Source organism: Stegodyphus dumicola, chromosome 3 (genome assembly GCF_044657685.1).
Source record: "Stegodyphus dumicola isolate Sdum_Otavi_A_Nest chromosome 3, ASM4465768v1".
Taxonomy (NCBI): Eukaryota; Metazoa; Arthropoda; class Arachnida; order Araneae; family Eresidae; genus Stegodyphus; species Stegodyphus dumicola.
Window position 1 is genome coordinate 75,904,313 of NC_140770.1, and position 72,089 is coordinate 75,976,401.

The 72,089-nt window shown below is 32.9% G+C and overlaps 1 long non-coding RNA gene across 1 annotated transcript; it reads left to right on the plus strand.

The window, feature by feature from the left end:
- Positions 1 to 29,717: 29,717 nt before the first annotated feature.
- On the plus strand, positions 29,718 to 42,518 carry LOC146998029 (uncharacterized). Its single transcript, XR_015039989.1, has 2 exons — positions 29,718 to 30,218; positions 41,811 to 42,518. It is a non-coding gene; the product is annotated as an uncharacterized LOC146998029 (long non-coding RNA).
- The last annotated feature ends 29,571 nt before the right edge of the window (positions 42,519 to 72,089 follow it).

Here is a 72,089-nt window from a genome sequence, read left to right on the forward strand (position 1 = left end):
TATGCAATAAATCTCACTATCTAATTACGTTCGATGAATTTTTTTATATCTACTATACGGACAAGAAAAAATGCAAGCAGGGTTGAAAATTATATGAAATAAAAGTAATGAGGTGATAAGGATGATTATTATAAAAGATGTAAATTGATTTATCATCGGCAAAAATAGACACGCTTTGGGCTTTATCTTCATTCAAAGTGTTTTCGAAGATTTTGCTAGGCTTATGCAATTTCCTCTTCTATATTTCCAAAACTTAAAAAATCAAAACGTACTAAATTTTTTTTTGTATCTGCCAGTCTCGTATAAATTTAAATTAAAAACAAAAATTTTATTTTTATTTTTGAAGATTTTATCTGAGCTTGAGAGCAGAAATAACGAGTGTTTTTCAGGAAGCAAAGGTTTTTAAAGTTTTGAAATTTTAACGCAGAAAAGGCGTAATTAAAAAAGTGAATTTTTTTATAAATTTGTTTTTTATAAATATGTTTTTATAATTTTTTTATAATATATATTTTTAAATATTTTTATAAAATTTTTATAAAAAATAAATTTTTTTATAAATGTTCATTTTATTTCGTTTAAAAGTAGCTCTTGTTAAGACTTGACAAATATATTTTTAGACAGTAAATAAGCTCATCTCTTTTAGTTCTAAAAATTTCACCTTTAGCGGAGGGGCTAAGAGCAATGAGTGCCTGACAATTCAACCCGTTGTTTTACCCATGATTATTGCAAATAAGAGGCGTTTGCTATAATCAAATACTATACTATAAACTTTAAATTCTGAAAAAAGATTACCAAATATGCATGAGACCTATATAAATAATTTATGAACATCATTCTTAGAAATAATAATGAAACATCATTGTTATTTCTAAGAATGTGCTTTCAAGAAATAATTTACAATGTTCTGAACAGTTAGAAGTCAGTTATGAAATTTTTATGTGTTAAAAATAATACTGATTTCAAAACATCTGAATTTGCGTTTTTGCAGTATATCTTGCATTTTGTATTCGACATTTTTCTAAAATTTATATTAACTGATGTACACTGCAGAAAAAAAAAGAGGGACAGTTCTATATCTCCCGTTCTACTGTGCCGATTGACGAAATTCAAATTGCGTTTTCCAAGTATGGAGAGCGCGACTTGGGATATATATTAGATTGATATATAGCATTGTTCTAACATAAGTATTCTGACACAAAATCGGATTTTTTCTGAAATCCCATACCAATTTTTTTCATACTTTGATTTTACGACTCAAAATATGCATAGATATTAAATTTTGTAATTTTGGGTGAGAAATTTATGGAGAAATTTAAACGCTTACCTTGGCAATTTTTTTTTCAGTTTGTGCCAAGAATAATTTACTTGCAAACTTCTTATTTTATAGCAACCTATTTTCCTTTACCGTTTTTCTTTGCGCACGAACGCGAAAAAAGCCATCGTTAATACTTTCAAATAATTTAAAAAAAGTGTGTACACCATATTTTCGTTATTATGGCTTATAATAAATACGCCAAATTTCAAAACGCGCCAAAATGTAAATTCACGTATATCTTAGAAAATTTTGAATAAAAAAACTGTAATTTTTTTGCAGGTATGCTTAGAAGTACATCTACTTTAAGATGATAGTAAAATTTTATGGGTTAAAATTAAAATCGTTTTCAAAAAATTCTAAAAGTTATTTAAAAATACAAATTTTAAAAAATAATCATAAAAAATGGCGAATTTTATTTGGAATGAACCTAAATTTCGAACTATGAAAGAAAGAATCAAGTAAGTTTAATGAAAAACAGATATTAATAAATCTATATCAAATTGAATTAACACCGAGGAGCTAAAATTTTGAGAGCTAATGTTTTAAAAACTACCCCTGCGATTTTTAGAAAACTTGGCAGTTTGGCATACTTTGAATCGTAGAATCGAAATATGGACGTCGAAATATGAAAATGGCGCGTCATTTCAGAAAAAGTCCGATTTTGTGTCAAAATACCTATATTAGAACAATGCTATATATAAATATAATACATACCTTAAATTGCTCTTTCGAGACATGAAAACTGCTAGTTGAAATTTGTCAATCGGTCTAGTGGAACGGGAGAAATTTTTTTTGGGCAGTGTAATTGCTTAAAAATGCTAAAAACGTTCACTTTTATCAATTCGAGTTTAACTGGAAGAAATTATCATCTTTTAGACTTCCAGCCTCAGCCGATTCAAATAGTTCGTCGCCTTAAAACATTTCTCCTTAATTCACGGGATAAACTAAAGGATGTACGCAGTTGGTATCATTGAGCTATTAGATTCCATATTTTCCACTCTGATAGTTAATACAATCAAACTAGGATTTAAGGAATCATTGAGGAGGAACAAGAAATTAGTAAATCGAGGATCTAGCTGTTACCAGTTGTTTCCCGTTTAACAGATAGATAAATAGTCTCAGGCCTGAAACTGGGAAAAGAAAACGATGTTAAATGTTTACTGTACGCTGATGATTTGGTCTTCTGGACTGAGATTGCCAGACGTCACGCAAAGGAAAAAACAAAGCTGATTCTAAGTCAGGCACTAAGGAGTTTAGAAGAATGCGCAATACTCATAATATTTAAGTTAATTTAGACATTGTATCAAACATTTTCACTTAATCACTTTTACTTTTGCAATTAGGCTTTTTATATCAGGGTTCAGAACAGGGAACTAGTAGCTTTCAATACTTGGTGTCGTTTTCGACCGTAAATTGACCTGGAAAGAGCATATTCAAATGATTCGCTACTACCTTAATGAAGAGAATTGCTGGGTCTGAATGGGATTGTTTTTTGGTTTAACATGTAGCTTCTTCATCTACTTTTTTTATCAACTGTTATGAGCCCCTCGTGGCAGCATGAAACCAAGTTATCGATACACTCGAAAGATTTCGCAACTAATGTCTGGAAATTATCAATGGTGTTATTAAAACCACTCCAGTTGATGCATTTTTACTCTTTTTACACTTTAGGTACACTGCACAAAAAAGGGGGGAACCTTCCGTTCTACTGGACCGATTGACGAAATTTAACTTGGGTTTTTCATGTCTCGAAAGCGCGACTTAGGATATGTATTAGATTTATATATAGCATTGTTCTAATATAGGTATTTTGAAACAAAATAGGACTTTTTCTGAAATGACATGCCAATCTTTTTCCAAATTTCGATTCTATGACTTAAATTATGCCAAACTGTCAAGTTTCGTAAAAATCGCTAGAGTACTTTTTTTAAGAAATTAGTTCTCAAAATTTTAGCTCCTCAATGTTAATTGAATTTGATATAGTATATTTATTAATATATTTTTTATTAAATTTATTTGATTATTATTATTTCGAAATTTAGGTTCATTCCAAATAAAATTCGCGCATTTTTTATGGTTTTATTCCTAAAATTTGTATTTTTAAATAATTTTTATAAATTTTTCAAAAACATTTTCTATAAAATGTTTACCATTATTTTAAAGTAGAAATATATCTAATCATACCTGCAAAAAATTAGAGGTTTTTATTGAAAAATTTCCTAAGATATACGTGAATTTACATACTGGCGTGTTTTGAAATTTATCATCTTTGTTATAAGCTATAATAAAGTCCAATGTGCTTTACGCACTTTGCTAAAGTTATTTGAAAGTAATACACGTGACCTTTTTTCCTCTCGTGTACAATGAAATAAAATGAAAGGATAATGGGTTGCTGTAAATTAAAAAGTTCGCCAAGTGAATTATTCTTGGCGCAAACTGCAAAAAAATACGTCAAGATAAACTTTTCAATTTCTCCATAAATTTCGCGCCAAATTTTACAAAATTTAATATTTACGCATAATTTGATTCGTAGAATTGAAATATGAAAAACATTTGCATGTCATTTCAGGAAAGCCCTGATTTTGTGTCAGAATACCTATATTTGATCAATGCTATATATAAATCTAATATATATCCTAAGTCGCACTTCCGAGATACGAATAATGCAAGCTGAATTTTGTCAATCGGCCAAGTAGAACGGGAGATAGAGAAGAGCATTTTTTTCCTGCAGTGTGCACTAAATTCAACGTAGAAGAGAAAGCGCTAATCCTGTGTGAAAAACATTTAAGAGTACCAGACTGCTCTTGCCTTTTATCGACGGAGAGAAACCTAAAAACTCAGAATGGTTTTCTTCAGGTTGTCTTTTCCGTCAGAGATCAGCTAGGTTTTAAATGAGAAGCAGAGAATTTTGGGAAACCATAATGTCCAACTGAATAAGAGAATATCTAGTCAGAATTAATCTGCCACTCTAAATCCTGAGCAAAATAATTATCAAATTTTAAACTCAGTGTCTTTGGAAACGAACGAATGGTTACCCATGTTTATGGATGGCTCTATGTTGGCTGACAGTACAATGCAGATGCTGACGTCTTTTTTGAAAAATTTTTTATCATTTTACAGTCCTGTTGGAAGGACGAGGACTGCTTTTGATGCTGAGATTCTGGCGGCAGGCATTGCTTTATTTCAACTCCACTGTCATTTTGAACATTTTTCAAAGGTTGTCCTACTCCTAATTCTAAGACCGCTTTTCAAGACATTTCTTCTTTTGAGTCTTCAATATGTGTTGATGTTTTAAAATGTCAGCAGTTACTAAACAGTTTATCTCAGTCTAGCAAAAGATTGCCATGGAATGGAGACCAATAACACTGTTGCCTTCATAAAAATGAAACACCATATTTATTGGCAAAGAAAAAGGACCAATAGGCCTTAGATAACTGATAACCACATCCCTTTTTACACAGCTAAAAGAGTAATTAAAATTAATACAGAGAAAGGTTTTGGAAAGACGTTAATGGAAGGGAAAGTCATGGTGTATAGATTAACAGAATTTTCGACATTCATTTATGGCTCAAAGACAAGCTTGTGGCTATTGTTCGTTACTGATCATGATTGTCTTCCAAACACTGCATTGAATGCACCTTGTCTCAAGCCCAATTTATAAATTGCGAAACCTTCGTGAAGAAATGGGTGCATCACATCTGAGTCGTTGCCCTGCACTTAATGCTGAATCATTCTGGGAGAGATATTGAGACACAAAATAGATTTATAGATTATACTATGACCAGTGTTTAGTTTTATTTTTCTCTTTAATTTGTTTTCTATACAGTAGTCTTTGTATATAGAACAAAAATATATGTAAGACATTAATATATGCAATAAAAATGTTGAGCAGTTAAAGTGACTCTAATTTTAGAGCAGAAAAGGTGAAAACTTGAATGTGCTGTTTCCTGAATTCCAATTGCGAATCATCCGAATTTAACCGAAACTGTTAAGTACTCACACCACAACACCTCTCACGCGGAATTACATAAGTTCTTACTCAGCTTTAAGGGCAACAGGGGAGAAGCACGAGACCATTCGATCAAATTCAGGTAGTGACAAGTTATCATCCGCCACATTTTTAGTTCGGGCACCTCCGTTGAGATTATTAGGTTTTCCGAAACACGAAACGTGAAAAATGAATTTTACCATCTGCAGAATTCAAATCATGAAGCGTCTAATGCTAAATGGACACATATTATAAACAATAATGTGGTAATAAGGTAATTCTTTCCCCAGTTTGAAGATCACTATAAAGACCCCTTGAGTTATAAAGAAAAAAATAATAAATAATAGCTACAACGAATGCGGATTTAACATAAAGTTATCTCTTGGGATTTTTGTGGCCCACCAGCGGCCGAGCGGTAGAGTCGCTGAACACTGGTAGTTCGGTCCGAGGTTCGAATCCCGCGAACGGGCTGGCTGCATGGGCGTTTTCGTGGTTTTCCCCATGTGTAACGTGTATACGAGCCAGTTTCCCTTAGAAGGTCCTCCACGAAAGGCATCCCTCCCCTTAGGCAGATAGCCCTAGTGTGCTTTGCCATAATTAAATACACCAACACACCTTGGGATTTTGTTTTCGCTGGTCATTGTAAAAGTGTCTTCAGTAAATAGTCTTTATAAACAGCATCAAAATATAGTTGAAGTTCTAATCGTTAATTCTTAATCCAAAATGTTAGTATGCACACTGGTTTTTAAAAGCTGAGCTCAATGCAAATTAGCAATTTTCGAAAGCATAGATGAATTTGAATGACTGAAAATCTTTGTGAATACAGATGGCAGTGCATTAATATCGTATGTTACAAGCAATGGCGGTGGACTCTTCGTATATATACTAATTAGGCAGTCATTGAAAACGTCAGCATTCTGAAAGGTTTAAGGAGGCACAGTGAAATGTTGATAAGAAGTGTTTATAACTTCCGTAGGATAATTTGTAACGATACTCGTGTTTCTATAGCTGGAAGAACATGAATGACAGATAATGAGAGTTGGCGGGCTTTTCAGCTCATTGAAGCCGGACTATCAATCAGATAATATCAGTCTTTTATTTGAATTTGATCATTAGTTAGTTTCTAGAATGTGTTAGCAATAGCAAACGAGTCAGATTATTGATTGATTATTGATTGATGTTAAGTCAGTTGTCCACTGAATCGTGGGCCATCGACCATTTTCTGAAGACCGATATATTGCTATAGTAGCCAAGAAGAATCGACAAGTGACCCCCCCCCCCCAGTTATGACATCTGTAGTTGCAGCGTCATTTGGAAAGATAATATCTGCCTGTACCATGCACCAAAGTCTTCGAATGAAGGGATTGTATGTCCGAGTACCAAATATTTGTTTCACTATTTGTCAATCCAGAGCAAGCTCAAAATGATGTCATCAACATCTCAATTGAACTGTTTTAGACTGGCACAAGTCCAGTTGACAGACGAGTCCAGATTTTCCCTGGAATGAGGTGATAAGAACGATGTCTGGAGAAAATGTGAAACATGAGATGTAGCCCGCACTATCATCAATCAACACATATTCAGAAGTGGCAGCATCATGGTATTTCTCGTATGGAGTAGCCGTCGTATTTCCTGAACCTTAATCTCATTGAAAATCTTTAAGATGCTCTCGGCCGCGTTATCTTTGCATGTTTACCTCTTACAGTCAGTCACAATTAGTTGAAAACTTCTCTGGAGGATTGGCCATTACTAGCAACTGATGGTTGATCACTTCGTCGGAAGTATGGGCAATCGCTGTAAAGGTTTTGTGAAGGTCAGTGGTAGTGACATAACTTTTTAATGTAAGTTTCTTCCTTTTTTTTAACTTTAAACATCAATCTGTTAAAGATGCAGATGTGACGTCATCATGTAACTTTCTAAAATTAAATATTATTGTCATTTTTATACATAAATTTCTTTTCTTCTTTGTAATTTGTTTTCTTTCATGCATAAACTCGTTTGATACCTTCATATACAATTTGACGTTAATCACTTAACTTTTCCACTTTTATTTATTTCACTGTCATGCCCTTAACTTTTGGAACATTACAATTAAATGTGAACGCCATACGATAGGGATTAAATTTAGAATTTATGAATATAAAATTATGATTTCACGAAAGATATTTTCTTCCTCATCAGATTGCTAACTTCTAGTTTAGAAATACGAATAATACATACTGTAGCTATCACGCAACATACAATATATATTTATCGCTACGTTCCCTTCTGAATGTCAACCGCAGAATCCTTCATTATTTTAGATTTACCTACAAGTTGAGGCTTTCATTTTGAAGTATAAAGCTAGAGAGAGATTACATTTATAGATCAGTACATTTATCTTTCGCATATATGCTAATACAAATATCCTACAACTGAAACCTTTGAATCCAAAGAATTAGATACTACTTCTTATTTCCATCTTTATAAAAATTTGCATTCCAAATTTTAATGCCGCACGAACATAAGAATGAAAAGGGAATGTTATAGATATATCTTAGGATTTTTTTTCTATTTCGTATAAAAATATCTTTTTAGAACGGATCAAAAGAAAATTACTTCTGCATTCTTACATGCATGAAAATACGATCAGTCATTTCTCGAGACATGTTATGAATGAAGATGATTTTTTAATACTTTCGTAGGATCATCTGTCGCATGAAACAAAATTTATGTTTTCTCCAGAAATATGCATTTTTCAACACACGCCTCGATTTTGTTTTCACCATGAACAGTGTATTTCCTGAGGATAAATATTCATAAAATGGGAAAGAGATAATAACAGAAAAACGAAAGAAGTATTTCAGTTATTTTCATATTATTTTTTTCCTTCTTGCAGATTTTCTTGCCGTAGACAAAATATTTTCTGCGTAATACAGAATGCTGTTATTTTATGATAATTTATCAGTTATTAGTATAGGCAATTTTAGCAGTAATTAATAGACTAAACTTGAGTCTGATGAAAATATATCTTTCTATGAAATTAGTTAGTTAAAATGAGTAGTTTAAAAATGAGTTAGTTTTGAAAGTAATTTACATTGCTATTAAAGGGAGAATGTTATAAGGAATTATCGCATTTCCCCGTTCGTGCTTTCATAGTATAAGTTGTTAGCACGCACAGCGGATGAATTCACGGCAAGAAGAAACTTAAAAGTATTCCTCTTTTCTGCACCGAAAATCCTAAAAGTCTCTATAGCATGGCATTAAATAACTTAATATAGAGATAGATAATGCACCGTACATCATATATATCGTGTTCGGTCACACGCACTCATATCACTGAACTCCCAGATATTATTTTACCAAACTGGCGTGATTAATATATTTAATCGCAAAGCATTATTGATGTTAAAAGAAAATATTACTTTGAGTTTTTCATGTTCTTAAAATTTACAGAAAGTAAAGACAAAATTGACTTTGAAAAATTTAACTTTAGATTACTGATTTTATTAGAGGCGTTTTTGCATTTTGGCATTTTAAGTGTTGCATTTTAAGTTCTAATCTTCAAGTAAGTTTGAAGTTTGGATAATTTTTAAGTTGTCGCATTTCTTTTATTAGGAAAACAACTTAATAAAATGTTCAACTAAATGACATCCTGCGACTGAATAGTAATTACAATACTTAATTCACCATTATTTCGCGTTTTCATTAACAATGTTGCTATGTTTTGAATTCTGAAAACTAGCAAGATTATTATTGTGTTGTATACTAGTTCTTATTTAATTTCAGAAAAACGTTCTTTTCAAGTACGAGAAATCAAAAATTCATCTCAGAATATTATCATAAATTAGAGATTTAGATAATTTTCGTGAGTTACTGTATTCTGTTACATATCCATGAGTACTAGTACCAGATATATACTTAGTTATATATAGGCATCATCATAAGAATAATAGTTTAAAGCATTTTAACAATCATTGTTTAAATGCTTGAATGTCAATATGTATCGATATTCTCAAAATAAAATCTTCAATTATATCTAAAACTATTTTATTAATACAGGTAAAAATAGATTTATTTTCTGTGGTAAGGAAATGATATTAAATATAAACAATTAAACAAACTTCCTTTTAGGATCCAGCAATGCAGGGCATACACAAAAACATGGCGCCATTTCAAAAGTTTATAAATTTATTTCCGATCGTACACAGACACAACATACGCTGTCAACAGCATTGACCATCCCAGCTACTCATTCATTAATTACAATCCTTGAATATATTAACCGTAGGTCACACGATGCACGTCCATGCGGTAGTCGAATTCATCTTAAAACTCTGTTTACCATGTCCACTGTAATAATGTGCAGTTCATGTGTTATCTGATCAAAAAAATTCCTGGATAGGTTTGAGAAGTCATGGTAAGTATACACTGTTTAGTAGATTCTCTAATAAGGTAATCATATGGCTAAAATCCATGGAAACGAATGGCCAAGTTTGTTATCTTTCCCTGTAACAATTTCGATCCAACGTTGTAAAAGAAAACAGTTGAAAAGCATATGTACATTTTGTAAATTGCGCAAAGGAGTGGGATCACCGTCCAATTGTAGATGATGAGCATATTTGATAAGCATTTGAAGTACCAACCAGTTTTCGATACATAAAACAATGATTTGACGATCATAGTTGCTTCAGGAAGGGAAAAAGGATCAAAAACGTTTTTTTCTGTTGCACATTTCATGGGATGCATAGAAGTGATGCTGATGCTTCAGATCTAGAGTGCAAAAATCTCACTCTTCGCAGCACTCACAGATCTCAGCACCTAAAAACAAAGCAGACAGAAGGAGAACTTCTGTAATGTTACCTTGAGAGCGGGATCCGCAGCTCCCCCTTCAAATGATCACGAGAAACGAATTACTCCTGGTGTCAGGGGTCATGCCGCAACAGGAGTCATGGCGCTGGTGTAGTTTGTGCCTGCGCAAAATGGAAAATAAATTTGTTATTAACTTTTGAAATTGCAACCGCTCATTTGTTTGCATATAAATGAAATCCTTGAAGTACGATTACTAGAATTTAAATTTTATAGCTGTGGAAAATGTATCAAGTGCTTTAGTAAAGTAAAAAATTATTTTTCGTGATCCCAGTGAGTAAAAATTATTTCTCCTGCTAAACACTGCGGTAAGTTTAATAACAGGGTAATATGCTAGTCAAGATAATGATTTTATTTTATGAATATCACTGTAAAGAATATCCGTCGCCGAAGTTTTGATCGCCAATTACCATACCGTTTGTGTGCTTAAGCACTGAAATACATATGTAATCGAAGAATGAAGTTAATGTTTGTATTTGCTGCAGCTATTCTGCCTCTTATATAATTAAAGTTTTCAACATTTAATTGCAAATCAATGCTTTTTCATGAAATCAAAATCGAAAATTCTTTAGGGATAAGGTCTAGGCTCCACGAAGGCTGAACAATGGATCTATGGTTTTAGAAAATAAATGTTAAAATTCTCTCCAATAATATTCATAAAATATTTTATAACATTGTAAATTCCTTGCAAAATATCTTAATGCTTCATGATGGTGAAATGTGTTGGAAATATGTTACCCATATCCTCGATTAACGGCGAACAAGAAAGCTATCTTACGTCTTAAGAAATGCTACCTTTCAATGCAGCAAAAACATGCAACATAATTTTTGAGATAGTCTACACGAAGGCTATCAAGTCATTCGAGGTCTACCTTTCTCGGAGGTATATGTTTGTATCGTATGTTATCAACAAAAGCTTACAACTAGCTACATTAACTACCGTTATTTGCTGCCACATTCCCCTCTTTTAAGTATTTTTAATTAGCCTTTTTAGGTGTGATATAGAAATTTTAAATTTATTTCCATAATTTTCAACTTCAGGTTTGAAATTTTCTCTGAACTCAGGAGAAAAAAAAAACAAAAAAAAAAAACGGACTCATCCTTTTATAAACTTACATCCTTTTGAAATTTATTTTTTTTCACGTTTTGGATGTAACAAAATTCTTCAGTTTTAAATTTCTTAGAATTCTTAACCGAAAATTCATCAACAAAGTCATCGATTTCAAAGCGATCAGTAAATACGGAATAAAATATTTTTATCTCCATCGCGAGACTCTCTGTCAGAAACTCTAAAGATATGCTGTTTTTAAATATTTTGTGATTTTTATTTTTATTATATAATTTCCATTTATATTTTGTGATATATTTTGCTGTTGAATTGAATTTTATTTGGCATAAGTGTGAAGAACATGAAAATTTAATAAAGTTAAAATTCGAACGTTAATTACAAAAAAGACAAAAAAAATTTTGCAAGTCGAAATTTGCTGAGAAAACTGAACAGTGATATGATAAACTAAGAAAAAGGCTGAAAAAAATAGAAAATAGATGCCAATACTTGACACGACAGTGGTAATTCTAAACATATACCGCTATGCTGGTATTAAAAACTTTGCCATTTTGATGTTGAATTGTACACAGTGCTGGTGTGAAGTAAACAGCACTTAATAATAAAGACAAACAAAAGTGGGTTAGCAGGGTGAGTGCAACAACAGACTGGTAGACTGCGAGCTCAGCGAGAGCTTAAGAAACCTTAAAAATTCCTTTTGGGAAAAGTTAAAATCTAAAACCTTTCTGACTTTCTAATTAACTGATTTTTAGTTGAGCTAATGTTCTGGCTAATTCTGGATTTAATTTTTTTACATGAAATTATTACCAAGGAACAAATTGTTTATATTGTGAGAAATCATGACCTAGGTTCCTATTATACAGTGAACAACTTATTGAAGGAATTATACTTTTTTGCTGCTAATATAAAAGCATTTGACGCGCAAATTTTGTAGCACTGTTCTAAGACTTATACACTTATGAAATGATAAAATAGAAAACATTCTAAAAAACAAACACTGATTTGGATGTAAAAAGAGCTGCTTTTTCAATCAGTTTAATTTTGCGTTATATAAACTGCAGTTTCATCGTAATGATTATTTATTAATGAATTATAAATTAAATTTGGATATATTACTATATCACAAAATAAATTTGTTAAGTCATCTTACAGAAAGCCAGTTCAAATTTGTATATTTCACTTAATCTGTTAAAATGTAATTGCAGCTCGGTCCCCTATCAATATATTTTTAGTCGTAAATTGCTTTTCACACGTATATATTTTATGCGTCATTTTCAAAGTAATTTCGGCTAATGCGTTCAGAGTCGAATGTTCCGGCAAGAACACCTATTTATGACAAATCTCATTAAAGTACGTTTCAAAGAAAGAGACATTTAAAAAAAGCAGCTTTTCGTTTAGCGTCATAAATGACTGCAGTCGTAATAATAATAAAAAATGAGAAAGAATTTATGAAACGCAAAATACGTAGATTAGGTCATTGAGAACAATTCATGCTTTCTTTAGAAAAATAAATCACAGGGATAAATGATGCCCTGGATTAAGAATCTGTTCCCCGAACGTGGGTATTAAATGTTACTTTGGTTTTTTGCACTGATCATGCATAGCTGAAACGATAAGAGTATGATGAATTATTAGTAAAAGTCTTAAAATATTAGACCCAGGAACACTGGAATTGAAAAGAGACACTATTAGAATACCATCCAATTCACCGTTTAAAAACAATTAGAAGCGTAAATTTTAGTTGTGAGATTCTTCTTAAATAAATAATAATTAAAACAGACACACACTCACAAATTTATTTTTTCAACTTCTTTAGATAATTCCCTACCCACTAATTGTTAATGTTGGTTAATGGTACTGGATGCTATAGTAGGTGAAGCTCCAAATCGTGAGAAGGAACATATGTTTGTGAGCAGGATAGCATGATTCAAAATTATTTTGCAAAATTATGAAGGCTGGTAGAGGATACTGAAATAAGTACTGTAATGAAATGTGAGCACAGAAATGGCGCATTATCGATGATATAGAGCATTATGAAGTGGCAAGTAAAAGCATTCTTCTAGCACAAACACCCACCGCGTGATGTTCGAGACGTATGCATCGCTAAAGGAATGTGAAACTAACCGATATGCCATTTATTTACAGAGCTGCAACTATAATGGATCAAGTACAAAAAGGAGCTGTAGAGAATGATACACGAGTATCTCCTTTTGAGCAACTGCTCCATCACCTTCCGCAGCCCCACAGACAAAATGCATGTTAAGATACATACTGTTAACCAGAGAACAGGGGCTCCATTACCTAGCTGACATGATGTCTGCCTTACACGGATTAAAGCCTCTGCCTCCAGAAGCTATTTATTATGACTAAGCAGAATAAGTTTACAGTGGCATACAAGCCCTTCAAGAACACAAGAACATAAGTAACATAGTCATAATTGACCCTAAAGAAAGCATGTTACAAGTAGTACCTATAGCATTCAAACAATAAACCGAGTATACTTTCATAATTTGTACTGAAAATACGAAATACTTTGGAAACTGAGTCCAACTAATTTAAATAAAAACTATGGTACAAACAAAATATAATACATCCATTACTGCATTATACACAATTAATATCAATTAGATTCACAATTTCAAGAAGAACCATTCAATTTAGAAAAAAATGCATAAAGATAAACTAAGACAATAATAAACTGCCAAATAAAATTTTTTCATATGAATTCAGAATTAAGAACCAATAACTTTGATAACTGAACAATATTATCATAAAATACACTGAACCTGAGATATTATTACAATACAAAACATGAATTTGGTTTAAAAACAAAACCACTCCAAGTAATATAAAAACTCTACATCAGGTTTGCTGGCAACGCGATAGAAATACATTACAAGAATAATGCCAACATAAATATATGAAAAATTTCCAATTCCAAAAACCACATACATTCAAAAATAAGTCAAAGAAAATTATTATAAAATACTGCCTTAAGTGCACATTTTACAATAGAGAACTCAAGTAAAACCAATCAAATTCACAAAAACAGGTCAACTATTCAATTCAGAAAAGTGCAAAAAGGTATACAAAATAATTATTCTAGATTAGGTTTGCTGGCATCGCTAAGACAAATGCAATACTAGAAAAATGCCGACATAAAATTTTACAGAATTTCAAAATCAAATACAAAATGCATTCAAGATTAAAGTAAAGAAAATTAATATAAAATAACGATCATGAATGCAAATTTTTATAATAGAATGCACAATTAATGCTTATCAAATTCACCAAAGTGAATCAATTCAATTACAAAAGAACGCATTAAAATATGCAAAATAATAAAATTGTCACAAAAATTTTCTGTTAAATTTAATTAACAATTACGAAACTGAACAAAATAATCATGATATATATATGATTAAGAACGATTTCAGTACCATACAACAAATACTATGTGCATCACAAATAAAACCGACTATTTGTACAATATAAGAAAGTAATAGGCTATAAGTAACCGTTACAATTTATAAGAGCATAGATGCATTCAATGTCAGATACGTCTGTTCTACGTAAAACCATTTCTAATTTTAAATCAGTAACATAAGTAGTGGAAACAACAAAACTGAACAATAATAAGCATCAAACACACAAAGTTAAACAATTACCATTATACAGTAAAAATCTAACCGTCGCTGAAAGTCAATTACTCACTCCCTATAGAGATGATCTGAGAGAATTATTTACAGAAAAATTTAATTCCTGACAGAAAAGCATAATTTCCTTAAATTTCTTACTCTCACTAGAGTTTTTTAATATCATTTCAGCCCATTTTGGCCTGTGTTGATCTAAAGGTTTATTCAAGTGAAGGTTTTTAGTAAATGGACAGTGAAAGATAAAGTGTTCAGGGTCTCCCAACTCCCGCAAGAACAAAGCTCAGTCGTACGTAGTCCAAATCAAAAGAGATATGTATTAAAAGGTCCATGACCAGTGAAAAATTGAGTATAAAAATTCGATGTGCTTCTTTGACTGAGTGAAACTTTTGGAAAGAAAGAGAAGACTCGTCTTCCTGTGGAGTCATTAGTCCATCTTTCCTGCCATTTCACAAGCAGTGTATTTAAAGTCTCGCTCTTCAAGAGTGAAAAAGGCAATTCCGTTGGATTTTCAATTCCGTTGATATCATTAGCAGCCCATTTAGCTAAAGTATCTGCTTCTTCGTTGCCCAGTATGCCAACATGATCCGTCCCTGGGCTATTCCCCATCAAATATGTGATAAAGATAGTCAAAGGTAGTACTTGTAAGGTGCCAGAGGTCTTAGGCGATTTCATTTACTTGACTATCCTAGACATTTCTTTCTCTTGGCATCATGGACTTGATTTGATCAGATGTCTTACGATCAGGAGGGTAAGAAACGGCAACAAATAATTTTTTTTCGTTTTTGGTTTTAAATTCTTCCTTCAATATTCCTTTGAATTTTTGGAAAGCATAGAAAGATATTTTAGGTGCAGTTGCTTCTCACCTTCTGAACTTTGTGGTGAAAATTTTGATCTTTTACTAATGCTCGCAAGACAAGAAGTTATGCAACATAAACAAAAATAATCAAATTTTATTATAATGATGTCTCTTTATTTATTTACGTATTGATAAATCAGTACCTTTACATATTGTATAAAGGCGATTATTAAAAGCTACTTTATTGTAAAATATGAAAATTAAACTACTTAGAAATGTAGGCACTTTCTGTAAGATAACAATTTTTTAAACTGCTGACAGAAAGGTTATTTTAATCTACCTAGGTTATGATGCTTTCTTTATTTATAAAGAAATGTCAAGTCAGCCATTACATTTGCTACATCAATGAAAAATTACTTGGTTAAATGTGGTTCAGCAAGGTTTAGCAAGTCTTCTTTGAAAACAACATTAGTTATGAGATAATCTGGTATAAGAGTTAGTGTATGTTTTCCTTAAATTAATGCTTTCATCTATTAGTGGGGTGGTTAATAATATAATTTTCTATGTGATAAAAAACGGATGTTATTCACTGTAAAAAAATGGATCACTTTGTATAGTTTATATTCACTTTTGAAAAAAGATAATAAAAGATTTAACTAAGTCTGCCTCCGTTTTCCATTGATCTAACTTTTCTTACTCTTTCAATATTCGATATTTTTAATAAGCACAAACTATTTTTAATAAGTATATGAAATTTTAAAATATCACTGTCACAAAATTTCAAGACTGATTATTGTATGCCGTAAGTGTTTTAATTATTTTGCAGAGGTAGATGTTTATGATTTCAAGCATAAGAACCTTAAATTTATTTCGCAGGATCATTAAATCCGTTTTAATTATAATTTTCATTTCCCCTGTAGCTATGTATTATTTACAGTGCAATTTTATAATATTTTGTTTGTGAAAGTTGTAAATATATTTTGCTTTTATAAACAAGATGGTCAATGAATTTATGCGTATGAATTCAGTTCGCAATAAAGATGTTCTGCGAAAGGAATTATGGTACTCTTCCCGAGAATGCTTTCATGTTTAAGGGGTTAGCAAATGGAGATACGCGGATTGTATCCCAGCCAAATCACTGATGAGTTTCACGTTTCCTGGATCAAATCAAAATGTGTAATAATTTCTTTAACGAAAGCTTAATGGAGGAATAGTCAAACGCTGAACATTGGTAGTTGGAACCACATTCAAATCTCGGCTAACGGCCTAGCTGCATAGGAGGTTTTGCGACAAGCCTATGCGTAACGTGGAATAGAAGCAATTTCACTTAAAAAGTACTACAAAGGCATCCCTCTCCTCAGGTAGGTAGCCTTCGAATGCTTTGCCATAATATAACTAATCCTCTTTAACTAAACACAAAAATAGTAAATTTCAAGTTTTGTGAGTTAGAATATATAGTAAATGGAATTTAAATACGTAAATATTACTTTGGTTTCACCATTATTCTTCTCCTCTAGTTTAATAAGTGCAGCCGAAATCTCCAGCAGATTATGGAACATAATGCGCTATTGAGTTTCACGGTAAGAAGTAAATGTACTTCGGAAAACAAATGGTATAGTTCTACATCTCGCGTTCTACTGGGCCGACTGACGAAATTCAAATTGCTTCTTTTGTCTCGAAAGCGCGACTTAAAACATGTATTAGATTTATATATAGCATTGTTCTAATATAGGTAGTTTGACACAAAATTTGGACTTTTTCTGAAATGACATGCCAATTATTTTCTATATTTCGATTCTACGACTCGAATTATGCAGACTGCCAAGTTTGGTATAAATCACACTAGCAGTTTTTAAAAAATTAGCTCTCAAATGTTTAGCTCCTCAGTGTTAATTGAATTTAATATATACATATTAATATGTATAAAATTCAATTAATGTTAATATAAATTAAATACAATTAACAGAATTGGAAATTTAGGCTTAATCCAAATATAATCCGCACATGTTTTGTGATTTATATTTAAAATTTGTGTTTTTAAATATTTTTTATAAATTTTTCGAAAATATTTTTGTGTTAGAGCCTATAAAATTTTTACCATCATCCTAAAGTAGATCTATTTCAAGGCATACCTGCAAAACATTAGAGTCTTTTATTCAAAATTTCCTAAGATATACGTGAATTTACATTTCGGCTCGTTCTGAAGTTTGGCATATTCGTTTCAAGCGATAATAATGCCAAATGTAATTTACACACATTGTTAAAATTACTAGCAAGTATGAACGATGACTATGTTTCTGCTCGGGTACAAAGAAAAAAAAGGAAAGTAAAGTAGGTTGCCATAAATTAAGAAATTCACGAAGTAAATTATTCTTGGCGCAAACTTAAGAAATGCGCCAAGATAAAGTTTTAAATTTCTCCGTAAATTTCTAACTAAAAATAAAAATTACAAAATTTAATATTTAAGCATAGTTTGAGTCGTAGAATCAAAATATGGAAAAAAATTGGCATGTCATTTCAGGAAGGCCTAATTTTGTGTCAGAATACCTATATTTGATCAATGCTATATATAAATCTAATATATATTCTAAGTCGCGCTTCCGAGATATGAAAACGTACTTTGAATTTCGTCAATCGGCCGAGTTGAATGGAAGATAGAGAACAGTTATTTTTGCAGTGTGCACTAAATTCAACGTAGACCTATATTAGAGCAATATTATATATAAATCTAATATATATCCCAAGTCGCGCTTTCAAGACGTGTAAAAAGCGATTTGAATTTTGTCAATCGGCCCAGTCGAACGGGAGATGTAGAACTGTCCTCTCTTTTTTTTTTCCACAGTGTACATTGTGAATATAAAAATACGGATTTTGAGAAGACGATTCATAAGTCAAGCCAATATCTGAAATTATTTTTGGCGATACAAAGTTATTTCCTAAACATTGACTCGCGCGTCCTGAGATTGCAGACTACTAAAATACTGAATGATAGTATTTATTTCAGTGGCTGCAGTAAACAGTTTATAGAGAATTAGTGCTGTAGTTGTATGTGTTGAGAATGCATTCACTTTAATTCAGCAAGTATCATAAAACTGAACTGAAATAATTTCATTGTATAAATCCTAATCCTAATCATTATTAATTGTTCATCACGTGATGACTCAATAAACATCTTTATCTATTTTGATTACGATTTCTCAATATTACTAACCATAGGTCTTAGCTGAAATCATATTAGCGGCGATAATTCACTGACTCCAGTCACAAAGACCAGCCCAAGCTTAGATTAAATTTGGAATTCTACAAGCAGATGAAGCTTAATGAGCATTGTCAACATATTTCAGTTTTAGTAGGTAGAAATAAGCTTTAAACTTTACGTATCGGGATTAGTTTGAACCAAAACGTAATCACATAGGACAAATGAAACCTTAATTTCGATCTTCGGAAATCAAATCCTAATACATAGGTTATTAATTTCCAGCTTACTCATTTGATACCTTGCACTGCCGCCAGTTTAAAATCTGTGACGTTTGATGTATTAAAGGACACAAATAATAACCCCCTTTTGATTGATGCAGTACAGATAACACGCATACAACTAATAATTAGGAATTTATGCAAAAAAAAATTAAGGTATTACTAAAACAATGAAAAGAAAAAAAATTTATTCGGGAAACAATTAAGCTTATTTGACAATGGGCATTTTAAACATCTTTTATGATCCTTGATTGTAGGAATTTTAATTAATGAATTGAGACGCACTTCATCTTTGGCAATATTTGGTTTTGCAGGTCATCAGTTTCCAGTTTAATGCTATCGTATTTGCAAATAAAATACTGTTTTCAATTATTTTAATACTTTATAAAGCTATATCGCTTTTTAGGTCTTATACATTCTCAGTTTAATAAGGTTAACAAAACGATGACAAGAAAACGCTTGTGTTCAAATGTCAATTCCATTATCTAATGGTAGACTCGTGCAGGGATCGCATGTTTTGATCATGCAGATATGAAATTAGTATTTACTCAGTCTCGGTAAAGTTGCAAAATGATCTGCATTTTTTTATACATACTCGGTCTAAAAGGTCTTTGATATATATTAAACTGTATGCCTAGAAAATGTTACTACTAACTTTAAAATGACATCAGAGGAAAATGATACGCTTTAAAGAAAACAGTAACATAATTCAGCTTTGCAATAATATATTCCCGGAATTCTTTTGTAACGATATAGCTGATGTTTTATAATGCTTTCTTGTCGTAGTCTTCTAAAAATGTTGCTTTTTTGTAAAGCAAAATCTCATTATTTCTTGCTGTATGGACTTACATGCGTCTTAAACATCTCCGATTCTTTCAAAGCAGAAGCTCGTATATTGTTATACCCTTTTCAGTTCAAGTATTCGGATTTTTAACATTTTATTTTTCGATGAAAGGCCAAAACATTCCATTTCATTTCTTTAATTTTTATTGCTTTTTAAATGTCTTTATAGGCTTTACGATTTGAATTAAATAATTGAGTACTGATTTTAACTTTTAGCGTTTTTGGTTATAGTAAACATTTAGTGTTTACATGCTAAGCTAAAATAATCAGCTTAAACATTATTCAGTTTAGTCATAAAGAGGTTTGGCTTGTAAAATTTTGCATTTAAAAAACAATACAGTTTGTGGTATTAAATTCATTGTCTTTTATTGCATTCTTATAAACAATACTGTTACTGCTTTTTGCACTTAAAAATTATTTTACGTTTATAAAGAACAAAATGCACGAAGGGAAATGTAACAAATTAAGCTTTAGCTTTTGGAATGAACTTAAGTATCCTATAGTTGTTTAGCGTCATTTTGAAGAAGACATAACTACATTATACTTAAAATCGAAAATATTTAGTGAAATTCTTTAATTGTTATAATTGTTGTATTACATCTATATAACAATTATCACAATTAAAACAAAAATTAATATTAATTCAAAAATATTTATTGAAATGTTTTAATTTTTATAATTGTTATATTATTATTTTAATTGTTATATTATGTCTTCTATCACAAGTGTACAATTTTGAGTATTATGATAAATCAATTGTAATGTTTATCTTTCATGCATTATTAATATTTTAACTTTCTTATTTATAATCCTGAGTGAGAAGCGCTTCCATGAAAATATTCGTTAACTCTTCATTCTTTTCTTTTGTGATCACGCTTTCATTTTCCTTTCTGTCCATTATAATCATACATATCGTTAAAAATTATTTAAAGCAGATTTTGCAAGATATATCAACATTACAAATTATCTATTTCTTATCTAGAATTTTTTTTTTTTTTTTTGGACAACAAAATTCACTAGTTCTAATGCCAAAAATTAATTAAAATTTAGAAATTTTGATTTTAAACTATTACAATTAAACTGAAGTCACCGTTATTGTACAATTTCAAATTTTACAATTTCAATTTTCATAAACTATTACACAAAACTTTCACGTTAAGGAATATGAGGCATATGCTAGAAAAAAGGAAACAGAGAAGTCTTTTGTTGCCCAGCATTGTTGTTCCGAAAACCACACTTTCAATTTTTCTGCAGCCAAAATTATTTAAAAAACATCTTCCATTAATGAACTGGATTTTCTAAAGGCATTTCACATTCAAAAAAATCTTTCTGTTCTACTTAACGACCCTAATTCCAATCCATCTTTGCCTTCAGCCTTTAAAAAATTATGTTTTAGTTCTGGTCTCATCAACAGATGGCGCCAGCAGCCTTACACCTGTCCAGTCTTCCTTATCTTATCTCGTTCATTTGCGCTTTTGAAGCTGAGGGTTACCTATCGGTAAAACCATGGAAATTAGTTCTGTGAAAATTTGAAAATATAACGCTGATTTTGTTGTTTGACTTATAAATTATTACTCAAGTTTTAACGTTTCAATAATTTATTAACTTTTATTTTACTTCATTACAAAATGTACTAAATTTTCAATCGTAACATATATAAAATTCTGCAGCCCATAGTTTTGATTTCTGAACCATTTATGAATGCTTTAAATTTTTATAACTGATTTTGTGAATCAAATATGAAGGTGTTTTCTTCATGGTAAACAAATTCTTAAAAAAAAAAAAAAAAAAAAAAAAGAGAATTAATTTAAAGATTACATTACAGTTTCGGTATCATTCTGATTCAGTGTACACACATTTCAAGTGTTAAAACAGTTACTTTCATAAGCAAGGATTATACCTTTTTTTTTCTCAAAAATGAGAATAGGAAATGCATCATATTATTATTATTACGAATAAGCCCCCCAGTCAGTATAGTGGTCAGGGAAGCTGACTGCGATGCCGAAGGGCCTGGGTTCGAATCTCGAAGAGGGCATGGTTGTAACTGTCCGTCCCTTCATAGGAATGGCGATGGTGGCCCACCTATTAGGCGCCTCCATAATAAAGAGACCACCACATCCGGCCTTGTATAGATTAATGGAGTGGGTTACATTTGTAATTGTTCACAATCTGCCATTGAAAAAAAATATTACGATTAATTACGAAATGCAAAGGTAGTGTTCTGTTATTGGGACCGGATCCATAAATGTATGAAACGTATGAACGTATGTATGTGCATATGTGTGTATATGTATGCACACATATACATTCGTATTTATATATATATATATGTAAAGATAAAAGTATGAAAGCAAACTTCTAAATTTAATTGTCTATAACCTCTTTTATATTTATTTAATTTGGGGACTTCCTCTCTCTATCTTAAAAATAGCGCTATAAGTGTAAACTGCGTAATACAAATTAATCATGCGATCTAACGTAACGCTTACTGCAGATATCTCTTGCCGAATCAAATAATTGTAAACCAAAACTATTTAACTCGGAACTGAAAATTTTGACCCCTCCCTTCTTCTTCTGAATCGCTATGTCCTTTTCGCTTACGCTTTCCTCCTGGCAGGACGCTTTGCTGCTATGCTTACTTATCTAACATGATGTCGTACTTTAAAACCCATATACATGGAAATTATTGTATTCAAATTTGATTTTAAAATGCCTTTTCTGCAAAAGGATGATTCGATATGCTTAAAAATAAAGACTATGATACTTCAAGCTCAGTTGTGTTAAATGCGTTGTCCTGCCTTTCCACTCAGCTTGTCTACATCCATAAGCTTATAAGCTTATATTTCTCCCGCCTTCTTAGAAAGCCTTCGTGGTGTAGTGATCAGCACACTCAGCGTGTAATTGAGAGGTCCTCGGTTCGATTTCCGGCGAAGGCGTTGCTCATTTTTCATCTTGCCTGCTTCCAAAAAATACTAATGTCTCTATAAGATGATAAAAGTACCGGATTTCTTCTACGCATTAAAACATGACATATGTATCTATATCTATAAGAAACGCAAAATTTAGAAGTACTGATGCAGGACCACCGAGACGTAGAAATGCAGAAAAGTACTGATGATGAAGCACGTAGATGGCGTATTAAAGGGGAAGAATTCTGATTGATTGCTTAGTAGGCTAATATGTTGAGTTCGTAATATCTAAGAGACTTGGCAGTCGAGGCAGTTTTAGTTCCGTTTTTATTTGCAATTGACATTTGGTGGCCACAATCACTTGACACGTGCGTATTCATAGAAAATTTACATTTTTGATACTTTTGCGATAGAAAGTGATCACAGCGAAACAGCCACCAAGCAGCATAGAAGTTCAAGGTACAGTGTGTAATTACGCAATATGGAATCACACGAAGAGAAATGTTTTGGTTTGAGTTAAAAGTTTCAATTACCAATTGTTGCGTCATCGGCACTATGCAGGCCATGTGAAATGGAATGAACTAAAAATGACGCAATCCAGATAAGTTATTATGATTTTCAAAACAGAGAGGAAGAATTAAAGAGTAACCCGTTAGTTTAAATTATAATACTGATTTACATATTTTTTATCTTACATATATGCTCATATGAACACATATTTCTGACATTTCTGAACTCGGCCCTGCTAAGAGGACAGTACCAATGCAAATGTTTCTGCATTTAATATTCTAATAAAAACTTGATAGAACCTAATATTTAAAAGAAAATTTTTATTTTAATTAACATAGAGACTAGAATTACGAAATATTACACTAAATGTATTTTACTGCATTTTAAAGAAAGTTATGTGAGTACAACTTTTACCGTTGTATTAACAATAGTCAATAGAGCAAATCATAGTGAGAACTATCACTGTGGTTATGCTGAATGCAGTAGCAATACAGAATTTAATCGAATTAAATGATAAAATATTTGCTATTAGGATATATTTTCTGCATGTAAAAGGGTATCAGTGCCATATATTTGGAATAAATGTATATTTCTCTCCTTGGACAGGCAAAATATTTAGCTTCCAGTAAGCAACTAGAACGTTCCATTAAACAACTAGAACTTCTACTAAACAAATTCTTAGGCAATTCTAAGCACAGTTTTTCTTTATAAAACTCCACATTTTTTCAGTAGCTATTTGCACAGTATGCCATTCTTCTTCGGAAGGTTTCGAAAACGAGCTGTCGATTTTTGTGTCGATAACTAGAACTGTGTTTCTTTTCGTTCGGGCAATTCCGAAATACCTTTTCTTGCTTCTCCATCCCGTTTCGCTGGCAAAATAAATTTATCTGTTGACGCGGCGAGGACTTGGCTCTCAATCACAGCTTAGCGACCATTTATCTGTCTGGATTCCTGTGATATGTCGCCAAGGAGCCAGTTTATCGTGTCGGTGATACATTTGGAATTTTATGCTTTAGAGTGCGGGTTCTGATGTATGACTGTAATCTACTTGGCGATACAAAGAACAGGAATGGGTTAAAAGAGAATTCGGGTGTTTTGTGTGACGCAGAAACCGAGGTTCATTCGTTTTTCAAGGGGTTGAATTTAGTTTAAAGTGAAGTAAAAACAAGCTTTGTCTACTTGCTGCAAGTAATAGACTGTTCAGTGACGATGCATATAGTAGTCCGACTGAAGTCTGTGGTTATTGCTTAAGTAATTTCAAATGTATATTGAAGACTTTATAAATAAATTAAAACAAATTAAATATTTGAAATTTTGATGCATACTTTTGACCCCTAATTGATAACAACTGCCTGACTTAAATATCTTAAAATCTTATCTTAAAATAGTTAACTTCGAAGTAAAGATTGCCTAAAAAAGATTTAAAACTCAGTTGGGAAAGAAAAAGAAGTCTCAGAGAAGAGGTGAAATTCGCTTGAATAAGTGCTCCAGTTTATTGGTTTGTTCAAGGGGGAGGGTTACTACTTCTGGAAGTTTCAAGAAAAATCACCCCTAGAGCTTCGGTAAATGAAAAGTAGTGTCTACTTAATTTAGAAGATCTAGATTTGCATAAAATTATCTTTAATCTCTGGCATAACAAGTTCTGCACCTCGAAATACCGTACTTACTGGTGTACAACTCGGCACTGGGAGTTTTTGAAAATAATCAATAAATTTAGGTACATCGAGAATATTAGTTAAATTTTACTATTCAACATCTGAAAAGTTGGATTAAAAAAACATTATCACGATCGCAATTAAGAAAGAGACTATCTTAGAAAGTATGCCAGAATCGAAATATACTTTAAAAATAAGTAAACTTCCGCAACAGGCCATAACAGTACGTAGATGCTACGAAAAAAGTGGATGTTAAGGAAATCCACAGAACATTACCAAGATTACTCTTTTATGAACTGAATCCAGTCCCAATATTTAAGATTTTAAGAGTACTGTGAGATGGTTAAGTCGATTTTGGGAAAGAAAACCTACAACTGTATAGTTGCTACGACAGAACGTAAAAAATTAAATAAATGAGCACTTTAATTTCAATGATTTACTTTAAATCGACATTTCTGATTTTAACATAAATCGATAGAAAAATGATACCTGCAGAATTTTGTTTTGCGATTTCACAATACAGTAGGGCGCTATGAGTTTTTTTACCTTTATAAAAGTTTTATAGAATAACATTTTATTTCGATTTTTACAGAAAAAATGTTTTTCTTTTACTTAATCTTATGAAATAATAAAATATTATTAAGGATATTTCTTCCATATGAACATTAACTTGGTTTGTAATTGTAAATTGAAGTCATTATGATATTAATTTCTACCCAACGAATAAGGCGATTAAACATAAACAGGATATTTAGATTTAGTTTAAAACTCGACATATATGAAGCAAAATTCGGTAAATATAAAAAATACGTATGTTATGCAACTCACAATTCACATGTAGCTAAACATGGTCAGATAGAAAGGGATTAAGTTTTGCTAAAAGTAAAAATATGAATTTCCAGTTGTAACTGATTCTAGCCGTTTTTGGTGAGTACAGTTCTTCAATGATATTTCATAAAAAATGACAACAATCTGACTTTCTAATAGCAGCCGTAATTGAAGAAGTAAAAGTATGAATAACAGAGAGAAATATTTTAGAAAGAAATTTTATTTATTTAAAGATACTTTTCATCCGAGAAAATTGCAGAAAGTGTGTCAATATTTTACTTTTGCTCTCTTTAATTTGTATGAATATTTTGAGAAAAGTGTTATTAAATTTAAAAAGAAAGAGCAAACAAATGTTACGTTGCATTAATTTGCCAAAATTAACTAAATTCTGCTTACTTCCACTTTTAAGGAAATAGTAATTAAAGTTATATTTATTTTATTTGTTAAACTTCTAAAAGGAGAATGAATAATTACTTTGTACTTCTGTTATGGACAACTTTCATAATTAACAAATTCGAAAATGCAATCTGACATCTGGAGCTTCACATACTAAGATGCGAAATAACTTCTGGATTACTTTCCGAAAGAATAATTGTTATGAGCTTCGTGGGAAAACTTCAAAATAATTTTTAGGAAACAAGCAATATTTAGAACGTTAAATTCGTTCCACGAAATGAGTCGACTTCTACAATTTCGGTTTTTTTTATTTAGCAGCAGAAATTTCAAATTATAATTGGATAGCGCATTTTTTCCACGAGTATTATATTTGTTAATTTTATTGCCAGAAATATGCTTTAACATTCTTGACTTTGCGCAACAGGATTTTCAAATGGAATGATTAAAATGTTTTGTGATAGCGCATTGTGATTAAATGTAAGAAATATTACCCAAAAACTTTAAAAAATAATCTTTAAAATTATATCTATCCAAAGAAGAGTTACATGTCCAAAGCCCAACGGCATTACAAAGTGTAATGAAAAAAAAAAAAAAAAACTAAGAAAAAGGAAATCTGAAAGCCTTCAGATTTTATATTACGCTCAAAAGAGCGTTTATCCAGCGTTTCCTGTGTTATCTATAATTATTAAATATTATGTTCTTCGCACTTAAACCACATAAAATTCAAATCAACAGCAATGCCAAAAAGTATTTAAAAAAGCATATCTTTAGAATTTCCTATACACAGCCTCGCGCGCTAGAGATAATTTTTTTTCCATACAGTGTTGTCATTACTCACTTTAAAACCGCTGAGTTCGTTAATCAAATATTAGTTAAAAGTTTGCAAAATTTGAAATAGATAGTAAAACAAATTCGAAATTCAAAATTGTTGCTTCCAAGTGCCCATGTTCGGTTGGAGAACTACGTTATTCAAAATTTGATGGCTCTAGATACAGTTGTCTTTTTACTGTGCGAGAAACATTAATGCATTCATGCTAATTCTTCGTTATTTATATTCTTTAAATATAATACATGGCTATAATAATGGTGGCAACAGTTTGAAAAGTGAATAAAGGCAGAAAGTGAAACGACGCAAAATGCCATCTTGAGACTAATAGTCCTTTGGATCTAATGCCCATTTGGGCCTGAAATGTTAATAAATCTGTCATTTCAATACCAGCTTCTTTAAATGTACGCAAATAGGAATCTGTTTAGGAGCAAATGTAAGCAACCAGGAGCCTAAAATTGAATCTGATTACTTTTCAATTTACATAAGGAGGATTATCAAAACAATATAGGGAACTATATACCTATTCTATAGACCATTGCATTTTCTACCCTCATGTTTTATTTAGAAACTACATAATTGTTCTGCAGCATATGTATGAACTATGCGTTACTAATATGGACTCTTATCGGGATTGGCCAAACTTCAAGTCAGTAAGAGCCGCATGTTGGAAATCAGGAAATTTCCACAGCCGCAATTAGATTTTTCCCAAATCTAATTGCGGCTGTGGAAATTTCCCAAGTTCATATTTATATTATTTTAAAAGTAGTGAAACAAGTTTCAAATGGAAAGAAATGCCTAATTCTAAACAATCATTCAATGATAGTTTTCATTCAGCATGTGATGATGAGTCGAAGCACAACGCCTGTAGTGGCAGTTACCTTGCTTGTGGCATCAAAATCATCAGAAACTTACTCAGATTGTGGTGATTTTGTTTTCTCTAACTACACTTTGATGTAGTAAAATGTATTCATTTTTAGTTTTTAAATACTCCTCTGTTTCCGCCATACCTTCTCGTAAATGTTGATCTGTCACAGCTTTGAATGACTTTGGATTCTTCTCAAGTCTACTCGAATCGTTTTTCTGCTATCTCAAAATGGTACCGTAATTCACTCGCACGCTCCTTTCACGGTAAGAAAACCATATATTTGTTGCGCTCAGATATTACAGTTCTCGAAATTTTCTGAAGGCAACATCGTCTCCTAAGCTGTGATTGCATCAGATTTATTAGAAATTCTCAAAGCTTCCAACTACCATAAATTTCGCATCAATCCGGATGTCGAATCAATTTCTAACTTTTTTAACTTGTATCAAAGTCTGCATATTATTAAATATTTCTGATGCATTACATGTGTTTTCTGTTCAGATCACAGACCACCGCAATTTATTTCTGTCGCTGCTAATGATTCGGAAATTTTGCAGAACCTGCCTGTAAAGCATTCATGAGCATCCATCCATCCACTCGTTCAACATGCACAAGCAAATCTAATTTTCAAAGAATTTGTCTTAAAAATGTTTTGATAGAATCAATGCAATATTATTTTTTATGACTTTGAATAACTTCATCAAGTTTCTTAATTAACAAGAACGGAAGTGAAATAATTACGTTTGGACACTGAATAATTTTAGTTTGTAGAGGCAATTTAGTAGTTTTTTTTAACTTGGAGAAGTGAAAAATGAGCAATGTTCTTTCCGGGACTCAAACCTTGGACCTCTCGAATACGCGCCCAGTGTGCTGACCATTGCACCATGAAGGCATGCTAATGTTATATAAACAACATAAATTCATACTTAATAATTACAAATGAACACCAAATTTGTGAAACAACTAGAGAAAAAGTTCATTCTGTGTTATGCGGTAGGTAACTGTGTGTGTAAGACACTTAACTGAACATATCAATCAATATTGTAACAATAACATACTAAGTATTGTGAGCAGTCATACTAAACATAAATACAAAATAAGTAAACAATTTTAAATTCCAAGATGTTGCGTTGTGTTAAACAAAACCCATTCTATGTTTAAGGTCCAGTGTAAAAGATAATTACAATAAATACGAACAGGTGAATAAAATCAACTTACGTTTATTTAAGGTAGGAAAATATTATAATTACAAAACATAAAATAGAGTCATGACCTCACTAAACATTACAATAAAACGTGGTGGCTGGTTCAATTAAAGTGCTAATGTGAAAACAACAGAAAAGGATGACATACCCTTCTTTAACAACTTTGGGATCCATCATTTATTTGAGTTTTGTTATCGAACATTATTACTCAAGGAAAACTTGGGATAGTATCTGAAATTAGAAAACAAAAAAAGGGTTAGATTGACGAGACTCAACCAAGCTATTGGTTCGGAGGCCAGGCTTCCCTCCTATTACTGCTTCCAACCAGCCGGTGCTCAGGTCTTCCCTCCACAGGCCATCATGACAGCGTAAATTTTTGGATTTTAGAAATATAGGTGTTGCAGCCTCTCTTCGGTGTTGGTTAATTTACGTTGCTACGTCTAAGATGAGGCTCACCTCCCAGCTGCTCGCCCAAGTTGACATCTTATAAGTTCTCGTGAAATTTCTTTTTTTTTTTCCGTCTCTCTTCTGTAGTCTCCGTCACTGTCCCCGTCTCCCGAAAAAAAAAAAAGCCTCTCGAAAACACTGCGCAGCCGTTTTAGTAGCTGGCGCGTTTTTTGAAAACTTGGCGTAGATGGTGACTAGCAGGAAGCCAAAAAAGGCAACCCACACTCTGGATCTTCACGGAAAAGGGTTTCCCGACTACCAAAAGGAGCCGTTTCTCGCCATTCCATCCATTCCATCGTTCAACTTCCATCGTTCCATTCATCGTTCCATCGTTCCACACCAATGTGTCATCACAACTGCAGGCGGAAACAAGGGGGAAGAAACTAGCCTCGCTCCAGGGTCCCAGTCTATAATGCAGATCTTCTGTCTCAACCAACGACTTCATATAACAGGTAGACGGCTCACCCACAGAGAATTCGTCTGCTAGGGTGTCTCCAACATATACCACGTGACTAATGCTCTTGGCGCTCTTGAGGAGTGATAGCTTAGGCTGTTCATCGCCAGTTTGGCCCGCTTTTGATATGGCAGGTAGTACTTTTTATTTCCGTCTGCTAGCAGTCAGCAGACAACGGCCTCGAATTAGGTTGTTCGATTTTTTACAATTATATTTAGATATAACTTAACCCCTTTTTTCCTGAATATTTTATCTATATTTTTAATAATTGCTTTAAATTATTTGCACCATTGTTTAAAATAATTTTAGGAAGAAAATCTAAAATAAATAATAAAAAATTGAGATGGAAACTTTAATTTTGAATAACGTTAAAAAATTAATTGCACTACTGTTATAATATTTGAGAAGGTAAAAAAAATCTCGTTTTATTTTAATGCATTGCATCCTAAAGAGAAAAAGAAAATCCCATTGTATTATATGTATTTATGCCATTGATTGCCTCTCTTTTTTTGAGATTATATTACTGGAACAAAATAATGCAATCTTAATTACTGATTTTCCACACTCATGTGTATGTCATGGGGGGGATCAATACATCTTATTAACTATAAAATTATTTTATATTGAATATGTATGAAACGGTAACAAACTTCAACTCAGTATTTATTATTAGGATCAAAACGATATTACAGTTAAAAATTCTCTCACTCTCCTTTTTATTTAAATACTATTTAAAATATGGTAAGTTTTTCACATCACATTTTTTCAATTACAATAAATTTCTAACAGCATCGTAGATGAGACAGAATTATAATCCAGGTTATTTTTATTTTAATTGATTTTATAGAAAATAATGATAAAGCATTGAGCTTTATACTCGTAAAAGTAAACTGATTTTTAAAATAATGCTGTTTAACTGTTTATGTTCAATGTTGCATGAATCAAGATCTTTAGCTTTTTTTTTAACAAAGTAAACATATCGCACAATCTTTTCTCAATAATTTAATGCTAATAATAGCGTTTTTCTTTTTTTTTATCGCAGGCAGTAATTGTTTATGAAATCAAAACGCGTACGACTTGGCGAAAAAAGGTTAACGCCAATTGGCGCAGCTTTCTATTTCAACGGAATACACGGAAAAAACATATAAAATTCAATTATTTGTAAAGGGTGATTCCAGTAAATAGTGTCACAGTATTTAATACATTTTGATGCTAATAATACATGCTGAAAATGTCATATACGGCGGCAATTTTCTTATACAATATGGCTGAAACTTTCCAACCAATTCAACAGAGATAGTAAAATGACAAAAATATTGAAAATAAAATAATAAATCATGCAGTTTTAACTTACCTATGAAAGGTTACAAGTCCTCCTTTCACGAAACTTTCTTTACATCCGTAGGCGCTGCAGCGAATAACCATTTTTACTTAAATTTTATGTGACCAAGCAGACCAGCAGTCTTTCGTCCCATAGAAAGCAATGTAAAGTATTTGCGCACTTTCGGAATTCGCGCAGCAGTCACGTGACACTAATGTTGGAACCGGTTGAAGGTTGCAATACGCTCTCTACTAGTATATTATCTCGTTGGTCTCAACGTATATTTTCCCCCACCATAAGTATGCTGTAGAACATCACCCTGCTAGCCTGGTCCAGCAAAACAGGGTCCCTTTTTCGTGAAACCCAGATGGTAAAACTATCAAGTCTTTCGCCCCCCACACATGGTGGAACGCTTAGCAGAAAGGAATTTTGGGTGCAGTACAACTGCTCACAAGAATTTCCGCTGAAGGAAAGAGGGCAAGGGGTCAAAATCTCTGAACTAAGTTAATACAAAATGACTTTGGTAAATTAAAAAAAAAATGAAGCTACTAATTACACATAATAATACATAATAAAAATGTCAGCACTGTAATAATTGTTTCCTCAGCCACCAATTGAGACTAAACACAATTTATCCAAAAGGAATACAAATAGAATCAAATTATTTTTCTTCTACCGCCAGTCAGAAAGTATGTATTCGTTTAACGTTAAAAGAAAGAGGGATACCAATTAAATTACTCAAAGTTAAGAAAAAAAAAATTAACACACAAAGGTGCAACAACAAAGTTTTAAAATAAAAAAAATTAAAGTTAAAAGTTAAACAACCTTAAGGGTCAAAACAACTAAAACAAAAACAAAAATCTAAGTCCCTAAACTCAAATTAAAATTAAACAACTTCAACTCAGAACTTATAAAAGCAACCTAACCAAAACTTAAAGTTTACAAAAGTTACAATTTAAACTTACAACCAACTTTAAACAACAATAAAAAAATTAGAACTTCAATTACAAATCAAAATTGAAATAAGCAAAACAACTTAAGCTTAAAAAATATATATATAACGTTTAATACATAACACTAAGAAAGCGGGAGAAATACCTTATAAGTTTACCATATTTCATACACATATTTTGTTCACGTAAGAGCCGCGCTATAGCTACTTCTGGATGATATTATTATTAGTATGCATAATTGGACTGTGGCTTATATAAACCAGATCCTATTAACATAAAAGAAAAAAGGGATCTCACAGTAGTACGCTATTATATAAGTTGAAAAATTTCAAAGAAAATTGTGTTGCTATGTTTCTCACTTTATAAGTTATGATTACTGTTGTCTTGACATATCTTGACAAGGTCTGTGAAATGAACTATGAAATTTTAAGCATGGAAAGGTTTCGACTGGCGCATTGCTGAAAGATAATTATAGAAAAATGTTACACTATGAATATACACTATGAAGTTTTCATTTACTATCACGAACTTAAAAGTTTATTGCTGGAATTTTGTCAGCAAACGCCATTATTTCGATGAAAATGGCTTTCGATGAAGATATTTTTGAGATTATTTTCTTTAGGAGTAATATAAATTTATCCCCCCCCTTAGACCATCATGAATGGTTTCTCCCACTTGTACAAATAGTCTTCTATTGTTTTGTTATAATTAGTTAATAAATGAATTGCGAATAAAACGTTCGATAAAAAGCAATGGCAATATGTTGCAGTTGCAAAACGATTTAGGTACAAACACTCAAAATCCCCATACACCACCAGATTATTCATTTCCACTGGTAGATTTTGCTATACATAGCAGGGAATTATAATGTGAGACTATAAGTATCTGTACCTATGGTAATAAAATCTTTTCAGAACAATTAACCTGTTAGTATTACATTTTACGCAACACTTGTAGAAATGAAAGCAAAAGTAATTTTAGACTGTTAGAAATAGTTTGCTTCATTATTTTTTTTGTCTTGAATTTTGGCAGAAGACAAAAATCAAAACAAAACAAAACAAAACAAAAAAAATTCTAAGTTAGCGTTACATTCGAGTAATTAAAAATACGGTAGATTTATACATATTTTAAAGTCCCAGAGTTTGATAGGTAAATATGTAGAAAGAGAAAACAAGTGTTCGAACATATATGTCAGATCTAATCCCAAAATTTAGAAAGTTGCAGAAAATCAATGGATTCATTATATCTTTAATGAAATGGTTTGTAAAAGTTTGACTCTTTTGGTTAACATCTATTGTTAAACTCTACTCACACGTTAAGTGGCTTATCGCTATGTCTAAATACCACAGAAACTCGAGAAGAGTGTAAAATATCCTTTGTTTAAAACTAAATAAGTTGAACATAAGACACTCCTGGTGCTTATAGCTCCGAGCACCAGGAGTTATAAGCAATGCAATATGTTGCATTAATTTTAAGTTATAAGCCCGTAGCTTAAAATTTATGGCGAGAAACTTAAAAGTAGTGAGTCAAATGTAAAGCTAACTTTAAATAAATAAATATCCAAAGGCTACACAGAACAGTTTAACGCCGAGGCTGGCTCAGAACTTCATTTCAGCTGTCAGCAATTATAATGCAAGGCCTAAAATAACAGCTCTTATCCAAAGCAGCAAATTTAATAACATGGCCACGATTAGATTAGATACACATTCTGTCTTAATAATCTCAAAACCTCACTTAAACACACGTGAACTTAATTTGTATTCTGGCGGAAAACGGAAAGATAGAAGGGACAGTAATGATACAAAAAATAAAATAATTGGTTATTCAGATTAAACGTAGCCTTAAAACTTTATTCGAGGGATAAAAATAAAACGTTTTGAGCCCATTCTGAGCAATTAGAAATGTTATGTAGTTACACAGTTAGGCTTTCTGACACAAGTTTTATATACAGATATTCGAATTATTAAAAAATTTAAATAGAAATAGAAAATATTTATCAAAAACACTGAAATATTTTTAAAAAGAATTCAAATGGTTTAGAGGACAGCATATTTTAACATATATTTCAGTAATATCTGATGTAATATGTAGATGGGATATTGTTGCAAGAGTTAAATTCTTATCCATGAATGAAAAGTATCATAATAGAATAATTAATTTTGTTAGCAAATATTTTATGAAGAAGGACCTTTCTCAACAGCTAATTGCTAAAGAACTGCAATTCTTTTATTGCATCATCTGATTTAAAATAGTGATCACGAAGCACCAGTTTTAACCATGGAGGGACAAAAGGTTTTACGGTGCTAATCAGGTAAGTATGGGGTTTCTAGAGCTGTCTTCTCTGATATGGCATCATGAGTTGAAAGTTTGGCCAACAATTTAAAACAACTGCAGTATCGGGCACAAAAAAGTATTATCGTGATTCAAAATCCATAAGCTATCTCGCTACAATTCAGGTCGTATTCAAGGAGTACTTCACGGAAACGTCGCAAAACACTAAACACACTTCTTTGTAAACAGTTTGGAGGGTTGATTGAAATTCATATTGCACAATACCACGATAATGAAAAAATGTCTGCGTTATTCTGAGTTTTTGACTAACTCTGTTTAGGTTTGTTTGCTCTTATTTCAGCTTTCGAGCGTCATTAACTTCATTGATGAACTGTTTTTCTGTATCACAATTGTGGTCCGTTTTAATACAAGTAATTATGCATTTTTAAAACAACCATCTTGAAAACGTCTATCTTGGTCACTTGAATACGTTATATTAGGAATAATTTGAGAAGCGGCTCACCGAAATAACATGAAAGATTTCGAGATCACTTTTACAGGGACCAAATGATATTTGAAATTGTTCAATATATCCGTAATTATTAAGTGAGATTCTCTTCCGTTCAATATATTTGTAATTATTAATTGAGATGGAATCTCAAACTACATATACCTGTTGCTTATTACTTTAAGTAGATACCATAGCATGATTTTTCTTCAATAATTCGTTACCTTTCTTAACTATCTGAAGACATACGAAAATTCTAATTTTTAAAATGTGTTGTCTTAAGTGGCTTTTGTGACATTGAAATCTTTTATATCAAAATTTGAGCTGTCAGAACAAAATTACACTGGTGTGCAAAAATTAAGGACGAGACGGTTTTTTTCAATATAACTTTGTACAAAAGCTTTCCAAATCAACACATTTAATACCGTAAAATCCCCAATACGTAAGGACATGAGTAATGTAAGCAACACTTAATAAAAGAGAAATCAGAGGGATAAAAAGAAGCTTTATTGAAAAAGTAGCATGGAGCGCAATGCGACTGAAGGCCGAAACATCCCTGTGATGGGTGTCCAGCAAGAAACATCCGGTCTTTAATAGGGGATATGATATCCCCTGACTGCTAGGCAGGTTTCACAGCGTCTACCCACGCTGAGAATGAGGTGTCAATGAGTTGTTGAGGCATTGCTGCCCATTCGTCTTGCAGCGCCAATCGAAGCTCCGGAATCGTTACTGGTGGTAAGGTACGAGCTGCCAAGCGTCTGCGTAGAAAATCCCATACATGCTCGATGGCATTGAGATCCGGAGATCGTGCCGGGCAATCCATACGTTCAATATCCTCACTCTCTAAGAGCTGTTCGGCAGCTACTGTGCGATGACATGGTGCATTGTTGTCCATGAAAAGGAACTGCGGACCCATAGCACCTCTAAAAAGACGCACATATGGAAGAAGAATCTCGTTACAATAACGGGTCCCGTTGACTGAACCTGCGTCGAAGATGTGAAGGTCTGTACGACTACCAAGCATGATGCCTCCCCAAACGAGAACACCGCCACCTCCATACCTGTCCCTTTCAATGATGTTCGAGGGATGATTGCGGCTTCCCCGCTCTCTCCAGATGAGTATGCGATGAGAATCGCTACTCAGACTGAATCTGCTCTCCTCTGTAAAGAGTACTTGTCCCCATTCATTGTCTCCAATTCCGGTGTTTCCGGCATCACAGAGAACGCCTTCTCCGATGGGCAGGCGTTAGAGGTACACACCGTACAGGGCGTCGTGCAAACAGACCACCACCGTGCAGTCTTCTGGCCACGGTAAAACGCGATATCGGTTGTCCAGCCGCCTGTGTCGTGTGTCTAGCGATTTCTCCCGCTGTCTGCCGCCTGTTTCTTCTGGCCTGTAAGGCAATATACCGGTCATCTGCGGGTGTGGTTCCTCGTGGACGACCACTACTAAATCCCCGGATAGCTGTTCCTGTAGTTTGAAATTGTCTCCAAAGTCGTGAAACGATGCTGTGAGCAATTCCGAACTCTGCAGCCACACTTGTCACACTGCGGCCTTCCTCCAACTTCCCAATGATTCGACCTCGGGTAAAAGCATCCAGATGTCGTCTAACAGATTGATTATTCGCCATTTCTCGCTGAGGCAGCAACTCGGTGTGATTTTAACTGCTATACGGCGTGCAATCTCTTTGCCAGAAATACTGATCTTACACCGACAACATGCTTTATACTACTCAGACACTCCCCCATTACGTCTACCTGCATATCTGCGCATGTGCTACCGTACATCACCTTACTTAATCTCCTGATTGGTCTTTCTGTCCGCTCTGCCTCTTCGTTCAGCTGATATGCTAATTTTTCGACTTCGTCCTTAATTTTTGCACACCAGTGTATATGCATGCGACGATTAGCTGAATTACAATTTGATATTTTGGGAAATTGCAAAAAAAAAAAAAAAAAAAAAAAAAAAAAAATTAATCGATTAGAAGAGAATTTATATGCAAGTGATAAAAGGAAATTTAATACGATTGTTGCTCGATATTAATCAAAGTTTTAAGAACTTCTGAACGAATTTTGCAAGCGGTTTCTTTCTTACGATGATTTTGAGTGAATAGCTCACGATCGTTTTTGATCATAGTAGCATGAAAACGGAGTTAAATGTTTTTAAGTTTAAGCAGAAATCTAGCAATGATATTGAGAAAAGGGAGAATATCAAGAAATATTTCTTGCAATGATTATCTTACAAGTTCTTTCGGTTTTCTTTGAAGGACATTTAAATTAGCTTCGTTGTTTAAATTTTTTTAAACCACGTTTCACAAACACTTACATGTAAGGAAAAGAGAGAATATGTAAAAGATCAGCAGCGTAAATTAATTTCCCTTCTCTATTCTAAAAATAGTAACTTCTATTTGCACTGCGTCATGTCGACACTAATCTATATCATATGACTCTTACATAATTCTGGTGATGTAAATGGAACTAAAACTCAAGAAGCCAAAAGTAATTTTTCAGTGATATTAGCTATCCAATCAAAATGCATTGAGAATCAAAAGTAACTCACTAAAATATCTAACTAAATTAAGATTTTACCCTGATCATAACGCATTTGCTTTCTACGTTTTCGCCTAGCTTGACTGCAGTCTATCTGCTCTTTCCTTCGTACTGCAAATTTATATAATATGTAAACTTTTTTAAATAGGCACAATTAATGTGGTAACTTGACTATAGCCGCAACATGTTTTCTGAAATAAAAAATGAAGATTTAATCTGTCTTCACCTCCGATTTCCTATTCATTATGGATCAACATTTTACGCCATCAAAATTCCAGCTGGTCATTACTTCTGAGTTTGATTTTATCATATGCATGTATTCACAGGTACGCGAGTACACGTACAAGTGGGTGGGAAACCGAAATTTCACCATTCTTCATACCGGTATCCTCCTACCGTCCTAAATGTGCAGCTCACCTCAGTTTTTAAGAAAACCCGGGAGAACAGTCTGACGGTCTCCCACCTTCTTTTCCTATCATAAAACAACTGGAGATGATATTCGTCTTGCTCGTATTTTAAGTACGCTTAAGATACAACAACACACCGAACAAATATTAAATTAATACTTCTATGCTGCACAGATGCTTTACACATACGAAACTCTATGCCTTCTCCAAGATTCAAATCCGGATTCATTGGTACAGCAATCAGCGCCGTTAGCCACTATACGGGTCAGGGTAGCTCAAACGATCCGACGTGTTTTGCAGCAAACATTTTTGGATAAAAACAAACAACAACAAAATGTACTGACGTTGTAGAATTTTTTTCGGATTTGCATTTTTTACAACAAAAATGCTATGTCATTCTTATTAAGTAGTTTTATAATCGTGAGTAAGTATCATCTACAGTTTACGAAATACTGTAAAAATTAAGGTGGTAATCTGCGTAAGATTCAATTATTTTGTCCGATAAATTTTCAAACACATCTGTTCTTTATTCTGTTCTGTCGTCTTTATTTCATAATTTTAATTAATTAATTAATTAATTTTATGAAGTAGAAAATTAAGGAACTGCAGTTGGAAACAGTTTAATACAATCAAAATGACTAATTCAAAGAATTCAGTTTTAATATTTCATTATTAATATTCAAACAACATCGTACCATAATTCAAAAATGACAGTGATACAGTTTGTTATTAAATAAGTGATAATACTAAGAAAGTTCGATATGCATCGACATTTAAGAGAATGTATTACAATTAATCATTTTTATATTTCCACTCGTGATAAGTCAATTTTATTTTAAAATGTTGAGTAATTTTATGAATCCATTTAGCAAATACAGTTCAAGCAGTTGTTAAAAGAATCGTGTAAATAATGTTCACGCCAGCTCGATTACCTATTAAAATCTAAAATTTCTCATTTAATGTTTTTTTAGAAAATAAATGTAGGCTTTGTTTTATTTACTTTGATAGTTGCCCATTTTAAATCTGCACTTCCCTTAAACATTTTTTATACAATCAGAAAATACGTTTAATAAAACATTGTAATTATTCCAATTGCTTGCAAATAAGTTATATAAAATGTAATAAGTTAATATACCTTAATGACAAAGCTACGCTAAATTTAAGCATTTACAAGAAATTAATATAACTTTTCTCCCTCAAAGATTATTTAAGTTATAATTAAGCAGTTTCTATGGAAATAATGATTAATATATATTTTTACAAATTAATATATTGTAAATACTCGCGTGTTTCACTGCCTTTTCCTATTAATACTATCGCCTGAAAACCGGAAGAGGAAACATACTCGCTTTATAATAGTTTCGAAGATATGGCTTAAATGATAAGCACAGCACATTCAATGCACACATACATACACAGTAATATTATGTACTTCAAAGGACTTGCGCGTTTCATTAACATTATTTTTACTTAAATGATTTCCTATTTGTTTATTACATTTTACGTTGTTATCGTTAATTAGAAATATTTAAGTCACATACTGAAAGAACTAAAAGGGAAGGATATGTGAACGGGACAAACATGCAAGTAAATACGGTATTTATTACTTTCAATTGCTCTTTAGAAACTGCTGAGGATAAAGTTACAATTAAGTTTATAAAACCATGAAAACTAATTTTCAATGGATAAGAAATTTCATGTATTATATTTATGTATAGATTTCAACTGCAAACAGTATTTGATTGTGTACAAATACCATTGATATTCGCTGTAATATTAAATGACTGAAAAGCAAATGAAAACTGAGAATTTAGCATTTGAACTCCGCATGGATTACATTTATAATTCTCTGTATTTGTCATTTTTATGCTCATAACAAACGCTTAAGATATTACCGATACTTCAGCAGTCCACTTCATATCTCATATATACGCTATTCATCATGAAAAAAAATAGAACTGTCAAGATTGTGGAGAATGTAATGGAACATAATGCTCTCGGGAACATAAGGAATAAAAAAATGGCGCCTCAAAATTGACACCTTCGAATAAGAAGGTCTCCAGAGGCGGTTGCCAGATAACAAGAGATGAAAGACGATTTCCAGGATTTCGAGGAAGAAAATAAAATCAGGTTAAAAAAAGTATTGAAAATGTTTTAAAGGACATTACCGTTTTTGAAGTTTAGTGATTTTAAGTCTGTATGTCATGATTTCTTTTTTTTTCTTTTACTTTTTTTTTGTAGTAGCATATTCTAGGAAGGATTTATCTGAAAATCTGTGAAAAGTTAAACACCAACTGAGCAGAAAGAATGTGAGTATAGTGAGTGATGAAACCCTTTAAGCAGATCTATTTTTGAACATATATCCAATATTTCATATTTCACCAAGAAATACGGAAGAACGTAAAAGCATCATATTGTTATTGTAAAAGGTCTTCTGAAACGATGATGATTACTCTCTGGTTACTTACCCCCCCAGACACATACCCCATTTTTGTTGAAATCTTTAAAGATTTTAACTTTTCTTAATCAGTTTTATTCTACTTCATGCTGCCCTATACTTCTTGGCTGCCATTTAACTATGTCAGGTCACTTTTCTCTTTCTGCTTTCCTTCCAGAATGCCAATTTTAGCTTGCGCGTATTTAAATGAGGTAGAAGGAGGTAATATTTAAAGGAAGTTTTAGATATCTTAGTCAGAGCATGCTCTGCTTGTTGAAGACCATGCTGTTGGTTGAAATTCTGCTATAGCATTATGTCAACATCAATAGAGATAAGCTGAGATTTGATCCTGGGATCTTCTACAAATGCTTATATAATTATAAGTATACACTTGCTTTTATTAATTTCTTCACAAAGGTTGTATGCTTTACCTATAAAACCTACTAACAGCGGAAAAGTAATATATAAATTCTAAAATCAAACTTTGTCTTCCAAGTGTAATTTCCAACTAAAGCGAGCTTCTGGGGATTTTCAAGATTGTTGCTCCGAAAACAATATACAGAACATACAAACTACTACTACACTGCCTCATACTAAACGTAGAGATGAAATTTTGCCATAATGCTTGTGCGAAATTATTCAACAAAATCTAACAAATTTTTCAGTATTTCAGAACGTCTTGTGATACCCCATGTTTGCCATATTTCGTTTCCTTCATGTACTTCTGGAGGGAGTGTATTGTACTTACAAATTATGAGGGAGGAAACAGAATCGCAGATAAGAACAACTCCCAAAATAAACTTAAATACATAATTACAAAATATAATTATAATGTATCCAAAACTTTTGTTTTGTTAGTATGAGTTATGAACCGGCATTGAAATTTACACCTATATGCAATATATATTAGAATAATGTTCTCTTGTGGGTTATTTCAGTACGTACATTATGCTTGCTTTCAACTACAAATAAACAGTTCTGACAATATCATGACATTTATTTTTATTTTCCATGAAATGTTTGGGAACTTCTAATTATATTATCGAAGTATTTATTCCAACAAGAAATTCAAACATAAAGAAGAGGTAACACGGGAAAGATTTCACCGCATAAAAAAGCTTTTAAGGACATTTGAGACTTTTATGTCAGGAATTGGATGGGCTATTTAATTTGTCATTTCTCGCTACTAAGCTCGATGTCCCTTTAATAATGAAGTACAGTACATCTTCAATTATCTGAACTCTAACTATTCGAATCACTGATTATTCGAATTTTTCAGAATCAACTGAAAAAGAGAAGGAGGAAAAAGACGCTCAGGAGAAGGAAAAGAAAAAGACAGGAGAAGATAAGGATGACGAGCCACTTGAGAAATTATGAAGCATTCTTTTGAAAATTCCTGGATGTTCAAAAGTGCTGAGGATACAACAGAATGGATGGTGTGTTATTCGTCAGATCCTGGGTTTCAAATTCTAAACTATGATAAACTTACTGAAAGCGTGAGAGAAGAAAGTGTCGAGGAAGAAGATGATCTTAATGTCGAAGTTGAAGCAGGCACGGCACCATCAGCTAGTAAAGAGTTTGCCGGCCTCAAAATTGCGTTGAATTGGATGGAGCGTCACCCCGAGTGTGACCACATGCAATTTCTTATTGTCAAGAGGATGCGCGACTTGGCTTCTCGAAAACGGATAAGACAGTCAAACAAGGAAAGGATAAAGGACAGATAGTATTTATCCCCAGAATACCACTGATATCTACTGAACGGCCATTCCAATTTAAAAGACTGCAATTTCCAATTTAATTATCCTGTAGTTTTTACAATTAAGAAAGCACAAGGATAAACTTTAAAATATTATGGCATCAAGCTCAAAGACTCCTTTTCTCACGGTCAGCTTGCTCTCGAGTAGGAAATTCGAAAGATTTATACCTATATATCTCAGATAACAAAAGGAGAAATGTTATTTAAACAAGTATTGTAAATAGTTTGAATATGTTTTTAATAATAATAAAAATATATCTCTCATATTAAAAAGCTTATCTTTTTTTTCCCGACTACCATTCAATCTCATATCAACTCCCTGAGTGAAGCCGCGTACCCCAGCTAAATATGGGAAAATGATTAATTTTTGAGTTGTTCAATTTATAGAAAAGTGCAGTGTCCTGCCAAGACAAAAAACGAATTCTTGAAGTATATGAAAGCAAGTGTATTAATATTTTTCACAGCGTGAAATGTAGCATCCATTGCTGAAAGAAATATTCACGTCATTGCGAAATATAAAGCTGTTATCATGAAACATTTTCATGAAGTTCTTTTATTTTAATAGATTTCATTAAACTATTAATTTATTGTCTAATAAGTAGTGTTAGATAGCTAAGAAAATGTGGAAGCAAAATGCATTTTCTCATTTTTGAAATTCTATACGTCAAAATTTATCTTATGTATGTAATTAGAGTGCACGTACTATTATTTTGCTACATAAGTGATAAGTGATAAGTGACGGGGGACGTGGGCACTGTCCCTTTACCTGGTTAATCAGTACAGCGCCACGCCCACCATTATTTAGAGAAAAGCATTAACATATGTAACTAGCATTACAAATAAAGCATGGTACGATGTACATAGAAGGAGTAATTACATCTACAAGAAAAGGCTATAAACTATATAACATATGTAATATTTGCAGATTGTTGTGCGTCCACACTACCTTCACAAGTGATGAAATACCAGAGGTACATATACATACGCATACTAAAAATGCGTGCACATATTATATGACACATAAGATAAAAATAGTACACTAGTTCAATATAGAAATGTGGATGTAATACATAGAGCAAAGCGCAGTAATGGAATGTACAGTCATTCGTATAAGACATTCGATACAGTCAACTGCTAACAAATAACTTGCAAATTACTATATGGTGCAACTACTATATGAGAAGAGATTGCAATGTTACAGTTGAAAAAGTAATACAACATGTACATATTTATATAATTTTACTATTGTGGCATGAAACGATGTACATAGTAGGAGTAATTACATCTCGGAGAGGGCAGATATAAACAATATAACATATACAGATTGTTATGCGACCAGATGGCATTCGCAATAATGATGTTATACCAGAGGAACGGATATATATTGGACGATTTGTACGACCTGCATGACATGTGAGACTTATTTTGCTACATATGTTACGTTATGTTATGTTATGAAGAAGTGAGGGGGCCACCTAATATTTACCCTAAGTAAGCAGGTTATTTTGCTACATATAAGAATTCAAGTAAATCAGTTTAAAATTGCACAGAAGTATAGAAGTTGCGTTTGTATTAATGACCTTCTTGTTTGAGTGAATGGCGCAGAAGTGGCCAAGTAGTAAATGTCACTAAACTCTGGTAGTTCGACCAGGATTCAGATGCCGCCATACTGGCTGATTTTATGAGCATTATTGTTCGTTTTTCGTATGTAACGTAAAAAAAGCTATTTTCGCTTATAATGTTTTTATAAAGGCATCCCGTTCTTTAGACACGTAATCCTTTGCTCTTTAAGCATTCATACGGAAAAGTCGAAACTAGAGGTCACTTAGGCGTCTGATCATCCAATGCGCTGCTCAGGGTGCATCACAAAAAAAAAAAAAAAAAAAAAAAAAAAAGGAGGGACCGATATTGTCTGTGTTATCATCTTTGTCCCTCTTTCCTCAAAAGAAAGCAATTGGAGCAAACTAAAAATATAATTTTAAAACTCTAAAGCTCTTTCAGTGTTAGAAATACGAAATTTAAAATTTTATAAGTAAATTTCGTGTTTTTAAAAATCATTGCAGTAATACTGAATTTAAATCGTGTCGAAGTAAAGACTGCTTTTGTTTTACATTAAATTAAAATCTAAGTGAATTTATGTCACTAATATTACCATATTACTTCGAATATAGGCTGTCCTCGAATATAGGCCGCAATAGGATTTTAAACTTGGAAAAATAATAATAAAAATATTGCCTTCTAATCTAAGTCCCGTAATGTTTTAAAACTGGAAAGTTAAAAATGAAAGTTACCTTATAATAGGTACCGAAAAATAAGAATTTTTTCTTTTTTTAACTGAGTCCAAATTATTGAGACTATTCTTCAGACGTATTATCACTTTTGACATCTTCATTTTCAGAACCTGAATTGTCATATTTATCCTCAGCGTGTTTAAATCGCTAGTAACGGAATACTTCAAAAAAGTATTGGAATTGAAGGTAAAAGTAACCAAATATAAAAAGTAACGGCTCGTAAAAGAAATATTTCAAAAAAGAATTTTAGATACTTAAAAAAAACTTATTATTAAATAAAATGTTATAATTATGGCTCTAAATTGAAGTCACTTTTAATTTTAAGTCTTAAACATTTGAATAAAAAGGGCGACTTAAATTTGAGGTAATAAGGTATTAATTCTTATAAATCATAAAATTATTTCTTTTAAAATTTAGATCTTGCATTTTAAATCACTGCATTCACAATTCTAAAATCTTAAACTATCCCTTGCAACTTAAGCAATTTCAAAGCATGCTTTAAATTACGCAATTTCTGATTGAACGCTAAACTAACTAACCAAGCAGTTGAGGAACTTCAGGGAGCTGAGTGTACAATCTTTTTATCCCTTGTATCTGTCATCTGTGCAGACATTAACTGTGACCTGGCGTGCTTCGACCCTAAGAAACCGTCGCAATCATGTTGATATGTGGTTTCCTCTGGTAATTGCGAAATGCTGACGCTAGAGATTTCTTTAGTTCAATCTTTCTCTACTTCCGAGCCATCAATCTTTTTACCCGAACGGGAATTAGTTTTCTGGAGGTATGTTTCATTCCTCAAGTAAAAGAAAAGGGCTGAGATCTATAGAAAAATCTGTTGAGATGTCGTAAAATTTGAATGGGAAATCAAGGCTTTTCCTCTTTCCAATCAAAAATAGATTTTGGGGGTAAATTTCGATATGGTAATTTCTTTATTTTGGTAGCAGGTTGCGTGGAGAGAGATTTATCCTTTTATACTTTGCAAGATGATCTCATCGGATGCACATTTATCATACTAAAATAAAAGACAACTGTTATTTTCTTTATCAGAAGCTTAATATCGAAGCTTCTTAAGTGGACTTCCTTGAAATATTCAATGATACTTTTCTAAGGTTTGATATAAAACTATTTCCTGTTACTACGCCTTTTAGTCCACATATATAATTATTATCGGATGAAAAGTTAAAAATACCGTGATAGTAATAATAATGAAAATAATAATAATAAATACAATTAAAGGTATGGATAACTTTTATTGTTATATTGAGCTCTTATTTAAACGCAGGGCTGCTCATCAGTGGCGTAACTAGAAAGTTTGGGCCACTAGGAAAACCTTAAAATTAAGTGCATATATATATATATTCAAACTCAGAAGCAATGACCAGGAAATTGGAGGCGAAGGCAGATTAAATCTTCAGTTTTATTTTCAGCAACATATTGCGGCTACACACGAGTCGGCGCATTAAATGTGCCTGTTACAAAAGGCTTACATTTTTTAGAAATTTGTAGTAAGAAAGAAGAAGAAGCAGACAGACCGCAGTCCAGCTAAGTCAAAGGGTTGAAAGAAAGTGCGTAATGTTCAGAATTAAATCTTAAGTCAACCTGAGTTAGTTTTGGTTCTCAAAGCATTTTAATTAGACAGTTAATATTGCTCTAATATTACTATTGGCTGGTTGAGTTTTAGTTCAATTTACATCACCACCAGAATTACGTTAGAGTCACATCACATAGATTTTTCTTGAAATGACGCAGTGCAAATATATGTTGCTATTTTTAGAATAGAGAAGGGAAATTAATTTACGCTGCTGATTTAATCTTTTACATATTCTTTATTTTTCTTACATATTTATATATATATATGTGTGTGTCTGTGTGATAAATGAAACTCAGAAGTAATGACCAGTAAGAATTTTGATGGCGTAGAAATGTTGATCCATAATGAATAGGAAATTGGAGGCGAAGACAGAATAAATCTTCATTTTTATTTCAGCAAACATGTTGAGTCTCCAATCAAGTTAACGCACTAATTGTGACTATTCCCAAAAGTATACATTTGAGATAAATTTGCAGTAAGAAAGAAGGAGCAGACAGACTGCAGTCCAGCTAGGCCAAAGTGTAGAAAGCAAGTGCGTTATGTTCAGGGTGAAATCTTAATTCAGACTGAATTAGTTTGGGTTCTCAATGCATTTTGATTGAATAGTTAATATTGCTATGAAATTTGTATTGGATATTTGAGTTTTAGTTCCATTTACATCATGAGAATTACCTAAGAATGATATGACATAGATTAGTCTCGAAATGACACAGAGGTTACTATTTTTAGAATATAAAAGGGAAATTTACGTTCCTAATTTAATCTTTTACATATTCTTTATTTTCTTACATATATAAGGTATAAAATATAAAGAAAAACGTATTATCAAATTAAACTTTAACAGAATGGCCCTTTAAATTCTTAAATCCCCTTTTCAAGGCTCCATACTGCACTAATTTCGCTTTGGATTAATTAATTCCGCTATATTCCGCTTTGGCTGCAATAACCGCATTGAGAACTCTTTTGCCCAATCGCTGCCGAGGATTAAAACCAAGACTTTGCAAGCTTATAAATAATATAAAATATAGGGTATATAGAAAATATGGGGCGCATCTAACAACCCTAATTATTATATCAATTAAGAAGGTATGCGTTAAGAAACTCGCCATCCAGAAAAACTTTATAACTACTGGTCGCTTATGACTGGTCGAACTTCTTCCAAAATTCCATCAAGTCATTAACTACACCGCGACTTCCAGTAATCTACGCAGCAGTTTTTGCAGCCATTATTAAAAAGTGAATTGGTGCCTTCCTTAATCAAGCTGTCATTTAATATCAAGTTATCGAGAACAAAAGAAGTCATTATATATATATATATGCTAAATGTCATATTAGCATTAATAATTATGAATTGAAGATCCATTTTAGTCAAATAATTGAAGTTTATTTAATGATTTTAAGCAAATCAATACTATTTTAGTAGTAAAAAATATTAACAGCAGAAACATAGGGAAGCAATTTTAATAAACATAACTAGTTAAGAAGAAGAAAAAATGCTAATCAAATTACATATTCATTAACGCGTTTTAAGAATGAAATGATCAAGCTATCCACGTTAGCCATAATGAAAAAAAAGCAGTTTACATTTATCTACCAAAATATCTGCGAAAATAAATTCACTTTTGATTGGCGTATTTGATCATTAAGACACAATAACACGCCGAATAAATACTAATTCAGAAGTCAAACAACAAAAATCAGCGTTAATTTACAAAAATTAACGCTGATTTTGTAAATTAACGCTGATTTTTGTTGTTTGACTTCTGAATTAGTATTTGATCATGTTAAGTTCTTGTGATAAAGCAGAATTGTCCCAATCGGCCCCTTTCAAACTGAAGTTTTTAAAATCAACAACTTGATATTTAAAAAGCTTACTGCCAAAAAGCAAGAATTTGATGCATAAAACGAGGATAGATTGTTGTATGTTGATGCGAGGGAACTGAATATACAAGTTGGGCGCAAAGGAAAACTTCGGCTTATACAGAAGCACTAAGCAATAACAATTAATACAATTAAAGGAATATCTAAAGACAGTTTACAACAAAGGCATAATATTCCAATTCGAAGACATTTCCGGTAAATGCTTGCAGGTCAGTGCTGTATGAAACTTAAAAACTAATTATGCTGTCATTTTTAAATTAAGATCCATCAGAACGGACACACTTGCTCCGGTGCTCTTAACATTCTGAATCGTTAAGACACCTCTTTTTAAAAAAGTCATAGAATGGCCGCTGTAATGTTTTGGATAGCTTGAATGTCTATAAGCTTTGATCGTATAAAACTAACTTAAAATGAGAGAATTGCCAGGTGGGAGGATTGTAAGTTAATTGTGGTATGTCTTTGAACAAAAGCTTTTATCTCAAAATACGACAAAGTGTCGAATAGTCTGTAGAGATTTATATTTATTTTAACTAACAATTTAAAGTTTGAGTTTAGACCTCTCCTATAAGCCTTCATTACCCTAATTGTCAGTGCCAGAATAGTTAAATGATGTAGCGCGCGTGAACGAATGCAAATTTTCTACTTTGAAGGAAGTAGCTAAAAGCCGAGTTTCGGTAGGAGAAAGGAGGAGTTAGGCTCTAGTTGCCGTCTCTGCCGTAGGTATGTTTGCTTATTGCTGGTTCAAGTGGCTTAATTGCATTTATCTGCTGCCACTAGCTTTAAAGGGGGGTTAAGTTACGGGATCTCGCTGAGCCCTGTAAGCTAATTTTATCACTTGTTAATATTTCAACTTTTAGTTTCAATTATCTGACTTTCAGTTACCACCCAAGCAGAGGCGAAGTTTGTTAACGTCGAATTGACGCATTGGAAACTTTTTCAAAGATTTAATAAAGGGTACTTTAACCTTTCTCCTGTGTAGTTTTCTGCTACTCCAGTATTCAGACAGAAGTTCATTCACTGAACTCTGCAGGTCAAAAGATGCTTTCACTCCGTTTTCATTACATCACAAACTGCTCAGTCAGTTCTTACTTTTCTTCTACAAAAAGTATGGTGTTTCTTCTAAAAAGTGCATCCTAACCTTCAGAAAATACAGATAATTCAAGTTTCACTCACGCGATATCGTGTTTCCACGTAGTTTTTGAACAAAGGCTTATATTGCTTTATTCCTCCTCAGAAAAATATCAGACATTCTGTGCAAAAATACAGGATCCCCTGTAAACAAATATTAATTTCTTTCCAATTCGAAAGGCGTAATAAGGTTGTAAACGTGAGCAATTGAGTGAGCACGTTCACTGAAATCACTAACCACTTGTCCACTTGAAAAAAGTTCAGTTGGAAAAAGACTGATTTCACTCTGTATATTGACTTCTGACACCCTAGGTTGGAGAGGCGTAAGAAAGATAGGACCCCTGGAGTTTCCGAAAAAGCGTGCGGAGAGTTTTTGCGTTCCCGAGATCTCACACTATTTAATAATCCAATTAAATACGTTTTCAGTTATTGCCTTCAAAGTAAAGAAACTATTGAAAATACACAAGAAACACACGAAGTTAAAATAAAATAAATCACAAAAAGTAATATATGATAATTAACAAATAAAACCAATGCACAGCAAATGCAACATTAGTAAAGAAATCATTATACAATATATTAGGAAACATATCCACAGATATTACAGAAATTAATAATAATATTAAAGACAACTTAATTCATTTAAGTGCCTATGGAAGGTAATCATAAAACTTTCATTCAGGTAAATAATATTTTTTTACACCATTGTTTCACAGTAACAATAAAACGATTTATTCTAAACCGTAAAAATAGAAGAAAATGCAGTTTTTAAGAACACTTATTTCTTCCTTTACAATTTTTCAAAGCGTTGTTATTTTTTGTCTTTAAAGTAATAAAATTTCATTCATAAGAAAAAAAGCAAAAATTTTAATGTTTTGAAATGACATTTATATTTTTGTATCTTAAAGAAGGGTAAAGGCTAGTTACTAATTAGACAAAGGAAATATTCTTTCTAAAAATCTGAAACAATGACATGGGGATAATTTAATTTTTAGTGCTTAGAATATACATAAAGATACTAAGAACTTTTACAGTTTTTCAGTTAAAGGGCAGTAATGCAGATTTAAAACTCACAAGGTTTTGTTCCTTTTGCCCCGAGGGATAAGTTGAAATATGAGGTAATTTTCGACCCACATCACTTATTTCAAGCCTGTGATCCTCCTGAAATCCGAAGTAATGCTTTGGGATCGGAACTTGTCAGCCTATTCTGAAATTTTGTTTACCTAAAATGTTTGTTAGCCCTGAAAGTTTGTTCACCATAGCGATGAAAGCTACAGAAGAACGTTATCCGAATAATGAATGGCTGAACATTTACACATATGGTTTCTATACTTCATGATGAGAATAAAACCGAAGCTCCCAATCCCCATGATTTATCTCTTTGATTTTCAAATGACGGCATTTAATAACAAGGCTGCGGCTATTTGGATATCGCTTTTGGCTCTAAAACATAGACCGTCAGATTTTTCATGTCCTGTTAGATTTCTTCGCTGCTTTACAGGCCATTACCGAGCAAGATAAGCCAACTTCAGGCCTAAATATTCAAGTATTCTAGTAATTACTCAAATATTTATCTCAAAAGAGAATCCTTCCGCAGTAGATTCCATTAAATTGAGGCATACCTTGCCTCCCAAACGGAACAGTGGCTAATGACCTCGATTGCCGTAGCGATGGGTCCGGTTTCGAATCCCGAAGAAGGCATGGTTGTAACTGTCCGTCCTTTCATAGAAGGCAACGGTGGCGACCTCTCAGGTGTTTCCATAATGAAATAACTACCACATTTGGCCCTTGCAGTTGCGCAAGGTTAATGGCTATTACATAAAGCCCCCGGCCATTAAAAAAATTGAGGCATACCTGAATGATGCGGCGGATGGTCTGCCGAAGAAAGGCTCCAAAATTGCACAGTGTCTTCATGATGAAACTACATTTAAAACAGCATTTTATGGAGAATAAAGTTCTTTCACTTTCGATCTGCAGAATCGTTTTAAATACAAAATATCGACAAAGCATTTTGACGACTTAATCAGTTTAACCTAGAGGCATTGCAATCTCTGTCTTCTAGTGGGCAGTCGGATAGCTTGGCTGCCCACTTGAAGAGGATTTGAATTTTCGACGCTCTAAAATGTCCTGTCTGCACTTCTGGTTTTATGAATGGTGATCACTTCCTTCCTTCTCAAACAGAGACCCGTTGTCCTCTCTAATCTCTGCTCAAGCGCTATTGAGATGATAGAAATCGCACAAGATTCCTTGCAGAGTATTTTAATATTTCATTCTTGATCGCATAACTTCTGGTTCTGTGACTGAATTTTTTTATGTATTTTATTCTTTGTACTTTGTCGCTTAAATCAAGTCTCCAATGGCTTTCTGTACTTTTGCTTGCAGTGTGAGGTTTTATGCACATTTTAATGCATAGATTTCAAGATAAATCTAAGCAAATATTTTGATGAGCATGAATGCATGCAATTATGTACAAACAAATAAACAGACGCGGTCGCATAAAAATTTAGTGAATTGTTTAAAAAAGATTAAAATTTTAAACGTTTTGCTGTTTTAATTCGCAGTTATTTTACAGTGACTTTTTGTATGGAGTAGAAAATGAATGTTCAAAAGAATATATAAAGTACGTGAGAAAATTTTGATAATTTTATTATTGCAGTCTCAGAATTCAAATACTTGTATATTCCTATTATATTAACTCTGATTATATTGTCTACTCTGACCAAATATCTGCACACTCTGATTCAAATTTGCAGCGAATGTTAAAAAAAACCATCATTTATTACTTTAGGTACGTTAGGAAGTAGAAACTTAATAAATTAGAATATAGTCTATAAAGGCAGATTTTTAATGCTGATTCGAAATTACGTAAATTTCCTTTTATATCTCATTTGGAAATTTTAAATAATTATGGTTAATGGCTATAATATGTTACTTTGAAACTGGAATTTCTAGGTTATTTTCCGCTGTTTGATTTGATTGGTAAACACGGAAATAACAGCTGCCTAAATATGGAAACTTGCTTAATTATTCCCCGCTTTCATTTCTGCATATTTTAATCGCTTCATGAAAATTCCCCTAAGGAAAGCTGACCTTGAAGTGCAGTATCAAATGACGTTACGAAAATAAATGCTGTATGGCGATAACGACGAGAGTTGCAATCGCAAATGAGAGCAGGAAGCTGGCAATGGCAATGAAGTGTCTATTTTAATGGAATGTAGAGTAACAAAATACAGAATTTGATTAAATCAATGTTCCAAACGATGAAAAAATTGATTTCTCTTACATATCAACTAAACATTGGACCTTAATTTGATTTCTTAACATTTTAATAGCTACCCCAAACATATTATACCCAGATTCGAACGTGTGTCACCGGGTGACACCAGGTATGTGTGTGTTTGTAAGATAAAATTAAGTGAAGCAAACTTTTAATTTTAATTGGCAATAATCCACATTTATCCTCCATTTTAATTTATATATTTCCCCTTTCTGTCCTTAAATAGTATTTATTTATAATATATCAACATAAAGTGCGTTATTTCAAAATTAATCCGCATCATACGACCTTATGTAACTGTGCAATATGGACACGTTATAGCCAATCATATTTCTGAGAACCAAAACCTTCGATTCTTCTTTTTCATGCTTTCTTCTAAAATGCGTCACATTTCCGCTTTGCTTCGCTTTTCGTAATACGCATCTCTGGTCACTTCCGTGTATCATCCATTGTCTTAAGACGTGCTAAGCTTCGAAAAACTTAAAGTGCACATAGCTCCCATTTTACTTAGGTTGGATTAATGAAGATTGCGCTTCAACTTTGAATAAAAAGGAAATAATTAAATTAAAAATAATATGAAAATAATTAATTGTGTAATGATTTGTAACCAGTATCACACTAACCGACGAGTTCCCTATTTAAAAGTACGCCAAGTTACATCAGTCCTGAAGAAATATACTTTTTCCGAAGTCGAAATATACTTCTTCCTGTTGAAAATACATCTTCAGAAGCAGCAGGATTCGAAGGCATGCGTCCGATTCAGGGCGGAAGAATGCACTCTGAACCATCGAAATAAGTCATGAGTTCAAAAATCGGGATCAAGGAAGACTCTCAAAAAACTGAATAAGATAATGAGATACCGTAGATATTAAAACTACACTCTCTCCTTCCTCATCTTGTCACTATTGATCACAGGAATTGAGACTCTGATGGAATTAGAGAAGCTAGGAAATAATCTCGTCCTAAAAATCACAGATTCAAACATTTCTTCAAACATCACTTCACACTTGGTAAAAGCGAAACTCTGAAATTAATGACATTTTAACTAACAGTGGACTGTAGCATCAACGTTTTCCCCCTTCCTGTCTTTCCGTCCTCCTCCTAATTTTTTTCCCCTTAATACAGCACCTTCCATCTCCGCTCTTTTCATCTTATACTAGTTATCAGTCTGGAATAATTTCCAGCATACATTAAATACCAGTTTATTTCAGTTTACAATCTCGTATGCAGCCTATTCATTTTCAGTAAATTTTTGTCATCTCACACATTCTTGAGGTTCACCTTAGTTCTACCCTCCGACTCCTTAATGTGCAATTGTGACGTTTCCTCATTGCATCAAAATTCCTCAAAACATCCTCACGCTCCAACTTTCTCTTTCCTCTGCTTCTTCTCTCTTCTTTTCATTTCGACAATATTTATCACTATTTATCTCTTTGTCTAATATTTGATTAAAACTGTCTTTTGACACAAGTACGCCTCACATGATCTTAGATTGAGTATATAGGATATGTAGTACCACGAGTATATAGTACCACGTTTTCTCAAACCAATTACAAGTACACAAAAACAACTACTTCGCTTCGAGGAAGAGAGAGAAGCTTTTGACTCTCCTCCGCTTATCGGGAGTTTCAGAGCTTTGGATGATACGAGGCTTAGAGAATAATATAACTTGTAGATAGTCTGCCTACATTTTATTTCTTTGGAAAGTTCAAAAGTGATTATAACAATAAAATTTCGTCATATGTTATAAGAGAAACATTTTTCAAAACATTCACCGCCTAACGCCTAAGGAGATTTTTTTCTCTATATCTTTAAGATTCTCTAATTTCTGACCTTCTAGAATTTCGGCAATTACATATAAGAAATCATTTTCATTCAAAGTAATTTACATTCCTCTGTGTAACCTCCACGATTCGGATACGATTTGGCTCATTAAAACGATACTTACTGGTACAGGTTTAAGCAAGGTACATGTTTGTGCATATCCGCAAGCATATATTAATAACTGCAAGGCTATTAAGCTTTCGCCACTGTTTTGATTGAGTATACCCAGGGGCCGGTCTGAGATTCTTTCACCGCTCTTCCCCACTCAACAACCTTTCGAGAGGGTTTCAGGCTCGCAGTGTATTGTGAGTGATGCCTTGCCGCATAGACACTGTACGCTTAAAAACGTGTTTTCTCCGAGCCCTTCAATACGGCAGTCATCCTCACAAACCAGTGTACGGTCTGGCGCCTATTGAAATGACAAGTATCCTCTAATTACTGTAAATATAAAAAAATAATAAAATAAGGGAAAAGGATCCTTTTGTTTACCTGTTTTCTCGGCACTTGCAAGACTCAGTAAAATTACTCGATTTTCCCTTCATGAAATCAAAGCAAAAACTGAGTATTATTTAACCTTTCTTGAAGTCAGATTGCTACATAACAGCAAAGCAGGAATAAGGTTTGTAGAAACTACTAATCACGAGATACTATTGAGTATCTCGTGATTATTTACGATCATACGATCATATAGATTTTAAAACGGAAACTAAATAATTTTTTCACTCTTTAGCAGTCTAATTTATGAGCAATTAATTGAATATGTGATAATTAAATTAAGGAACATAAATTTTGCCATTAAATGCCAAATAATTTACTAAACGAACACAGACACTCACAATTCATCCTAATAATTAAATAAATTAATGAATTTTTGGATTGAGAAGTTAATAATTTGCTGAAAGAAAACAATCTTTCTCAAAAAATTAACCATACGTTTAAAGTTAGTAATTATTTGATCAGTGTTTTCAAACACGAAAGAATTGATAAAATTATTTTATTTCACATCAGAAATATCTTACTGTGACTGATTCTTATTAAATGTAAGAAATGTAGTATGCGGAAGTGCATAGAATTATTTCGTAGATGATAAAATTGCATTACACTTTTTTTATTAAAATGTAATATGTTTTAACTAAGAGTAAAGTCCCGGACAGTTCTGGTGTTTTTCACATTTAAAAAAGCAAAATAATACATTCATAAATATGATGATACTGTTTGCACGTTTCATAGAAATTATGCCTCTCTTGAACATTACCTTTCTTGAAATGTTAACAGCATCACGGTATCACTAAGAAGCTTGAGGAAGATGTACTAATAGCAACATTTGCAAATTACGCTCCTCGTCATGGACTGGATGGTATTGCCTAACTACAGGCTTAATGCTCAGTTTGGCTTCAGTTCCAACTGTTAATTGCAGTGTGATACTAAACTAACAGATGAAGCTATTAAAGCTTCATAGAGCTTAAGTATAGTAAAAGCATTTGCAGAGAGGCAATGGTAGATATTTGCTTAAAGTGGCACGCTCCAGTGTAACACTGTAACTATACGCATAGGCAAAGCACGTCTATTGTATATTGGGATAAGTAAATTGTGCCCTGTGCTGGGTAGTTGATCAAGCTAATATGATTACTTGATGGAGACAGTTACTGAAGCAAGGTACGAACCTGCTTAATTGGATTCATCGCATATTTTTAAAATTCCATTTTAAAGCATGAAACGCTTTATTTATCATCCACATTGCAACTTAGTTTTACTAATTTGAAATGATTTGTTAGGGACTAATTTTATTGTTTGGTATTTTAACATGTCTATATTGAAACAATTTGGATTCAATAATTTAAAAAAGTCATAAAATTGATCAAATGTAAAAACTGCAATTTTCAATTAATTTATGGCAAAATCACAAAGAAAAGCACATTGATTGCTTTGATTCAGAATTAAACACTTTAAAATGCGCAAAATGTTTTAACCTTTCAAAGAATCCTAGTAAGTTTTTAAGCACGTTTGAACCCTGTGTAAGATAAAATTGTAACTTTTTAAAAAATAAAATCATTCTTATAATCAAATGTGTCTGAATTGCTTCATCAAAAATGATTTCATCAATCGCTGTCATATGATTCTTACGTAACGCTTATCGCGCATATACTTATGCAAATCAAAAATAATTTTATCCAATAATAACATTAAATTTTTAGATTAGCAAAACAAAAAAATTAGAATTATAACTGAACAAGCAACAAAATTAGAATTATAACTTCATTAATACCGATGTTGTAATTTATAGATTCTTCTCTGTCGTTGTAATAGGTAGTCAACTTTTTCTTTATACTGTTTCAAGTATATTATTGCAAAAACGTGAAAAGTGAAAGTGTAATTATTAAAGAACGAGTGAGTGCTTCACGCTGGTTGAGCGATATTGAGTATTTTTTATTCAAGATTACTTTTTGAAGAAGGGAGAAATCCTTAACAGACCATGTTGCAATCATATCTTTATTCGTCTGCTACATGATTATGCTAAACAGTCACATTAAAATTATAATTATGTATATATGGAAACATATACATATATGTGTGTGTATGCAAGATACAAAAATGAAAATGTTTTGAAATACGCACGATTAGTTTGCCAAGTTCATTGTGGCCTAAATGCCATAAGACTGAATCATTATTGAATCGGGTTTTTATCCTAAGCAGGTTGCATTTTTGTTTGTCCTTTCCATCCTGCCGACCGGATTGCACTTCGCTGCTACATTTTCTTTCTTCAGATATTAAAGATGTTAAAATTGATTCAAGAATTGGCAAGCTTAGCGACAGTTGATCTACGCCTTCATTAAAATTGTTGCTTCTTTAAAAAATAATTTGAAAGCTTTCAGATTTTATATTACGCCCAAGGGGACTTTTTTTAACGTTTTGTTTGTTACCTTTTTTAAATATCATATTCTTCGCACCATAAAATTAAATTCAACAGCAGTATCACAGAATAATTTAAAAAGAGCAGATCTTCAGAATTTCCAAAAAACAGTCATGCGCGCTGGAAATTAAAGAAAAACTTTTCTCTGTACTGTGTTGCCATTGCTCCTTTTGAAATCATCGAGATTGTTAATCAAACATTAGTTAAAGTTTCTTTAAATATGAAATAGATAATAAAACAAATTTCACATTCCAAATTTGGGCTTCCAGATCTCAGTATTCGAGTGGAGAACAACGTTATTCAAAAGGGGTTATATTACCGGGCCAACTGCATTAGAAACTTGATATCTTCGGCTATAACTCTTTAGTTAATCTTAGTTTTAGTTTAATTCTTAGTCTCTTAAGTTCAAGCCCAAGTGTCGGCTTTGATTGTACGCTCCAAAACGGAGTTTTGTTAAATCTTATTGGAATAATAAAGAGTTAGTTACCCTTCCATCTTGTTGTTTCTTGTCACACGAACTTAAGGGATTATTCGCTAACTAGTTCTTAAGATTCGTCACTTTCTACAGTAACTGAGATTTACACAGTGAAAATCTTACAAGTGAAACGCCGTTTTATAGTGGAAGGCGCAAAACTCCAAAAGAGAGTTAATAGCCCTTCTGGGAAAATTGACCCTTTAGGCTAAAAGAAACATTGTTTGTCAAAAAAACAAAATATGTTCAAGCTATTACGATTGCATGAAATTCCTCAAGAATTAACTCTCATCATTAACAACTATGCTATCAAACATCCAGATTATTTGAAATGAAATGTTAAGGGATTTATAATATTATCAGAATGCTTCTACAGTGTTAAAGAGATCTGTGCTATTAGCAAGATTACACACAAATTGCGTAGAATCAATACTTACCTTAATTTGCCTGTTCTTGGTTTGCTGTTTTCTGCAGCCATATATTTGTCTAAAAATGTGCAGTATACTCTTGATTATTCGGATTAGTGCCAAGGGAGAAGAAAAAGAAAAATACAAATTAGCAATGTTCATGCGTATATTTATTTCTTAAAAAATCAATAATTTTACTTTGTTTTTGAGGTTGTTTAAGTATTTGACAAATTTCATCGCGTATTTTTCAAACTGTTATTTTATCATTGTATTCAAATTCCTTTTACTTTAAGCGATTCTGCAGAGCTCCAACGGAAGTTATTGCTATCTCGGATTAATATAATTATCAATATCGTTTTCGCTGGTAGTTTCAATACCATTCTCTGCCACTTCTGTTCTTCTAACATTTGCAATGATATCTGCAATGAATAGTTAGATTAGAGTAAATTTTTTTTTAATGTTAAAACAACATTCTTGAGCTTAGTACTCGTGTTCTTTATTAATATTTTAGTCCTAAACGTTTCAATCAATTTTTAGAACAATATGCAGAAAATATACATGGAAATATGGAATCATTGGAACTAAACCTAAAGACGCATTTCAGCGGTTTTTAGAGCATTCTCGGACTTGCGCATGTTTGGTTCTTACACATTCTCGCATATAAAATTGAATGTGCTTGCATGAGCCCACCACGCACGGATAAGCCACAAACCAGATAATCTGCCCGAGGTAATCAAGAGCACCCTAAACTTCCTGCAAGCTATCTGGATTTACAGAGGGAAGCACTATTATTATTGCAACATGTAGATTTCGGCTACTAAGCTTTTACGCTATTGCGCTCTTGTCACGTATTTATTTACGCTACTGTCACGCTTTAATACTATTGTGTTTATGCAGTAGAAAAAAATGCTTGTATATGTTTTCAGTTTTTAATCTTTTTTTGCAAGTGAGGTTAAAAATTTATTTATAGCGCTAAAAAGAAAAGAATTAATCATCGAAGCTTATTGGGGATTTGCAAACACTGTTATAATTATTTATTCATAAGCTCCTACTCAAAGACATTTTACTTGCCATCATAACATTGATTACTTTGGTGAATTTCAGAGATGAATAAGCTTTTTTTTTAAAAAAAAAACATTTTTCATATATTTTATTTGAAATAAATGCAGTGACAAATTCTTCATTTGCATTTGTAGCAACATCGAACTAAACACTTTGCAGATGTTAAATCATAATTTTGAATTGATAATTTTATTCTTATGATTTATTCTCGTTTTCGCTCGGTAAACAAAAAAGTATTCTGTGTTTTGAAGCATTAAAGCCTTAAGAAGTTAAATCTATTTCTTAACACACTTTCTAATGCAATAGTAGTGATATTAAGTATAAAACATTAGTTTCCTATAAATTTCTCTATTTCAGTATTCTTCATATTACTTATAAAGTAACATAAAATTTAAACAATTACGTTATTATTATAGTATTTATTCCAAGTTCAGCTACTTTTTTGCGTCTACATTTTACTGCTTTCAGTACAGCATTTTTTTAATATGTTGTATTTCCTTTGCTCTGCAAACTTGTATCATTCTAAACTATTCTTGATAGTAATAGTATTGTTGCGAAATGCCCAGCTGTGGTAAGATAGCTTCACCAAAGCGGGGTTAGTGTTACCAGAAAGTGCCAAGAAAAGGCAGGGTTGCCAAATTTGGCGGAAAATCGCCCATTAGGCGACATTCGGAGACAAAATTGGCTTAGTGCCCTAGGCGGAGCGAGAACATCCTAGAACACATTCTTTGCGGTTTTCCTGAGAATATTCTCTACGGTAGGTTAAAGCTATATATACCCTGCCTGTACGTGGAGTAGTAGTATCTTGAATTCAGAGATTAACTTGAGGGCGATCGACCGAGTCGGGAGCTGTACTTTATTGCTTTGCCTTGAAGTTGTCTTCATTGTGACAGCCTGAAGGCTGTGTTGCTGATTGTTTCAGCATGTTTATCGTAGTTTTTCGACGAATGTGAACGGGTCCTGTGTAATACTAGCGAATAAATTGTGTTCCGATTTTTCATCAAGTGTTATCATCAATTACTACAAATTCACCAATCCGTAGAACGCAAAATTATGCATGTGCAATGTGCTGTAATATAATATATTACTTCAAGTTTTCAGCATATTAAATTGAGGATTTTGAAATTAGAATTTAATTATGGGAAATGTATTCACACATTTTTTGAAAAATGGCAAAATTCCTGAGCAGTTAATAAGCTGTTGTATTTAGTTTATTTACTAATAGAATACTTCAGGATTTTCAGAAATATTTATAAAGTGTTCAGTATATTGTTTAATCAGTTCTTACTAGTTAAAAACCAATGTAATACAAAAATAAGAATTTAAATAAAGTTAAAAAATTTCCATTTATCAATAAATATGAAAGCAAAAAAGAGGAATGCACGGGTTTTAATTTATTTAATGCGCTTCTATTGTGACGAATTCTTCGAAAAATATTTTATTTCAAGTATCTCATTTCATTCAAAATACCTCAGAGATTTGTTTTGTGCTTGTTATTATGAAAAACAGGGGGAAAGATCTTAGTAACAAAGAAGAAAATATATCGTCGTGTTTAAATATAAAATAAATTGAATTTGTAATAAAGCGCAAGCATTTTCTCAATTATCTTAATAGAAAAATAATTTTATTTGGACTATTCAGATGATAGCTCTTCCTTGATAAGAGACCTTGCATCTTCTTGTGCAAATAAAAGAGCTTTTTAAGAAATATGTAGTATAATCCGATTTAAACTGCTCACATCTTACACTTGGGATCTTAATCACGGAAGTGCATGTTTTGCATAAGTAGGCTTAAAATTATTATTTGATAATTCATTTAAACAATATAACAATTATATAAAATAAAAAAGTGAGAAATAATGAAAAGAGGTATGAGTACACAAAAACTCATATATATTTACTAAAGAAATATTGATTATATTATCTTCTAATATATACATATTTAGTAGAAGTATAAAAAATAGTGAACCCATATGTAGGAAGTTTAATTCCGAAAATTGTGTTTTAAAGTAACTTGAATGTAAATTATTAAAAGTGTTTTACGGGGATTTGAATTAAATGATGAATAACAAAATTTCAAACTTTGAAAAAGAAATTAAATTAAAATTAAAAGCAAGTAATTATCGCTATTGGTCGGAAATTAGTTCACTTTTCAAGGGGAACAAACCAACTCCCGTTCAATGAACAATAATTAATAAATTCGAAGGTGTTTCGTCTTTTACTGAAGTAAGAATGGTTATGCCAAACTGGCAAATTAAGTTAGGCCAAATAGTTCCGTGAAGTGATGGGACTAAGAACCAAAGTAGAGTACCAAAGAACTCATTCTTCGCTAATATAAATTTTGAGTGAAAAACAATTTATGTAGTAAAACTTATAAAATACTTGAGTAAATGTCCTCCGACACCTTCGCTTTTATGCATGTTAATTCAAAACTATTTGTATAAAAATTAAACAGTGGTAATCTTAATTGGAATTACGAAATAGAACTCAATTGAAATAAACATTAGAAAATTAAGAAACCTAATGCTATCTTTGCAAAAACAAATCAAATAATAAAAATTGAAAAATTAATATATATATATAATAAAAATGTGAAATGTACATGAAGATATAAAAGGCCAGAAAATGCATTAATTAACTTGCGTTCTTTCTGGTGGGATGTCGGTAAATTGTTCTCTTCGGTGTCTTACTCAGAAGGGGTGTGTGTCGAAATTTCGTTATCGGCAGAGGGGATTATTTCAGCAGGGATTTATTAATTATTGAATTATTTTAGTTGGCGAAACTTGTGAGAAGTAATTTATGGGACAATTAGCCAGAAATAATTTAATTTCCATTCACTAGTTAATATAAGCAAAATTTTAACAGACGTTTTCACTCACATAAGAATTCCGCAACAAACGTCCCTGAAGCATTCCTAGTCCCTCCCATGTCCCAAAATTACTTCTCACAAGTTTCGCCGCCTGAATCCCCACTGAAGATAGCGGGATTTCGGACACATCTCCCTACTGAGTAAGACACCGAAGTCAACACTTTACCGACATCCCACTAGAAAGAATGCAAGTTAATTAATGCATTTTCTGGCCTTTTATATCTTCATGTACATTTCACATTTTTATTATATATATATATATTAATTTTTCAATTTTTATTATTTGATTTGTTTTTGCAAAGATAGCATTAGGTTTCTTAATTTATGTTTATTTCAATTGAGTTCTATTTCGTAATTCCAATTAAGATTACCACTGTTTAATTTTTATACAAATAGTTTTGAATTAACATGCATAAAAGCGAAGGCGTCGGAGGACATTTACTCAAGTATTTTATAAGTTTTACTACATAAATTGCTTTTCATTCAAAATTTATATTAGCGAAGAATGAGTTCTTTGGTACTCTACTTTGGTTCTTAGTCCCATCACTTCACAGAACTATTTGGCCTAACTTAATTTGCCAGTTTGGCATAACCATTCTTACTTCACTAAAAGACGAAACACTTTCGAATTTATTAATTATTGTTCATTGAACGAGAGTTGGTTTGTTCCCCTTAAAGTGAACTAATTTCCGACCAATAGCGATAATTACTTGCTTTTAATTTTAATTTAATTTCTTTTTCAAAGTTTGAAATTTTGTTATTCATCATTTAATTCAAGTTTCGTAAAACATTTTTAATAATTTACATTCAAGTTATTTTAACACACAATTTTCGGAATTAAACTTCCTACGTATGGGTTCACTAATTTTTATACGTCTACTAAATATGTATATATTAGAAGATAATATAATCAATATTTCTTTAGTAAATAAATTATTATTATCTTACTTTGCAACTATTGCGCAAGTATTAGAAAAACGTGTTTTAGAGCTAAGTGAATTTAAGATCATAAAAACTCATATATATAGAGAGAGAGAGAAAGAGAGAGATTCAAATTTGTTTATTTAGTCTCAAAAATATTGAATAATGTACTTTCTCTCCTCCAGAAATAGTCGGACAATTATAACAGCATATACACAAATGTAAAAACATGAGATTAAAAAAAATATATGATAAAATAGAAAAATTAAATGCAGAATATATGAATACAAACTGCAATATTTATATTGAAACTGCAAACGCGTGAAAGCCGGATATAACACACGGAATTTCCTTTATTTTAAAAACCAAAAGAAAGGAGCAATGCAAAATTGAGGGGAGAAAAGAAGAAAGGGAATATGAAAGGATTCAGATTTTTAGTGTTTCACTAGAGGATTTGTTAAACCTCTAGTGCTTTAGATGCTTTCAACCGAGCATCGCAGGTTACCGATCTGGTTTTGGACTCATTGCTCCTAGTATGACTTTTTGTGTCTTTTTGGCTTTATTATTAAGCGTCGCTTTCTTCGCGATGACGCTACATAAAATTCAAGAACAAAATTAAAAAGTATTTAAAAACGGTTTATCTTTAGAGTTTTTGATAGCGTGTTGAGGCTCCTCATACATTTTTATTTTCGTATTCCTTACATTATTTCTTTGAAAAGTAGATGCTCGAGCAGACAGCCACCTCAAACAATTATCATAAAAAAAGAAGTTAGATAATAACGATTTTTAGTCTAGATAATGTCATTTCATAAAAAAAGGTTTAATATTTATAATTACACATCTTATGAATTAAATGTACATTTTGTATAAATCAGTCAATTAAGAATAGAAAAAGTACTTTTAAAAAATGCATTTTATTTTATTTTCAATTACTTGGTTTGCTATTCAGTACCAGAAAGATATTTTATTGCTTTTCAGTCACTTGATTTCCTATTCAGTACAGCAAAGATTAAATTTGAGAGTTTGCAGAGTCATTAGGTTATTTTAGAACAGGAGTACATAAAAAATGAGCAATGTTCTCGCCGGAACTCGAACCGGAACCTCTCGAATACGCGCCAAGTCTGATACCGTTACACCACGAAGGCATGCAGAAAGGAGAGAGAGCATCCCTTTTAAAGGGCGACTGGAGATTTGGGGGCACAATCACAAAATTCTGGTTATGAAGAATTATCGTTCACCGTCTTTTCTGGATGCCACCGTAGAGTTATTAAGGTACTTTGAAGAAGGAGTAGTGAAAAATATGCAATGGTCTCATCAGAATTCGAACCTGGACTTCTCTAATACGTGCAGAGTGTGCTACAGTTACACCACGAAGGCATGCTGGAAGGAGGTAAAAAATACCTTATAAGTTACACTTTAGTGAATGGCACGCTTAATGAATACCTTACGCTTTACTGAATGGCAAATAATTTAAAATAGCCGAATTTGTAGATTAAAATTGAAAGATAAATGTTTTACGTTTCGCCGACTGGCAACATTCTGACGCCGGGGAAAAAATGCTTTATTTCGAACAATGTTGCCACTTCTCGCTTTAAAATCGCTAGTTTAGTTAAACAAGAATTCTTTAAATTTGTACAAAATGTAAAACGAGTCAAAAACAAATTCGAAATTTAAAATACGAGCTTCTAAGCGCCTTATTTATGGGTGGAGAACTACGTGTATTAAGCATTCGGTAGCTCCAGGTGTAAACGTTCTTCCATCATGCGAGGAGCATGCACAGATTTTTCATTATTAATTATTTTAAATAATAAATCACGATAACATTTGAATAAAAACAATGTGAAAAGTTTGTAGGGTTTATATTTATTTTAACTAACATTTATTTTAAGTTTAAACTATCTTTCCTGTCACGCCTTACTTTCCCCTGGAACTGCCAATGCCAGAATATGTAAATTTGAGTAGAACGCGCAAGCATTCAAATTATCAGCGGAAGTATTCTGAGTTAAATAGAATGGAAACGAGTTCGAGTCTTGAACAGCAGGTAACAATCTTGGTAAGATTATTTCAATAATCTCCGCGTCGGGTTTCTTCCCATACAGCATATCCGTTAGCTAAATTTTTCGCAGAATAAAGTCCGTCAACTCTTCTATATCCCGTCGATAGAAACTATATAGTTCGGCTTCCAGCCTTGCTCGATCTTTCACTATGGAGAAGGCCTTTACTAACGAATTTTCAATTCGAAATTTTCAAATGTATATGTCTGGCTTCCAAATTCCCCTAATAAAAATTTGCCTATATTCTTCCACCATAGCGCGGCCTGTCCTCTTAGTGTAGATGTGGCGATGGCAACTTTTTGTCTTTCAGGCACAGGGTAGAGCTGAAAGTGATTTTCTAGGCCTTCTAGAAATATCGCCACCGAATTTTTTCCGTCGAAATTGACGTTTGGCTTGATTGACGTTCTCAAAGTCTGGACCAGATATCCAAATCCTTCCAATTGACTTCCCATTTCTAGTTGTTGTCCCGCGGCTTCCATCCGATTTTCGGCCATTTCAGTTCGACAAGTGTTCGGGCGCCAATGTAGAGTTGCGCGCCTCCAACCTGCACGCAACCAAGAAATGACTGTTGAAACTGGAAAATAGACAGAGTCTTGCTAAAGGTTTAAGTCCCTTTTTATTCAACTTAAGAAATTAGAATTGCCTGCTCTTGACGCTCACAAACTACGCCGACCCGGCGGTAAAATAAAAATAAGAACCTGAAAAGAAATAATAACAAGATAATAATAACAAGTGCTGTTCTTACTTCACGAGCGCGGAGGTAGTTGGCCAGAAATTGAAGAACCCCGCGTTTCGGCCTGTGTGCTTGCCTCGGAGAATTGTTAATCGTTCAACGTGATATTCAAAGTTTGCTGAATTAGCAGCGGTATTGTAAAACGCGGTGAGGTTAGTTACGTTTAGAGAGCCTCGTAGTTAGAGTCTTGTTATTATTTCTTTTCAGGTTCTTGTTTTTATTTTACCGCCGGGTCGGCGTAGTTTGTGAGCGTCAAGAGCAGGCAATTCTAATTTCTTAAGTTGAATAAAAAGGGACTTAAACCTTTAGCAAGACTCTGTCTATTTTCCAGTTTCAACAGTCACTTCTTGGTTGCGTGCAGGTTGGAGGCGCGCAACTCTACATTGGCGCCCGAACACTTGTCGAACTGAAATGGCCGAAAATCGGATGGAAGCCACGGGACAACAACGAGAAATGGCAAGTCAATTGGAAGGATTTGGATATCTGGTCCAGACGTTGAGAGCGTCAATCAAGCCGAACGTCAATTTCGACGGAAAAAATTCGGTGGCGATATTTCTAGAAGGCCTAGAAAATCACTTTCGGCTCTACCCTGTGCCTGAAAGACAAAAAGTTGCCATCGCCACATCTACACTAAGAGGACAGGCCGCGCTATGGTGGAAGAATATAGGCAAATTTTTATTATGGGAATTTGGAAGCCAGACATATACATTTGAAAATTTCGAATTGAAAATTCGTTAGTAAAGGCCTTCTCCATAGTGAAAGATCGAGCAAGGCTGGAAGCCGAACTATATAGTTTCTATCGACGGGATATAGAAGAGTTGACGGTCTTTATTCTGCGAAAAATTAAGCTAACGGATATGCTGTATGGGAAGAAACCCGACGCGGAGATTATTGAAATAATCTTACCAAGATTGTTACCTGCTGTTCAAGACTACTTCGAAATTAGAAACCCAAGCACATTGCAGGAGCTCTTCGAATTGGCGGCGAAGTTTCAAAATGGCAGAATAGCGGAAAAAGCTAGAGGGGCATCGTATTCGCAAAGTACCCGAAGGCAATCTTCAAATGAGCAGACCAGAAAGGCAAACCGCTCTTATGGGGGAAAGAGCTATCAAGCTAACTCATCGAACCTCGAAGGTCAAGGCCCAAAAAGGAAATTCGAAAACAAACATACGCGTACCCAGAAGGCAGAAGTTGAAAGGAAAGCTTTAAACGAGTAGAGGGGACTGTGAAAGCGAGGGTCCAGACCCCGGAAGTTTTAAAAAAAACCCTCAAAAAGACATTTAAATACGGTCATCGTAGAAAACTCACATCTACCAATTATACAAGTCCTGGTTGGCGATGTACCAGTAGAAGCCCTCATCGATACAGGAGCAGAAGGTAATTTTATGAGCGAAACATTATTCAAAAAGAATTTTTATAGGTTACGATTATTTAAAACCAAAAATACCGAAATTATAGCGGCGCAAGGAAAAACCTGTCACTGCATTGGGAAATTATCATTAAACATACAGGTAAAAGAGGAAAGTCTCAACGTATTAATTTTTGTAGTGAAGAATCTGCAAAATCCTCTTATTTTAGGTATGGAGTTTTTAAGGGCCGCGAGGGCCAAATTGAATTTTCAAGACAGTTCTGTTGTGCTTGAGATGGACCAGAGGGTGGTGGAACCTGTGGAACAACCGCAAGTTGACCTTAGCTATTTGAATGATCATGAAAGTCAAGCCATCCAGCAAGCGGTGAGTAATTTTTCAGAAACTTGTTTTCAGAAACAGTGGTGAGTAACTTGTTTTCAGAAAAGCCTGGTAGCTGTCAAATAGTTACGCATCAGATACAGTTAAATGCCGACAAACCTTGTAGGACTAAACCATATCGTTATGATAAACAAAAAGACGTAATCATCGAAGAACATATTCAGGAGATGTTAAAGAATAAAATAATAACGCTCATAAATAGTGAGTACGCGAGTCCAGTCGTACTATGTAGGAAAAAGAACGAGTTTCTTCTTTCGGATAGAACGGCTTGGAGGTTTGCTATCGATTACAGAAAACTTAATAGTGTTACTAAATTCCCAGTTTACTCTTTCCGGTTATAGAGGAAATTATTAGACAGATCAAATCGACAAGATACATGTCTACTTTGGACTTAACGTCTGGCTACTATCAAACAGCTATGAGACCCGAAGACATACATAAAACCGCGTTTATAACAAAATCGGGCACTTATGCATTTTTACGCATGCCCTTTGGGTTGCGTGGGGCCGCATCAACGTTCCAGAGAGCTATGGACATTGTTCTAAGGCCTGTCCTAGGAAAATCAACTTTAATCTATCTAGATGATATAATTATAACGAGTAGTACGTTGGAACAACACATTAAAGATCTAGAAGAAGTTTTTAAATTATTAAAAGAGGCCGGTCTTACAATTAACGCCTCAAAATGCAAGTTCGCAACTAAAGAACTTAAATATCTCGGTTATAAAATTTCGTAAAAGGGTATAGAAACGCAAATTCAAAAATAAAAGCAATCAAGAATTTCCCTCCGCCCATCACCGCCAAGAAACTTTCTTCTTTCCTTGGGTTATGTTCTTACTATCGGTCTTTCATAAAAGATTTCTCTAATATTGTTGAACCACTCTTAATAATTAAAAGAAAGAAAAGTAAATTTACGTGGACAGCGGAAGCAAATACAGCATTTGAAAGATTAAAAGAAGCGCTCATCAATGCCCCTGTTTGGAAATTCCCGGAGGGGGACGAAAACCTGGAAATTGCAGCAGATGCGTCGGACTATGTGGTGGGTGCGGTTCTTATGCAAAATAGCCATCCTCTGGCATTTTTTAGTAAAACGTTGAAGCAGACACAAAGGAAATATACAGCTACAGAGAGAGAAACATTAGCCGTATTAATGGCTGTACACAAATTTCGAGTTTATTTCGGCAAAGCGCCAGTAACAGTCTTTTCGGATCATTCGGCTGTTGGTAGACTTTACTCGGGGAAAACCCTAACGCCCAGGTTAATAAGATGGGCTTTAAAACTCCAAGAATATAATCTAATAATAAAATATAAACCGGGTAAGGAAAAAAATGTAGCTGATGCACTTTCTCGTATAAAACTGGACGATAAAGGAAATGAACTTAAATGCGCTGTGTTGACTTCAAAAATTTTAGATTCTAGAGATACTATTATCACTGAACTGAAAGCTGATCCTGAATTTGGAAATATCTATGCATATTTGAAAGACCCCGAAAGCTTTGAGCACACAGATATCGATGCGATAAGAAATAGAGCAGAAAACTATGAAATAATAGATAATTTATTATTTTATACGAAAACAACAAACGAAAATCTCGAGTACAAACCAGTCATCCCAGCCTCGCTTCGATTAAGAATTTTGGAGGAATTACACGACGCGAAAACATCGGGTCATTTAGGGGTCAGAAAGACTTTAAAAAGGGTACGCGAGGCGGTATATTTCCCGCAATTATACAAAATAGTAACTGCGTATGTCAGGTCCTGCAATCAATGTCAGTTAAAAAATGATAATAATTACAGCCCGGCCGGGTACTTAAATAGCATTCGCGCTACATTTCCGAATGAAATTTTAAGCATAGATCTTCTTGGTCCCTTCCCCCAGAGCGAGTTAAATAAAAATCGTTTTCTTTTAGTAATTGTAGATCACTTTTCAAAATGGACAGAAATTGTTCCACTTAAACGCGCGTCAGCCAAAACAGTCGCAGATGCATTCTTACACAGATACATTTTAATATACGGTGCACCGATAAAAGTCATTAGCGATAACGGAAAACAATTCATTAGTCAAATATTTGAAAACATATGCACTGGACTTGGCATACGCCATATCAAAATGGTTCACAAAAGACCACAGGCAAACATAGCAGAAAGAGTGAATAAAAACATTGTAAAAATAACTCGCAGTTACGTTAGCACACATCACAAGCGCTGGGATGGCTACATAAATGAATTAGCTTATGCTTTAAGAACGGCAAATCACGATACTACGGGAAAAACCCCAGCAGAATTATTTTTAGGCCGAAAGTTAATTACGCCTTTAGATAAATTATTATTTGTGCAACAAAGAGAGCAAGAGTTTAAACAGAAAGATGTGCAAAAACTTATTGATCAGGCGCTTAAAAGCTCGGATACGGCAAGAAATAAGCAAAAAGGGTATTACGATAGAAAACGCCGTGAAGCAGATTTTAAAGTTGGGGATAAAGTATTGAAGCGGAAATTTTCTTTATCAAGTGCCCCAGACAATTTTACTGCAAAGTTAGCTCCAAAATTTGAAGGCCCCTATGTAATTCAGGAAATCAAAGGAGTCGTATTGTACCTTAAGAACGAGAGAGGGGAAATCTGTAAAGCAAGTCCCGACCAGGTGAAAAGATACTATAATCCAAATGATTTTGAAATCCTTTAACGTTTCTTGCAGAACTCAAGCCTATAAGAAGTAGAAGGTCCAGAAATAACGACAACCGTTCCACCACCCAAGAAGCAGAGAACTGAAGAGAGACCTAGCCCTTCTACAACCCAGACGACGATACCAAAAAGAAAAAATGAAAACTTTCAGACTCCAGCATTTAAGAAAAACAAGAATGCAAAGCCACCACGTAAAGAAACCTTGGTAAAGAGGAAAACACCACCTACAACGTATCTCAGTAGAAATTATACATCAAGGAGAACGCTCCCAGGGCCAGAGAGTCAGGTGCAAACAAGGCCGCCGTTCAGGAAACTGAAAAGACAGCAGGAGGAACGAAAATACCAGTAACAACAGAAGAAATTCAAGAAGGACTCCAGACCGGAGGACTTCAAGACCAGCCGTCCAATGGAAAAACGAAAAAGACAACAACCCGACGATTGCTACGCCAAGAGGCCAGCATGCAGAGGACGCAAAAGAAAAACTAATGTGGACGACACTCGGAGGTCAGTAAGGAGAAGATTGACGTCCATGAAACCTATAACGTGGGAACAGTTTTGCCAGAAAAGAATGACGGAGTTTCAATCATCGAAAACTCAAAGATAAGTTAAAATCTTCTATAAAATTTGTTTTCTTTTGTTCCGAAATGTTATGCGTAAGTACGAAGTTCTATGTTTTGACGAAAGTCAATATATCTCGGTTGAGACTTAGGTTTGTTTTACTTTATTTAGCTAAGGCAAAAGTATTATTTTCTTTAAGTACAAATCTAAGAACAAGCATTTTCTGTTGGTCGAAAGACTGATTCTGTTATGTTAAAGCCAAAATTTGGCCGAAGATAAAAATAACTTCGTATTCTTGTATTAATAAGAATTTTAGTTTCAGTGCCGCCAGCCTGGCGAAGAATGAGTAAAGAAAAAATTTATTTTCTCTTATTCATTTTATGGTAAATTGTAAAAATCATATGTATTAAAATTTTGTAAATATACGTAAATATTTGAATGTTATGTAAAAGTAGAATTTAGTCTAGAAGCATAAAATTTTAGATGCTAAAAGTAAATGCTTAAAAACAATGAATTCGAATTTAAGTATTAAACTGTAGATAAAATCGTGCTTTAGAGCGAAAGCCTGCATGTCTAAAGATGAATGAGGGGGAAGTTAGAATGAATGTGTTTTGTAGGGTTCTCCACTTACACTTGAATTTTTAAGAATGTTAAAGTAGCTCATCGAGTTGTAGAATGTCGAGTAAGATGTGTCTATTTGGTCGTTGAATTCTAACAAATCATGGTGGTTAGGGGAAGTGTTGTAAGACTAAAACACGAATATTCCCGTTTGACACCACACATGGTGGAGAGCCAGGGTAAAGTTAAATTAATGTTTGAATAATTGAATGAATGTGAAGTAAGCAGTAACTAAGGAAAATGAATCGTTTAAAAACAAAAATGTATTCAGTGTCAAGAAAGTGTAAATTATAATGTATTTAGAAAGATACTGATACCTATTCCTTCGAGATGCTGGAAGGAAAAGAACAAGATTGATTGCTGAAGTCCAGGAAAAGTGCTGTAAGAAGAGAGATTTACATAAGTATATACAGAAATTTAGTATACTTTGGTTACATAAGATTTTTTTTTGTGTAAACGAGGCTCTTAAGCGTTAGTTCAGAATTCTAGAAACTTTACAACAGGTCGTTTGTAGGACCTGCTTCCAAGTTTTCCAAATTCTGGCAGCGGCAAATGTAGGGTTTATATTTATTTTAACTAACATTTATTTATGTTTCAACTATCTTTCCTGCCAAGCCTTACTTTCCCCTGGAACTGTCAATGCCAGAGTATGTAAATTTTAGTAGAACGCGCAAGGATTCAAATTATCAGCGGAAGTATTCTGAGTTAAATAGAATGGAAACGCGTTCGAGGTGTGCTGTTCTTACTTCACGAGCGCGGAGGTAGTTGGCCAGAAATTGA